At 44.1% G+C, this 68,608-nt stretch overlaps 4 protein-coding genes across 4 annotated transcripts; 1 reads left to right on the forward strand and 3 right to left on the reverse strand.

The window, feature by feature from the left end:
- Positions 1–14,144: 14,144 nt before the first annotated feature.
- LOC124653562 lies at positions 14,145–14,504 on the forward strand. The gene has a single exon (XM_047192621.1). It carries the CDS (start codon positions 14,145–14,147, stop codon positions 14,502–14,504), a length of 360 nt encoding a protein of 119 aa, XP_047048577.1.
- A 185-nt stretch (positions 14,505–14,689) lies between these two features.
- LOC124651163 (aspartyl protease family protein At5g10770-like) lies at positions 14,690–21,774 on the reverse strand. The gene is made up of 2 exons (XM_047190298.1): positions 21,527–21,774; positions 14,690–16,099 (listed from the first exon to the last, which is right to left on the reverse strand). Exons 1-2 carry the CDS (start codon positions 21,750–21,752, stop codon positions 14,838–14,840), a joined length of 1,488 nt encoding a protein of 495 aa, XP_047046254.1. The 5' UTR covers positions 21,753–21,774; the 3' UTR covers positions 14,690–14,837.
- A 20,722-nt stretch (positions 21,775–42,496) lies between these two features.
- LOC124653403 (heat shock protein 81-3) lies at positions 42,497–46,079 on the reverse strand. Its single transcript, XM_047192469.1, has 3 exons — positions 45,885–46,079; positions 45,272–45,694; positions 42,497–44,267 (listed from the first exon to the last, which is right to left on the reverse strand). The coding sequence occupies exons 1-3, from the start codon at positions 46,008–46,010 to the stop codon at positions 42,714–42,716; spliced, it is 2,103 nt and encodes a 700-aa protein (XP_047048425.1). The 5' UTR covers positions 46,011–46,079; the 3' UTR covers positions 42,497–42,713.
- Positions 46,080–47,971: 1,892 nt separating this feature from the next.
- On the reverse strand, positions 47,972–54,647 carry LOC124656199 (sodium/hydrogen exchanger 6-like). Its single transcript, XM_047194987.1, has 21 exons — positions 54,440–54,647; positions 52,322–52,373; positions 52,154–52,213; positions 52,052–52,076; positions 51,877–51,962; positions 51,686–51,797; positions 51,533–51,595; positions 51,422–51,441; positions 51,252–51,346; positions 51,059–51,087; positions 50,426–50,457; positions 50,300–50,347; positions 50,152–50,212; positions 49,893–49,990; positions 49,741–49,816; positions 49,628–49,647; positions 49,371–49,468; positions 49,162–49,271; positions 48,995–49,081; positions 48,414–48,502; positions 47,972–48,116 (listed from the first exon to the last, which is right to left on the reverse strand). The coding sequence occupies exons 1-21, from the start codon at positions 54,645–54,647 to the stop codon at positions 47,972–47,974; spliced, it is 1,614 nt and encodes a 537-aa protein (XP_047050943.1).
- Positions 54,648–68,608: the final 13,961 nt, after the last annotated feature.

Below are 68,608 nucleotides of genomic sequence, written 5' to 3' on the forward strand. Positions count from 1 at the left end.
TAGCTGGTGCATAATGAACACATGATTAGGTTGAGCTAGTACTTAATAATATGGATTGTTCACATATAACTCTCCTTATGGCTAGAGTTTAAAATAAATGGCAATGAGAATGGATTGGTTCATGATTTTATGTAAATAATTGTTTCCAAAGGTTTAAGAATATGGTTGGCTTCACTCTGTGTTAAATAATCTTGCTTAGCAATTCTGGCTTGGCTTATTACTTGTGATACATGATACACAAGTTAGGTAACAATATTTTATGTGGGTTGGATCCTATGGGAAATGGTTTAGGGTTTTGCATATGCTTCACTAGTTGAAGTATAAAATAGGCATGAGGTATGGCAGGGTTATAATTATAATCCAAAGTAATACTTGGATTGGTATTTAAATGTGGTCTAGGATTTTAGTAGTGATTACCAAGGTGATACACAACTAGGATTAGAATATAAGCATAAGCTAGGTTATGCTAAATTGGCTAGGGTTACTCCTCTACACAAGGTATGAGGATTGGTTTGGGATTAACTACTAGTGATATACTTATTATTTTATGTGATAGATGAGATCTATTAATAACATGGGTTTAACTGATCATCTATATCTACAAGGTATAGTCATGCATTAGACAATATCCACTTATTCCTCACTAATCACTCTTTATCATTCCTCTCATCACACTCACTTAGATTCTTAGGTTTCTAATTAGTACCAAATTGTGATGATTATGGAATTGGTTTACTAAGGTTCTACTCAAGAGATGATGATATGATCCTCTAAATATATGGTTTGCCTAGGGATTCTACCTTGCAATATTCTGTAGCTTGTTCTTCAGGAATTCTGATAAACCTTCTTCTTGTGGTATGCCTCCACCTCCTAGCTTCTTCATCTTGATCCTAGCTAATTCATATGGAGTGGCTCTATGTGTTTGTTCACATGTATCATGCTACAAGATGAGCAAAGGGATGAAGGGTGTGGCTCTATTTATAGGCTTGGGCAAGCTCTAATATCATGACACATATGTGGTGACTCTTGTTTTAGTGGGATGAGTAAGGTGCTTGGTTGTCATGCTCTCATCCATAGCAATCCTTTGAGCATGAGGTGGCAAAGCTTGGAAAGCAAGTCATGTAGATATTTTCATCCTATGTGGCATGATCATTATCCCCTCATATGATTTATTCTTGGATAGCCAAGTGGCATTTGCTACTAAATATCTTGTGGATGGTTTTATTATTTGTTGATGAGTCACTATATTATATTTGATTGAATTTATATTATAATATTGGTGAAAAGGTTAATGTTGAGGGTTATTTCTCAAGTTTGGATAGTTGGTGTTTGAATTCACCAAGGCATGACCATATGAGTTTCAAAATACTCATAGTTAGTTTTATTCAAATAGTTTGAACTATAATTCGTAATGTAAATGGATTTAGTTTTATGATATTCCATATACTTAATAAGTTATGATTTTAATAAGAATGTGTGGCTTTTATGCACTTTAGACCCTGTGGTTTACCTTATTTATAAGTGAATTAAATTACACACAAAGGTAGTTGCTAACTTTTAAGTGTTAATAAGTTAGGGCTTGATTCTTAAAGAATGTGTTGTTGCAAAGCTAATTCCATTTGATCTAATCCATAGATCAAATCATCTCTACCCAAAATAAGGTTTTAGCAAAGATCACAATGAAGTTTATAGCGCTTGACTCGATGATCTACTTCAGTTCCAGCAAGTCAAGTGAAACTTCAGTTACTGTGGTAAGTTTTATTTGAAAGCGCGAAAATTCCCCGGCTTTTCTATGCATGAATGCAATGCACACTTTGGTGTTCTCTCATTTTATTGCCTCTAAACCTGGGATATTACAGCCTCTCCCCCTTAAACTGAACTTCGTCCCGAAGTTCGAACGCTCTCACGTTTCGGAATGTGGAACCGACTTGAACAGATCACAATCCTTTCAAACTCCCTAGTGATCTCATTAGATATAATTGAATATATCCCTTGTCCAGATCCTTTATGAAGTCTTCTGATGTCTGGCACTGATACTTTCTTTAATTCTATGATTTCTTCCAACACTCTAAGCTTATAGGCTTATTCTCCAAAGATTCTTGGATTAGGACATCTTATTTTGTTAATGGTCTTTACTAATGGTTGTGGTGACATCTTCTTATTTGGGTACTCAAAGCTTGGTTCTACCAGCTGCGATAATCCAGCTGCGATGTAATATGGCACTATGATTACCAGCTACGATACTCAAACCTTAATTTAAAAGATTTATTTAAGGTAGGGTATTGTTTTCCCTTACTACCATAACGAAAGTAATGGTACTTGGTAAGGTATTTCGATAGGCATGGTCCTGGTGGTTTAGTCCTACGAATGGATTAGACTCATTTAGTCCATCCAATCATGGCTTCTAGTTTATGCTAGTTATCCTCCTTTTGGTTTCTTTAGGTTCCATGAAAGGAATCTTTCTAATAGGCTTATGTTTTGGTATGGTCAAACTCCTTCAATCTTTTGTCTTCTTAGGCTTTGATTATCCTCCGACATCTACTTCCTCCAACTTCATTATCTAATACTTACTTAAGTTCTCTTGGTTTCGAGTAATTACAATTAACCACTCAAGTTAAGGTCTAACCCTTACTTCTTCGAGATATGAACCTCGGCTTCTGGTCTGACAACCTCCTGAGAGTACTATTATATGGATACTTCCACCAATCTTATGAAAATAGGATCGGACTTCCTCTCAGTTCAGACCTTCTTCTTGGTCCGTCATACTCCAAATATTATATCTTAATACTTCTCATTCAGCCTTCCTCTCCCCCTTGGAGTTTACTAATGATCTTTCAACTTCCTTTCTTCTAATCATTAAACTCCAAGGTTAGGTAGTTGGTTTAAGTCCGGTTTATATTTTGTACCTATCTAAAGTCTCACGAGGAATTCTTTGCGGTGTATCCACACGGTTGTGGATATCCGATGTGAATCCTCCAACTAAATATTTACCAGCTATGGAATACCAGCTGTAAAATACTAGTCTGCGGAATCCCCCTTTCTTTTAGGGTAAAGAAATGTTCGAGTCGTGGGCTATCCGGTACCAAACTGCAGACTACCTAGTACCAGATGTGGCTTATTGGATACCAGCTGTAGCTATGCTATGGTTCTAGTCAACATCTACTTACCAGTTGTGGCTACTTACCTAGTTTTAGTTAAGATATACCTCACTTCACATACTTTCTCTTCATGATTATCCTATATCAGCTGCGGTCTTATTATACCAGCTGCGACTTCACTTGTCTATTTTCCTTCTTCCAGGGTTTGTTTTGCAAGAGAACCACTTGTTGACACTATGAAAATAGTATTTTAAGTGACTTCACTTGCATTCCCTTCTTCCATAAGGAATATGGCTCCGCTTCTACTGCTCCATATTCACTATTTTTCTCACTTCCATGATACTTCCATGTTGAAGTATTCCTTGTTTAAGGATAGAAGTGAGTTTTGATTGGTCCTTCCTTTAGAGTATTGTGGTTGCTTCCCACAATTTTACTTCCTTCTTTAAGTGAACCATCATCTTGACTTCAAAAATCTTCAGATTTCGTCACTCCCTCACACGAATACCTTTACCCTCTAGACCTATAACATCAAGTAAGAGCTTGATATTGCAACATGCATTTGCATATCAAAGTCAAACTTCATGTATGGATCTAGTCAATCAATGAAGGTTCAAGAAAATCCAAGAAAATCCAGCTTTGTGTTTATAATACACATCCTTATATGCCTGAATATAATAAGTTGGGTAAGACATCCCTAAACATCGGTGATCAGATGTGCAGTATATAACACCACATAAGATAGGCTTAGGTTGTGATACTTAGCACTTATACGTGAATTTCTACTATTTGTCTCAACATTTATCTTAATTGCACATTTGCAATGAGACAAACTTGAAACAAAATGGCTTGGGATAGTTGAAGTTAACCTAGTTTTCTTTGGAAGTACTAACAAAATAGTATACCCTATATGTGCTATTGAAGACTACCTCCTATAATACAATTAGTTCTAACATGTCTACTCTAAACACATGATTGTTTAGAATATACCACCTATAACTCTAGGATTTCTCTATGTGATATGCTCTAAATAAGCCTTCTTTAAATTAAGGACTATGGTTCTAACATACTTGATATAGTTATTAGGATTTTAAGGCCTAAGCTTTCGAACTATTCCTTAAATCCTACTCCTCATCATACTTCTATTAACTCACTTATGATGTTCTACTTCATCACATCATGATTCTCAAGTGAATCATATATGATTACCAACTCTACCATAAAAAGTAGACTTATATAACTCCTATCACTCTTCCTTACCTCCTATGATTGACTTATCATAGATCTAAACTACCTCTTATAACTTATCTCCTTTACTTAATATCAGTCACTTGGTATTCTAAATGACTTTTACTTAACCTTAACATGCGTTGGTATACTTCTTCCAATAGGATATTTTCCTTATGGTTGTATCCTCTCTTTGGACTACCATGTATTGTATACCAACTGTGGTCTACTATCACCAATTATCTTAAGCTCCAATGGTGTTCTAGTTATTTGGAATGAAGCAAGATAACTAACTAATTTTATTTAAGAAAGATAGATAAGAAAGATTGACTCAAGTGTGTCAGGATTATTCTCAAGTGAATACCCATCTCAAGTCATAAGAATAGTTGGTTTAGCATAGTTGGCTTAGCTAAAACACTTCCTATAGACACTACCAAACCTATAGGTCTCCTTTAAAGGGTTTTAATCCTAGGGTCAAAGCATTTGCTCTGATACCAGCTGTGATGACCCAGCGTACCACTGCATGGTGTAGTACACAAGTCGTTGACATAACACAAGTGAAACACCGTTCCACTCATATTACATCTCTCAGAGTGGTACAACAGAAACATATGCGAGTCCAAGGTATGTCTATAGAAGTACACACGAACTGTTTACATAAGATCCACACAGCCTCCTACTTTACAGTGAGGTAAAAATTCAAATAAAGCTCCAGAAGAACGACTCGTAGTCTATCTTATTGCTAACTCAAGTTTAAGAGCTACTTGGCTTGATATAGAATTCTAGCTACTTAGGTGCTAGGATTAGGGAAAGGTTCCCTTCTATTCCTAGTCTAGGTTTCCCTTATAGTTGGTGCGAAGTTAACTCCATTGACTTCTTTGATTGGATTCTTCATCTTGTTGCGGTTGACTCCTTTGTCTTCGAGTTCCACGGTAGTTTCTCCTTCGGTGCATTGCTCTAAGAAGGGGTTCAAACGAGATAGAATGAGTACGAGCGTACTCAGCAAGTTCATATTAGGAAATATGTGTATCATGCACTAGCTACAGCCATAGACCGGAAAGTCATAGGCCAATGCAAGTTTTCATAAACATTTCTTCAAAAGGTTTATTTTATTCTGAAAACTATGCCCGTCAGTCTTCACAGGTTGACTAGAACTTCGTGGAGTTCCTTTCCTGCCGCGTTCGCAGTTCCCTTCCCGGAACAGGGAGTGACAGCCACAATTCGATATCACTCTGCAGAGGTGCGTTACTTTTCCCATAAGAGATCTTATCCTTGTTGCCATCTGCCGAGACGCGCTTCCGTCCACACTTCCTTTGGTGTGAGGCCAGGTGTAAGATCCAAGCCCACACCGCCTTCTCCGCGACCGCAAACCCACCCTTTTGTCCGACCCTACACCTCCAGTAGACTTCCCCGATAATACGGCTTTACTCATGGTGTACTCCGGACAATCCTTCATAGATCGGAAGAGATTAACATCACCAATGGATGGGGATTTAAAAGGATTTCCCAACCTATTGCGGCAGTGCCTCCAGCACCCCACCGTCTCTCCGATCCGTTGGCGTGCAGAAGGGAAAAGATACGGCTGGCTTCTCCGGAGCCATTATAGATCTCATGGTCAACGCGGTTTGTACGGCGCTAGAATCACTCGGACGGCATTGGTAATTTAATCCTAGGGTGATATAACCCATTGCAATGGAACCTCCACCATATCAACACATACCATGGTTCCATTGCCAACCACATAGTCATATTCATAATTGTAAAATAATACTTTGCTTTTCAATGCATGAGTGATAAGTATAGTACTTTGCATATAGTTTGATAAAAATAATCAAATGACATGAGCAAGCGATGAACTTGCCTTTCTTGACTGCAAGGTTATGCGGGCAAAAGCTTCGATACGTGATAACTCCAAATTCTGAAATACCATCATCGTCCGGTAAGGACAATGTTTAAAGAACTCGGCAAAGATGCTATAATGCATAGTATGAGATGCAATCGTCCCGAGCGTAAGCTAACCTTGATGATTTAAGATATGTGAGTTGTAAAGATTTCTTTAGGGTTGGTTGCACTTTTAGAATGGTTCTCAAACAAGGTTCTTATTAGGGTTTGGTTATATTAGCATCATAATCAAGTGATATAAGACATCATAACAATCATACACATAAAGAATAGTAGTGGAATAATATGTGAAGAACAGTTGTCAATTTTAAGTTCTACAGGACATGGTTGATGATTACTTATACTATACTTCAAAAGAATAACTTTTGAAGAACATGTTAATTAAGAAATAATGAGTATTTCAAAGAAGGATTAGGGCTTCTAAGGTTTGATTGACATTTGTACTTCAAAAGAATAACTTTTGAAGAACAGGTTAAAATAAGAAGATGAACTAATAAGCATAGGAACTACGTTTAAATAGGAGCTTACTAGTGACTTCATTTAGGGTTTCACTAATAGGAACTGGTTGGGTGCTTAAATTGAAGTGATTCTACATGTAGACAAGTATTAGTAGGTTTATTACTATGGTTTCTCCTAAGCATATCATATCAAAGGATGGTTATCAAGGTGGTTGCTATGAGTTAGCTACTAGGTTTACTATGACTTCATATTTGCTTTACCAAATAATCTCTAATAGTTTCTAAGCTAAGTGGTTTATCATTTCCTAAGTAAGGTTTAGTTGAATAGGAATATGTGCTGTGATTTGCTACACAAAGTTGATATTAGGGTTTATCATTATGGTGCTACTAGGGTTTGATGATTGAGGTTGATCTTAATGGTATGGTATAGATGATAGTGGTCAATGGTTCTAATTCAATTAACAAGTTAGGGTTTATACCTAGGTGATACTAGTTAATCATATAGGTTTTAATTAAGAATAGGAACATGAAATGATAATCTCATGTGACTTGGTTTATGCTAATGGATCACAAGCATGCATTCATTGGTTTCTTACTAGGGTTCTATAGGTATAGATGAAGCTCACATGATCACATGTGATAAGCAACTAGGGCTTTAGAGTTACTACTAAAGTGTAAATGATCACATGGGTTAAATCCTTAGGGTTTTAGGTTTGCAACTACTATGGATGAACACATGAAATAATGAGATCAATGTCTTACTTAAATTAAACTTAGGGTTTCTAAATTATGGCACAACTCCTAAAATGATAATTTGTAATAGAGTTGTGGTTACTAATTACTTTGAATCAAAATTAGTAATGGTTTGACATTTTATTAATCTTCACAAGATTTGATAATTAGAGTATTCCTATTTTGGTTTAATTAAGAATCAGGGTTTAATAATTGTTATTAGGGTTTAAAATAATCAACTTGTTAACTAAAGATGTTTAAGTAAATAAGTTTTGATTTACCAAAATAATATTGGCTTATAATCTTTTCTTGAGGTTTTACTATTTAAAGAAAATAGTAAATGGTAATTTGTAAGTTAGGGTTTATGAATTACCAATAATAATTAAGTAAATGTAAATATGATAAATAAAATTGATCTTAATATTTTACTTAGTTACTGAATAGTTAAAATTTAATTTTGAGCTTCACTAATTATTGAATTCAAATTGTATTTTAAATAAGTGAAATGGCATAATTAATAAGATTAAAAATAAGTGAATTTTTATTTTGACACACATTTTTGTTTTATATTTTATTTGAATAGAGTTTATTTTTGTGAGCATTTTGATATATTATTTGCATTTTTCTGAGTTGAAATGAAATTTCTATGAATTTGCAAAGTTTCAGACATTTTCTGGAATTTGAAATAAATAGAAATACTAAACATACCGATTCAGTTTTAACTAATGTCACTGACCAGTGGGGCCATTGACTGGGTCGGTTGCCACGCGGGCAAAGACCGAGTCAACGACGCCGGGGAGACCCCACATGCCACGTTGGCATCATCGGCGGTTAAACGCCGGCGGCCGTAACGTGGTGGCGCGGCCGATTCAGGGCTCCCCTGGATGCGCGGTGAAGTGCATCTGAACGAGCACAACAAGGTGAAGCTACTGGTGGTGGTCGTTTCCGCGGGGAATCACCGGAGCGTCGCCGGCGATGGGTACCGCGGCGGTGATCTCCGGTGAGATGGCTAACTCGGGCTACCGCTAACCAAATGAGGCAAATAAGAGGTCAATCGATGCGTCTGCTCACCCTGGTGCTGATGGTGTGGTCGGCGGTGTCGATTGGCGAGGGAGACGAGCTCGATTTTGCCAATACCGGCAAGGTACTGAGAAAGGGAACGGCGAAATTGGATCGATCCCGAGCTCCCCTTGACGCGTCTTTCCTCTCAGATGATCTACGTGAAGAGGCGCTTCTCCTCGGCTATACCACTGAGCTTGGGGTGGCCTACATCTTGCTCTTCGTCCTCGACTCCGGCGGGGTACTCGCGGACGATTGTGGTCATCCGGGTAGGTTAGAGAGGGAATGGCGAGGCAGCGAGGCATTAGGGTTTCGGTGCGGAGCTCGGGCGTATTTATAGGCCATGACGAGGTCTAGTTCGTCACCTCGCCGGCGGCGGTGGCCGGGATGTCTCGATGACAACCGAGGTGGATTGGGCGTGAATCTTGGCGCCAAGAGATAGACTCGGACGTGAGATAGATTGGGCGAGGTTCGGAGTGACCGACAACGTCCGGGGTTGATCTTATCGTCGGCGAGGACGTGGCGAAGCTTCTCCGCGCGCTCGTCGCCACCGGAGAAGAAGACGACGCCCCTTTTCTTCTGTTCGATACCGTTTCGTGGTTTGGGCTGAGTTCGTTCGTGGGCTGGGCCGAGTCTGGGCTGCTGCTGGGCTACGGTGGTCCAGGTAAGCCAGGTGAGCTTTCCCTCCATTTCTTTTTCAAATTTCTGTTTTCTATTTTTTTATTTTCTATTTGATATTTCTATTTGAATTCAGATTTGATTTCTATTTTGTTTTGTAAGTTCAAAACTATTTTAATATCAATATCATTTCATGATAATACTTACTGCACAATTCTTTTGTTTTAAACAACTATAGAATTTTAATTAAAGTGACACTTAGTGAGGTTTAATTAACAAAGAAATAGGTTTAGCTTTTTATCTCACTTTCTTTTTAATTTAGGAACCAGATCTATTTAAATGGTTTGAAATTTATAGCTGGTGCATAATGAACACATGATTAGGTTGAGCTAGTACTTAATAATATGGATTGTTCACATATAACTCTCCTTATGGCTAGAGTTTAAAATAAATGGCAATGAGAATGGATTGGTTCATGATTTTATGTAAATAATTGTTTCCAAAGGTTTAAGAATATGGTTGGCTTCACTCTGTGTTAAATAATCTTGCTTAGCAATTCTGGCTTGGCTTATTACTTGTGATACATGATACACAAGTTAGGTAACAATATTTTATGTGGGTTGGATCCTATGGGAAATGGTTTAGGGTTTTGCATATGCTTCACTAGTTGAAGTATAAAATAGGCATGAGGTATGGCAGGGTTATAATTATAATCCAAAGTAATACTTGGATTGGTATTTAAATGTGGTCTAGGATTTTAGTAGTGATTACCAAGGTGATACACAACTAGGATTAGAATATAAGCATAAGCTAGGTTATGCTAAATTGGCTAGGGTTACTCCTCTACACAAGGTATGAGGATTGGTTTGGGATTAACTACTAGTGATATACTTATTATTTTATGTGATAGATGAGATCTATTAATAACATGGGTTTAACTGATCATCTATATCTACAAGGTATAGTCATGCATTAGACAATATCCACTTATTCCTCACTAATCACTCTTTATCATTCCTCTCATCACACTCACTTAGATTCTTAGGTTTCTAATTAGTACCAAATTGTGATGATTATGGAATTGGTTTACTAAGGTTCTACTCAAGAGATGATGATATGATCCTCTAAATATATGGTTTGCCTAGGGATTCTACCTTGCAATATTCTCGTAGCTTGTTCTTCAGGAATTTCGATAAACCTTCTTCTTGTGGTATGCCTCCACCTCCTAGCTTCTTCATCTTGATCCTAGCTAATTCATATGGAGTGGCTCTATGTGTTTGTTCACATGTATCATGCTACAAGATGAGCAAAGGGATGAAGGGTGTGGCTCTATTTATAGGCTTGGGCAAGCTCTAATATCATGACACATATGTGGTGACTCTTGTTTTAGTGGGATGAGTAAGGTGCTTGGTTGTCATGCTCTCATCCATAGCAATCCTTTGAGCATGAGGTGGCAAAGCTTGGAAAGCAAGTCATGTAGATATTTTCATCCTATGTGGCATGATCATTATCCCCTCATATGATTTATTCTTGGATAGCCAAGTGGCATTTGCTACTAAATATCTTGTGGATGGTTTTATTATTTGTTGATGAGTCACTATATTATATTTGATTGAATTTATATTATAATATTGGTGAAAAGGTTAATGTTGAGGGTTATTTCTCAAGTTTGGATAGTTGGTGTTTGAATTCACCAAGGCATGACCATATGAGTTTCAAAATACTCATAGTTAGTTTTATTCAAATAGTTTGAACTATAATTCGTAATGTAAATGGATTTAGTTTTATGATATTCCATATACTTAATAAGTTATGATTTTAATAAGAATGTGTGGCTTTTATGCACTTTAGACCCTGTGGTTTACCTTATTTATAAGTGAATTAAATTACACACAAAGGTAGTTGCTAACTTTTAAGTGTTAATAAGTTAGGGCTTGATTCTTAAAGAATGTGTTGTTGCAAAGCTAATTCCATTTGATCTAATCCATAGATCAAATCATCTCTACCCAAAATAAGGTTTTAGCAAAGATCACAATGAAGTTTATAGCGCTTGACTCGATGATCTACTTCAGTTCCAGCAAGTCAAGTGAAACTTCAGTTACTGTGGTAAGTTTTATTTGAAAGCGCGAAAATTCCCCGGCTTTTCTATGCATGAATGCAATGCACACTTTGGTGTTCTCTCATTTTATTGCCTCTAAACCTGGGATATTACAGGGCGCGTTGCTCATTCACGAGCATAATGTCGCGTAGATTCCCGTGTACCGTGGCTTGGTGAAGGGACGCTCGACGGCCTTGGGTCGCAAAATAGAACGTGGCCACGAGATGCTCTTCACCAACTACTTACACCACGACAAGGCTTTACTCACACCGCAAATGTTTCGCTGCCAGTTTCGAATGTCCAGACCGTTGTTCAACCAGATCATGGATGGAGTCAAGGTCTATGACGGCTACGTACTTCATCTGCAAATAGGATGCACTAGTTGAGGTGGGGCTGTCTTCTTACCAGAAATGGACGACAACAGTTAGAATGCTTGAATATGGTGTTGTCGGTGATTATATAGATGAGTATGTGCGGATAAGCGAGTCCAGCTGTATACGGAGAAGAATATCTAAGACAACCAAATGTAGCACAGCCCATCTGTTGTCAATCAATGATGTAAGGGGTTTCCTGGGATGCTAGGTAGCATCAATTGCATTCACTAGGAGTGGAAAAACCACCCACTCGTTTGGCAGGGGCATACAAGGGGTCATTCTGAGGGGTGTCGTTGCTTCACATGACACACGGATTTGGCACTCATTTTTTGGAATGGCTGGCTCACATATTGATATCAATGTGCTACAACTTTTTTCGGTGCTTGATATGATTGCACATGGTCAGTCCTCATGTAGAGTTTTAGGTCAATGGTCACCAGTACAACAAGGGGTACTACCTAGCTGATGGCATCTATCCACCTTGGGCTACGCTCGTGAAGATAATTCGGCGTCCGAACGGAGAGAAGGAGGCAAAGTTTGCTAAAGAGCAAGTAATGGCCAGGAAAAATGTTGAGCGGGCGTTTGGTATCATATAAGCTCGTTGGGCTATCATCAGTCACCCTGCTAGAACATGGAGTGTGTGAACCATGTGGGAAGTGATGACCGATTGTGTGATCATGCAGAATATGACTGTTGAGTTAGAGCAGGATGATTCACTGTTTGACAAGGATTGAGAAGGCTAGGGAGAGTTGGTTGGTCCTCCGGGTGGTCCGGCATTGTTTCAGGATAACCTTCATGTGTACCATGAAATCCGTGACATTGCACCGCTAGCTTCAGGCTGATTGAGTTGACATTTGTGGGTGCATGATGGCAACATTGTTGGGAACAACAATGAAGAATACCCTACCTAGGCCTCTTTGTATGATTGACCATTTTATTTGATTCATAGACTTTGTTGTTTAATTAGTGGACGATATGTCTGTAATAAATTTGAATATTTCACTTTACTTTATCTATTTTTTACTTGATTTATTTGACCATTTGGCTAAAATGGCCACATTGCCAACTTATTTGGCCGCGATCCAGATGTGGCCGTGTGGACACAGCGTGCGACCCAAAAGGCATGTCGAGCGCCATCCCTCATGTGCCCATCTGCGCGGTCACCCATCCGGTCAAAATAGGACACAAAATGTGTCCTATTTGGGTGGCCGCGTTGGAGATTCCCTAAGGCATCTCCCGACGCAAATGTACGCGCAGTTGATAAATGGGGTTGCATCCTAGCCTAGCGGCCCGACAAAAAATGTTCGGCTGATCCGCGGGGACGCAAATGCGGCCCAAATTTAGGGTCAAAATGTGTCGGCGCGATGACCGTCTGACCGCTCCTTCCTACCTCGGGTCCGCCTGGCAGGGACCGTCTGCTTCGTCCTTTCCACCGCTTCGTAGTACTAGCGGCCTCGGATCCACGTTGTGAACACCAAATTAATAGCACACAACACAACGATGCAGGTTCCCTAGGCCTAGCGATGGGTACCCAACTTAGTACGCGCCACCCGCCCCCTCGGCTGCCTCCGACGTATAAAATGGAATGTGAGACGAATCCATTCCCGCATACAACCTTAGCTGCTGGCCGTGAGGTCCTTTTCAACGGGAATAGATTTATGTACCTCGACTGGGGCTTTGACAAATTTGCCCGCAAGCACAACCTAGTGGTCGGCTGCACTTCTTCTACGAAGTTGACAGCGAGATGAGTGTCAAGGTGTTTGACGACTCATCCTACCGCAGGCACTACCACAACGATAACAACGGTAACCGTGACGACCGGCTGTAGGTTGTAGGGTGTTCTTTCTTTGAAGTGAATATGATAAGGATCAGTTGAAGCCACTAGTGATCCACTAGTGTAGGTTTCTGGATTTTTGTCCATCGAAGCTAGTGTAGCAAAGACGCACGGGTGTTCTTTATTCACAATGAAGAAGGCTAAGGGCCAGCAAAATTTATGTAACATGTCACAAAACATGTTACACCTCCATCAATGAAAAATTATTTAAAACTAGTGAAATGCGTTCTACCGCTGAACACCTTACACCTCCAACGCAAGCGGACAGCCATTGTCTGAGGCCTTTTTTGTATCCACAAGCCCACGCAAGTTTATTGACCGAAATGGGTCCGATTGTTTTTTTATGATGAAAGAGTCTCTGAACTCTGAACTCAGCTAGACAGTTGCGTTGCGTCGCCCTGGCGTCTTCTCCGTTTTGTCCGGCGCAGATTTTAGTCTTCCCGAAACGGAACACTGTAGCCGACCCAGTGGAAGTCGAGCTACGTGTCGTGTCGGCACCGCTGCACCGCCGCGCCTAGACGTGGGAGCACCCTCTGCTTGCCAGCGCGTGTCCTGGAATATGGCTAGGTGGCCTCGGGACCTGCACTCCAAGGTCCAAGCTCGATCGACTCCAAGTCCTGTATCCCTCTCTCGATCCCTATAAATCCCGGGACGATCTCGTCATGTTGGATAAGCACAAGCAGCCGCTGTAGATCAAACATCTGATCCAACCACTCACTAGCAGATCGAGCAGAGAATCGGTGAGCAATGGAGGCGACCAAGGAGAGGCGGGAGCAGCAGCAGCGGAAGGCCGCCGGCGCCGGCGAGGACGGCGACTCGGTGCAGCTGCCGACGGAGACGAGCCCGTACGTGCAGTACAACAAGGACGACGGCCTGGAGGACTACAAGATGCGCGCCTACGGTGCCAAAGGCCACCTCCCCGTCTCCGACCTCCCCCACGGCGGCACCGGCACCGACGCGCCCACCATCCCCGGCACCGCCCTCCCCACTCAGCAACTCAACCTGCACGGGCGCCAGCAGCCGCAGCGTGGGCAGGGTGGGGACGCTGGCGCTGGCCGCGCCGACGAGGCGGCCACCGACACCATCAACCGCCACGGCGTGCCGTAGTTCGATCGTACAGTAGCTGGCTAGCTTGATCCTCAAGCAGTGTTCAGTGTGCCACATGGAAAAACAATAAAGTTTGCTTTGAGCTCCTACTTGTTGTTGCTCGAAAAATAAGAATCTCATTGCTGGTTTGTCGCTGATGATGGATCAGCCTGCCTAACCCCTATTTGCAATGGAAAATTGGCCTGCGAATATTATTTTGCTCTGCTTCATCAAATGCTTTTCGATGTCCAAACTCACATTTGGCGCATCTGGCGCTTCAAAATCACCATCATACTCTCGGGCACTAGGCCGAACCCAATTAAGCCCGATCGAGCAAGCAGCAGAAGCTAGCCATCAGCTGCAGCCGTTCGCGCCGAACCCAATCTTCTGGTTGGCCACGTCGTACACCACCGCGAGCGTCTTCTGCTGCGTGTTCCCGAGGATGCCGACGTCCGTGCCGTCGCCGTTGGGCGCGAACGCTAGGCACGCCTGCGACGCCTTCGCCACGTACAACACCCCGCTGAAGTCGAGCTCCACGGTGGTGCCGCCGGCGAACACCAGTGCCAAAGACGGTATCTGCACCGTCGTGTGCCCCGTGAAGTCGTAGCATGTGTCCAGGATGGACAGCGCCGGCGCCTTCTTGTACCTGTACCTGCCCATGGAGCGCGCGAACGCCGTACGGAGCGCGGCGTAGGCGCGCGGCGGCAGCCGGGTGATCACGGTGCCGGAGTCGATCACCGTGCCAGCGGACGCAAACACCACCGGAGAGATCCTGACCGCCCGCCCGCCGACCTTGACGGCGACGAGATTGACGTAGTAGAACGACGGCGTGTCGCGGCGGGTCGCCATCGCCGTGAACCGCGCGTTCCCGGGTGCCGACCTGCCGAGTGTCAGGTACCCCACCCCGCTCGGCGACGACGGGAGACAGTAGGAAAAACCCGCGCCGAACTTGGCCGCCGCTTGGGACGACAGCGACACCTTCTCGCGGCCGAGGCCGACGAGCCCGTCAGTCTTGCCGAACAGCCCGGTGTCCTTGTCGCCACAACCGAAGACGAAGCCCGGGAGCGTGTCCGATGGCGTCCCCAGCGTCAGCGTGTCGCGCGCCAGGTCGCCGTCGGTCTGCGACTGGTCGCCGTACACGACCTCGTACCGGCATTTCTTGTCCCGCGAGCAGCTATGCGAGTCGAGCCCCTGGCACTCCGGCGCAACACAGGTCACAACGGAGTATGTCTTCGATCGAGCCGGGTCGAAGAGCGGGTCCTTCTGCTCATAGCAGTCCGAACACGGCGTGCACTGCACCCACGAAAGGTCGCTGCCGGTGTCGAAAATCACCGTCATGTCCCTGGCCGGCGTCCCGAGGCCAACAGACACGACGTAGTTGCCGGTGCCGAGGGAGATGCCACGCTGCGCTGGCAGGGACACGCCCTTCACGGCACGTTCGGTTTGGTCGAGCACCGTCGACACGGCACGGATCTTGCGGTGTATGGAGTCTACTCTGGCCTGATCATGGTACAACAACTCGATGTGGGGTGGCGCGCCGCCGCGCGAGCGCGACTGCAGTGGCGAACACGGACCGTGCCGGTGGACGACGTTGAGGACCGTCGAGTTTGATCCTGCTGCAAGACAGCCCAAACAAAAATTAGCTACTCCCTCAGATCCGAAACAAATACATCGGAGTTTGAATTTAAATTTAATGGTTTTGCTTAGCTCTCAGCTAAGTTCATGTTCTATAAATTTTTACACTATTTAATTGTATCGTGATTTGTGCATATGAGTTGTAAGTTGAGTTGCAACTAAGGTTTCAGTTTTAAGTAGAATTGTAATTTAATATTTTTTAGTTATAAGTGGGAATGCAACTAAGAAAAATGCTCGTGTTTCATGCTAAGTTATAAGTGGTTGGAACTGAGATTTAATAACATCTTTTGATTGAGAAAATCTAACTGGTCTACTGAGAACTAGTCGCATCCTAAAGTAAACTAAAATCACAACAAATATTATGGATTTGCGGCAGGAGTAATTACTATTTTGGATATTTTATTTGTCCTTAAATCAGCTATAAGATAAGACTGTGATATAACTCCTCGTAGTTATACAACTCGAAGCAAAACAAGCACGGGGACTATGTTTTGATTTTGAATGATGTTTGCAGTCATCGCGACGGCGAAGCTCTTTGTGTGATCTGATAAAGTATAACAAGAAAAACGTTTGTATGTTTATATTGTTGATCATGACGTGATCACATTAAATAAAATCGGTCTGTTAAGCTACTTAAGATAATTAGATCAGAGCTTTGTAGGAAGCAACTCAGACAGGCGCATTTTTTTTGAGGTAATTCAGACATGCGCACTTGTTCATAAACAAAGTGGCTATTCCATTCACAAGGGACCAAAGCGACTTAGTTAACGACCTTTGAGGCTTTGACTTGTTGAGGCTTTGACTGATAATTGCCTCCCAGGTGGTACCTCGGTGCAAAGACAGGGTGCCGATCCTGTTCTCCTATGTCTGAGACTCGAAAATTTCGATGGCAGCAGCCCTCTCCAACAGGAGATGGACCCGAGATATATCAGGAGGCCTTCCTGCCCAAGCTCTCGCTAGTAAGCTTTGGGACATAGTCACCAACACCACACTAGTAGCAGGCAGGCCAGATAAAGCCATCTGGAGGTGCACAAGGGATGGAGAGTTCTCGGTCACCTCAGCATACAAACTGTTCTTCATCGCCAATACTCCATTCGCGTGTGCCAAGCCCATCTGAAGATCTAAAGCACCCATGAAATGCAGATTCTTTATGTGGTTGGTAGTGCACAAGCGCTGCCTCACCGCTGATAATCTGGAACGGCATGGGTGGCCAAACAACGGCACCTGCCCTCTCTGCCATGTATCAGCTGAGGATTGTACACATTGTTTACCCATTGCCGCTTCACGCAACAAGTGTAGCACCAGTTCCAATCATGGACAAAAGAGGACTTCTCCACTTCGAGTGATATTTTCAGAGAAACTGAAGATTGGTGGCTGATAGCGAGGGAAAGAGCCCCCAAAACTCTGCGCCGATACTTCGACACCGTGACCATCCTGGTTCATTGGAGGATATGGAAAGAGAGAAACGCCAGAATTTTTCACCAAAAGTGTAATACGGTGGAGCAGGTCTTCGAGTTGATCGTTGAGGAGCTCCATGCATGGAGGGCAGCTGGCTGTATTATCTCTCACTAATAGAGCCTCGTTGAGAAGGCTATATTATGGATCACTATTTAAGCCCCTAGTTATGTCTGTGTTAGAGCATCTTCAATCGCGTCCCCAAACCGTTCCCCAAAGCGATTTGGGGCGCGCCGGATAAAAAAACGTTCCCAGCCGCGTCTCCTAAAGCCGATTTTTGTTCGGCGCGCCCCGATACGGTGTCCGGTACCCCGAGCCCGTCCCCGCCCCACAGGGGACGCACCGGGGACGCCAGGCGCACCGAAAAGTGAGGCGGGGAGTGGCGGGGCCGACTCGTCAGCGGCACATTGAATTTTAACCTAACCGTCGCCTACCTCGCGACGAAAGTTATTGGCGCGCAGCGACGGTGCAGTTCCTGCAGAGGCGCATCGAAGCGTTTCGTCGCGCCTAGCTCTGCGTGCCGGCGTTAATAAGCGCCAACGCTGCCCCGCCTCCCTTCAGCCTATAAAAAGGGCCTCCTCTCATCGTCCCTCTCACACACAAACCCCAGCGCCCTCTCCCCAACCCTAGCCGCCACCATCTCAAGAGTCGACGCCATGGCTGGTAGAGGCGGAGGCCGAGCTCGCGGTCGTGGTCGTGGTCATGGCTGCAGCCGCGGCAGAGCTGCACGCTCGTCGTCGCCTGCGACGCCGTCGTCGTCCTCATCGTCAGACATGCAGGACGAGGAGGGGCCCGTGCTGTTCGAGTTCATCGTTGTCCTTGAGGGCGACCCACACGGCATCCAGAGGCTGCTGGACACCTTCACCGACTTCTTCGCCGATGATGAGCGCCCGGGCTCGCTGCATCTGCGGAAGGATGGCTGCCGCTGCTGTCGGTGGATCGTCGACGTGATCTACGACGCGCGCAGCAAGATGTACCTCCACATCGGCTGGGAGAAGTTCGCGCGCTACCACCGCCTCGAAGCTGGCTTCGTGCTCGTGTTCTCTACTTTGGCGACAGGAACATGAGCGTCAAGGTGTTCGACGAGACGCGTTGCCGCCGGAACTACCACGGCGACAACGCCGAGAAGGACGATGATTGAAGAGTGTTGTTTCTTCGCAGCGAATATATGCACGAAGGTTTCTGGATGTTCTTCCTCGGAAGAACCAACAGGGGCACCCTCACCAGCTAGATTATCCGGTTTGGGTGACTGGGTGTACCCTCGAGTGTTCTTTCTTGGCAGCGAACACACGAAACTTTCAATGTCCGGTCTAGTTAGGTTTAGTTTTTTTTGCAATGTTTTATATTTGTGTCAACTATGGTTCAAACTATGTATTAGTTTGTGGAAAACCATGTTCTAAACTATATCTTCATGTAAACCACGTTCCAAATTATGTATTAGTTTGTGGAATATTTCTTCTCTTTATTGAAATAAAAATGCAAAAGAAAAAAAAAGTATTTTAATATTTGGGGGCGGTGTTTGGGGGACGCGGCTGGGAAACGACGTCCCCAAACGCGACACGAATGAAACACGTCCCCCAAATGCTCAATCCGGCGCCGTTTGGGGGACGGTTTGAGGGACGCGATTGGAGATGCTCTTAGGTTCGGCGTGGAGTGATGCATTGCATAGAGGGCAGCAGGCTGTATTATCTCTCACTAATTGAGCCCTCTTTGAGAAGGCTGTATTATGCCTGTCTTAGGTTCACGTGGAGTGTTTTCTCTAGCTGCTTGTAGCCAGCAACCTGCGGGCTAATCTCAAGCCCATGTAGATACTTGTATTTCGACTTCTTCTTTCTTCTTAATAAAATTCGCCCTATGGCCCTTCGAGACTAGTTGAGAGACTTGCTGGCATTTTCTTTTCTTCACCAGTATGGCCTGTGTCAGCGCTTTGCGGTAACCCCATACAATAATCGTTGGCGCTTTCACTTGTGCATTTGGCTACCAAATGAAACGTGTAAGAATTATAGGCAATCTAAAAAAATCATGATATAAACATAACAGTGTGTTGCATGCGAAAGAATTTCATATCCAAATTCAACCCCCAATATGAAATCAAAAACCAAAAAATGCAAAACAAGTTGTGAATAGTAAAGCCACCATAGATTGAGTAGCTAATGGTTTTTTTTTTTTGACAAACCTGGCCCTTTGGCAAAACAAACACCTCATCTAACCTTCAGCGAAACTACTTCAAAATCAAAATTGTGCAGGTCGGTGCCACAGATTTCCATTGGCAGAGCAGGTCTGGGCAATAGCGTGTGGCGGCGAGCCTAGGTCAATGTCAATGCCATTGGTCCCGAACACATGTAGTCATTCTCTGCCAAAATACTTGGCACCGACCTGCATAGCTTCGCTCTATCCTTGTTGGTGCCGAACCCAGGGATCAGATTCTGAAATAGTTTCGCCCAGGGTTGCATGAGAGCCCAGCGTTGCATGAGGCATTAGTTTTGATCAGGGGCCAGATTTGTCAAAAATATATACTAGTGGGTGATTTGTATTATCCACATGCTAAGGATTAAAGGCTCATATCTGAATTGTAAAAAAGACCGATAAAACGCAACATCTGTCAATCCAATGTCTCTTGCGAGCCTGGAATACGTTTTCAGCAAGGCATGATAATTGGCGGTAGCTTGTTGTCATGGTGTTTTTTTTCAATCGTTAATCTTCAAGACTCCAATCTTCTGTAGGCACGGTGTGAGTGTTGTGTCTGTTATTTTTCTAGTTTTAGGTTGAGCCAAAATTAATTTAGAGTTGGCTTGACTCCGGAATTTTAGGTTTTGCGTCGTGATCCCTACATCTTAGAGTTGCATATGGGGTTGCAATCGCAATCAATTGCCAATTGCACATGAAAAAACTCTATGATGCCATCTGATCAAGAATTGACATAATTCTAAGTTGACCAGGAATTAGTCAAGTCCATTTGTATGTGTCTATTTTTTTCATTAGTATTTCTGAAAATTAAAATGATTGGTGCCATGATTGTCCAATGTACAAATGAACATTCCATTATTGTTTCTTGAGTTGTCGATTTAATTAGGACTTAAACTTATGACATGATATATTCGTGTTCTCGAAGGAACATTTATTAATTAATCATTAGTACAATGTTCTGGTAGTCCTTTAAGTTAGAACGCACAAAATTCTAGAGCCCCATTGAAACAGAAAATTTAGGAGAAAAATCGGAACCGCAATCCTTATTGAAATTTCCTACTGCTACAATTGGATTATAGTATTTTATGAAAAATCTGATAGTATAGAATTCTCCTAAATTTAATTTGGCTCCCGGATACATATGCTTGCACCAATCAAAAAAACATGTGTTTAAGTGTTCGTACAATTTCAAGAAAAGCCAATATTTTTTTTGTAGATGTGAAAAAGACAAAACATGTTTCACAGGCGAACCATTGCCGTCTCATTGCACTTGTACTTCCTTTGTCTTATAAAAATTATCTTAGATTTTCTAATTATAGATGTATCTATATACTATTTAGTGTTTAGATACATTTAAATTTTGATAAACCTAAAATAATTTTCATGGGGTGGTGGGAGTATGTTCCTTTTGATTCATGTGCTCTCTGTATCTGCATATGTGTTGTTTCCTCCGTTTTAATATATATCCTATATTACTTCTGTTTTGAAATAAGTGTTATAACTTTGTCTAAATATGGATGTATTTAGATTTCAGACGTATTTTAATGTATAAATACATTTATATCTTGAAAATGTGTTGCTTTCTTCACCGGCATAGCCCGTGTCACTGCAGTACATTTTTTATGTGGACTATGTACGAAATAAAATGAGTGCACAAACGTACACAAATATGTATACAAACACCTTAGGATTCGGAACGACTGATACTAGCGGAGCGGATCAACAAGCGAAATGATCGATCGAACAATATACGAAGCTAGCAGTACCTGTGGACGGCGTGCAGACGGCGGCCGGCAGAAGGGAGGCGACGCTGACGACGACGTGCCAGTTCGGGTCCGGGCTGCTCGTCCTCATCTCCGCACCAGCAGCCGTCACGCCGAGCCGGCGAGGCGAAGCTACCAGAGCCACGGCGATAAGCAGCATCCGCGAGACCGCGCCGGAGAACACTGAGGACGTAGCGCCTCGACGCAGCACGGCGGAAGCCATGATCATCGAGCAGGAGCACAGCCCAATAACAGCTCCGTGTGTGTGATCTGTGCACTTGATAGCACACGCACTGCTTATATAGCGTTGGTGGCTAGCTAGCCGCGCGCACACTAGCACCAGACGAAAGTCCCGACGGTGTCAAAGTCAGCAATCACCACGAAACGTACGTGGAAAAATTAGGTGGCGTGCCACCGCCGGTGACTGCGCCGGCGCGGAGCGCTCTCCAGCTCGATGGGTGACCAGACCACGACGAGATGAGGTGAGCGTGTCACCTCGGACGCGATCGCGCGCACTGATAAGCACAACAAAAGGCGAGGCCAGCCCTGTCGTCAAGATCTGGCCGCGCCTTTTCGCCCCGATTTGGGCGAGTCGTCTGATCCTCCGTTGATCATTTCGCCCTGATTTGGGTTGCTCTTTGGTGGTGGTGACTGGTGAGTGCATATGCACGCTCTCCTCTGGTCAGCCTGCGGTGATGGACGTTGCTTTCGATCGTCCACTGCGCCTGCGAGCAAGAGAGCCGACAGCCTGAAGTGGCGATCATGCGCTGACACGAGGAAGTGCATGTGTAATCATGCGTTAGATTGGAGTACTAGTTACCAATTTCCGGTATACGCTGGTAATTAGAGGAGTTCGGCCTCAGCTAGCCAGTTGTCAAACTAGATATGTAGAAGTAGAACAATGGGGTGGCCTCTCTATCGAGTTTTGGTGGTGAAATATAACGAGTGTCCACATGCCTAACCGCAAAGCTGTTGTTTCGCTCACCCTCCTTGTTACTTGGAACGAGCGTAATGCAAGGATCTTCAAAACCAAACATATGCCGCATCTAGTTCTTCTAAAAAAAAAAGGAAGTCCGCTTGTGGGTTGTGGGAGCGGACCGTTTGGGTCAAATCATGCCGGGATAGTAATCCCACTTTGTATTCTATTAGGTCTGAACCATCTTATCAAAATACTTCTTAATTAATAGATTGAGGCTCCTGTTTAAAAAAATAGATATGTAGAACATATATTGATGTGTTACATTGATGAAATGGGCAAATAATTTTCTTTGTTTAGGGAAGAGGAACCCAAGTACCCAACAGAGCTCCCAGTTTCATTGCTGAAACCAGGAATGGGCAGATAACCAGGCACGTCATGAGTACACAAAAGCTAGAGTTGATCATTTGCAGCTATCAAAAGGGGAATTTTCTCTTTTAATTGGTGCATGTCTATGCGCTGCAATTAGCGCAAATGCCATTAACTGATGCATGCACTGCAAAGACCGAGAGGGATGCAACAAATCTAGCACTTGCCGTATGATCTGGTCAGACAAGCTTGGCCAGCCCCCCTTATGGAAAAATTACCTTCACCCGCCCCTTCAAATGTTTATCCTCCTCCTCCGATACATACAGGGCCCTGGTCTGTATTGGAATCACTGTTGAACGCAGTGATTTTACAGGCGCCGGTACATACCAGCTAGTCACATAGTCTGCTTTGTGATTGGTGAGGTTTTTGATATTTTGTCTAATATAAAACTAGTAACTGAAACATAAGCGAAACTTTTGTGAAACTAAACTGTCATGGATAACATTGTGAAATATTTTGGTAAAAAGTGAAACTACTAACCTGCTGAAGTCACTACCGTATGTTTCACAAAATAATCATATTTCAATTATATTTCTGTTTTATTTAGTAATTTTGTGAGAGAATTGAGTCAACACATAGCTGATGTTACTGGCAACTGTAAAAGAAGGTTTTCGAATCACTGTTGTGTTGTCCTTATAGCAACACACCGGTTTTAGGCCAGCTGATCAGCGCCGAAACGTTCACAGTCACTAGCTGACTAGCTGGTACTTGTGGTGGGAGAAGAAAATTATGGGACATTTTCCACGGGTTGATTACCATGGACCAAGTAGCCCACTGTGTCGACTGACACGGCTACCGATAGATTACCGCACCCCTCCTCCCAGCCCTAGCTCTAGCCCCCACCGCACCCCTCCTTCCGCCGCCGCCGCCGGTGGCGCCGCCGGGCAAAGCCCCGGTGGCGTGGCGGCGGCGGGGGGTCTTCCTCTGCTGCGCCGGGAAGCGCCCGGCCTAGTCTTCGCATGGTGTTCTGGGACGGCGTCGAAATGGTGGAGGCGACGTCGCGTCGGAATAAGGATGCTGGAGCTCGATCCCCATCTCGGCAAGGCCACTTGTGGCGGCGTCGGCGAGCTGCTGGCCTGGTTTCCTCTCAGATCTGCGGATCGGGGAAGGGTGGATTCCCCGGGCACGGTCGAATTTTGATCCTGCCGTGGAGTTTGCGGAGTCTGTTCTGGAGTCGGAGGAGTGCTGATGCTGTTGCCTTCTCCTCGGCCGGCCGTGGTGGCGAGGGAGAGGAAGGAGATGTGAAAGAACATCTCTTGCATTATGTTTTGTGTGTTTGATGTCAATATATGTGATACACTAATGTTTGATTAAGTGGTACAGGGTTTACATAGTTTCATATTTGCGTGTGTTGGATTTGGTCGGTCTATCAAAAGTTAACAGGAAAAGTATGGCCAGGCCGGATAATCCGGGCCGGATATTCTTGAAATATCCGGCCCCCTGATTTTGGCTAAGTCTTCGAGGGAATGCAGCGCAGTAGGGGGGCCGGACATTTGCCCGGATAATGTCCCGGTATTGTACCAGGGCCGGATTATCCGGGCCGGATATTTTGGAAATATCCGGCCCCCTCGATTTTGGCTAAGGACTGGAAGAAATGTGAATCAGTACATGGGCCGGATAATTGGCCGGACAATGTCACGCTTTTGTTCTGAAGGCCGGATTATCCGGGGGGGGCGGATTATCCGGCCCCTACTTAGACCGGATTATCCGGCCCCCCGGAAGCAGCAACGGCTCAATTTCGAGAGGGGGTATAAATACCCCCCTTCTTCTACCTTGGTTGCTTGCTCAATCATTACACAAGAAATCTGCCAAGCCACCTCCATTAGAGCAACCTCAAGAAAGTCAAGATTTGCAAGATCTCCTTCCTCCCCCAACCAAAGCTCTTGATCTTTGGGGATTCGAAGGAGAAGACACCGATCTACATCCTCACCGAAGCGTTCTTCATTTCCCCCTCTCTTGTTTGAGGGATCTCATGCTAGTGTTCCTATTCGGTTCCCTAGTTGATTTGTTGTTGATGTGTTGTTGTTGATTGTTGTATTGTTACATATTTGGGAGCCTCCAATTTGGTTGTGGATGTGTGCCCCAAGAACTTTGTAAAGGCCCGGTTTCCGCCTCGAGGAAATCCCTTAGTGGAAGTGGGCTAGGCCTTCGTGGCGTTGCTCACGGGAGATCCGAGTGAAGCCTTCGTGGCTGTTGGTTTGGCTTGCGTAGCAACCACACTCCTCCAAACGTAGACGTACCTTCTTGCAAAGGAAGGGAACTACGGGAATCATCTCCGTGTCATCGCGTGCTCCACTCTCGGTTACCTCTATCCCACTCTATCTACTATTGCGTAGCTATACCTTGCTTAGTTGATATCCTTGTCATATAGGTAAATTCACTTAGTTGCATATCTAGAGAATTTACCTTTTTGTGTCAAGCCTAAATTGAAAAAGAACTAAAAATTGGTTAGCACCTATTCACCCCCCCTCTAGGTGCGGCATACGATCCTTTCAATTGGTATCGAGCCTCGGCTCTTATTTCGGGCTTAACCGCCTAAGAGTATGCCGGACGAGGTGCCCTCGGTAGGGGCCGCCCAGACGGTCTCCGTGGAAGACTTCAATTCATTGAAGTCCTCCATGGAAGCCCAAATGGAAAGCATGAAAAAGATGATTGCCGAGCTTTTGGCTCCGGCCCCTCCCAAGGCTCCTAGTGTAGAGGTAAAAGACACGGGTGCGTTATATGATGGAGAGGCTTCGGACTTACCCTCATCTACCAAACCCGTGGATGGTGATAACTTAAACACTATCAAATCTACAAGTGCATCTCCTAGGGGAACTAGTGGAGGTGAAAGCTACAATCGAGTAGCTCCACCTTTCCTATCTCCCGATATACCGGTTCCCCTTCCACATTTAAACATTCGGGGTGACCCACCTAAGTTTTCCGTTGATAATTTCGATACTTGGCAATTTGAGTTCCGCTCTCATGTTTGTAGTGCCTCCAATGAACTATGGAGAATCATCTTGGAGGGCTTCAAGCCATACAACCCCAACAAGTTGACTAGAAGAGAAGCAATTGATAGTCAACTCAACAACACCGCCCTTCACATGATTCAAACTAGTGTGGGGACTCCAGAATTGCATCGTGTCCGGAACTACACCACCGCCAAGGAAGCTTGGGACGGCTTGGCCGCTAGTTGCATTGGAAGTGAGAGCACAAGGAGGAACAAGTATAATGCTCTTAAGAATAAAGCCGAAGGATTCTTGAGGCTACCGGATGAAGATCATGAACTCATGTATGGAAGACTTGTCACGGTTGCCGATGCCTTCGGCTTATTGGTGCCACCCACATCAATGACTCTTGGATCAAGGAGAAGTACATTGAATGCATGATGCCATTTGCTCCCATTGATGTCAAGACTCTTGTGGGAAGGGAATGCTATTCCTCTCTCACCTCTCAACAAGTCGTGCACGAGATGCAAGCTCTCAAGGTGCTTGAAGAAACCTCTCATGATTCTCGCAATCGTGCTCTTGGAATGGCAAAAGGTTCCAATCTTGCCTTGATGGTCAACTCCGGTGAAGAAGTGATTCCTCAAGAATCTTATAGGGCATCTTGGAGTATGTCCTATCCGGAAGATTTGCAATGCCACTACCATGATCACATGGCCTTCCATGCAAAATCCTTTTGGGTTGATCCCTCCAAGGCCAAGGAAGACAACATCAAGAGGAACAACAAAAGTGGTTTCACTAGCTTTGGCCCAAAGACAAGATCTTGCTACAATTGTGATGACAAGCGCCACTTCATTGCCGAATGCCCCTATGAAAATAGAGAGCTTCATAATGGAAGGCTCATTCCCAAGGACAAGAGCAAGGACACCAAGGGCAAGTATTCAAAAGCCCCCAACAAGAAGTTCTACAACAACAAGACCAAGAAGGGCAAGAGGCCCTCAAGAGTTGTGCTAGTAACAAGGGAAGAATATTCAACCGATGAAGTTGAAAGTTCTAGTGGTGATGAAGATGAAGAAAGCTCAAAGGAATTGGCCGCCATCGTCACCACCAACATACCCTCTTCATCTCTTTGAATCTCCCAATGAGAACCCTCCTATCAAGAATGCACATTGCTTCATGGCAAGGTCCTCCTTGGACACATCTATCGTGCTATCAACTCAAGAAGAGTATACCTCCGGAGATGATGATGTTGATGATGAAGAAGATGCATCCTCCAATGGATTGATTGCTCTTGCCTCCCTCTCCACTAACTCTTCATCACCAAGTGAATCCCCCAATGAGGTCATCCTTGTGGAGGAAGAAAGTTGCCTCATGGCTAAATCCTCCGAGGTATCATCTCCTAACCCCTCTATTCCTAACATATCTAGTGAACTAGGGGTTGATGATGCTAGTCTAAAAGTGAAACAAGAAATGCTAGATTTTGATGATTTCATTCTCAACCTACAAGGTAACACTAAAAAGCATGTTTCAAACCTCATGATTCGTTTAGCTCAACAAAGTGTTATGCTTGAGAAAAAGGGTCAAATAGAGAGAGAAGACTCTCTCGAAATCCATGCTCTTAAAAATGCTCTTGAGGAATGTCAAGAAACCATAGCTTCTCTTGAAGAGAGGTTAGAAAATATTGAAGAGCCTCAAGATAAAATTAACAAGCTCACTAAAGCTAGAGATCTTGCTAGGGCTAAGAATAGGTGTTTACAAAGGAAAAGGCCCAATTTGGGGTTGATCATGAGAAACTTGTGAAGGATCTAGATGAACTAGACAAAGCTCACAAAGCTTTGAAGAGTGAATACACTCTCCTATCCAAGTCGTTTGAGCAACTTCAAATTAGGCTTGCTTCATATGATGTGCCTAGTTCCTCTACTCCTCTATGTGATCATGCAAACATTGTTGAGGAAAATGCTAGGTTGAAGGATGAACTTGCTAAGGCCTCCTCTCCCCAAAGTAAACTTTCTTTGGATGATCTTTTGAGTAAGCAAAGATCAAACAATGGGAAGGAGGGCCTTGGTTTTAATGCCAAGGCAAAGAAGGCAAACAAGCAAAAGGCCAAGCCCGCACAAGAAAAGAAGAAAGTCGTCACTAATGGTGAAGCCTCCAAGGGCAAAACCATGAATGATGATGATGCGGGAATTGCTAACCCTCACTATGTTTTATTTAAAGATTATTATGGTGATGTTTATGCTAAATATGTTGGCCCATATGATGGTTATGTTGCTTGGTCTATTTGGGTCCCAAAGACCCTTGTTGCTAACAAAAGAGGACCCATTGCAAAATGGGTACCTAAATCCAAGAATTGATCTCATGTAGGACTATGCCGCCGGAGGTTCAAAATGGGTACTTGATAGTGGATGTACAAGTCATATGACCGGCGGCAAGAACCTCGTCAAGGAGTTGAGGCCTAACATTAATGATATCACCGTCTCCTTTGGCGATAATTCTACATCCGAGGTATTGGGTTTTGGCAAGGTTGTGGTTGCACACAACATTACTCTTGTGGATGTCATGCTTGTCAAAACCCTTGGTTACAATTTGCTTTCCGTTTCCGCCCTTGGCAAGATGGGTTTCGCCGTCTTTATTGATAATGATATTGTGGTCCTCTTGTGGAGCAAGACTCTAAAAGTCGCATTCGTTGGGTATCGCGAACACAACTTGTATGTGGTGGACTTTTCGGGGACCACCACGTCAAGTGCGATGTGCCTATTCGGAAAGGCGGACGTGGGTTGGTTGTGGCATCGCCGCCTAGCCCATGTCAACATGAGAACTTTGCAAAGTCTTCACAAGGGGAACCATATTGTGGGACTAATGGAAAATGTGTCTTTTGCCAAAGATCGTGTTTGTAGGGCTTGTGTTGAAGGCAAAATGCATGACTCTCCGCATCCAAGCAAGACCATTATCTCTTCCAAGAGGATCTTGGAGCTCCTTCATGTGGATCTCTTTGGTCCCGTTACTCATGCAAGTCTTGGTGCGAAGAAACATTGCTTGGTGATTGTCGATGACTACTCAAGATACACTTGGGTCTACTTTCTCAAGACGAAAGATGAGACTCAACAAATATTCATTGACTTTGCTACCGAGGTGCAACGCCAACACAACCTCCTCATTATGGCAATAAGAAGTGACAACGGCTCCGAGTTCAAGAACTACACACTCAATGATTTTCTTAGTGATGAGGGGATTCGTCATCAATATTCCGCTGCTTACACCCCTCAACAAAATGGTGTTGCGGAGAGGAAGAACCGGACTCTTATGGATATGGCAAGGTCTATGATGGCGGAGTATAAATCCCGCTATAACTTTTGGGCCGAAGCCATCTCCACCGCTTGTCACTCCTCCAACCGGCTCTATCTCCGCAAGGGCTTGAACAAGACTCCATATGAAATACTCACCGGGAACAAGCCTAATATCTCATACTTCAAGGTGTTCGGGTGTAAGTGTTTCTACAAAATCAAAGGAGTTCGTTTATCTAAATTCGCTCCTAAAGCTTTGGAGGGTATATTTGTTGGTTACGGTGCCGAATCTCACACTTATAGAATCTTTGATGTATCCTCCGGGATTATCATTGAATCTTGTAGTGTGAAGTTCGAAGAAAATGATGGCTCCCAAGTGGGGCAAGTTGATGTTTGTGCAGGTGATGAAATACCTCAAGATGCCATAGTAAGAATGGGTGTGGGATTTTTCCGCCCCATTGAGGGACACGGTGTGGCGTCTCGGGAAGAACTATGCTCTACCACGGTGGAGCCCTCATCTTCTCAACATCAACAAACCCCATCAAGTGAAGCAAATGATGCACCAACCCAAGAACAAGAACAAAACCCTCCCTCTAGTGTGCAAGATCAAGGACAAGATCAAGGTCAAGATCAACCAAGAATTCATGATGGTTCCGACGAGTATCCATTTGATATTTGCTCCGCACCAAATGATGTCCAAGATCAAGCACATGATGTTGAGCAACCCCAAGTAATTGAGGAAGCTCAAGTTGAAGGTCAAGACGGGGACCCAAATGATCAAGTTGATCAAGTGACACCTCCAAGGCCAAGAAGAACCAAGGAGGAGATCGAGACCCGTCGACTAGCAAGAAGAGAAAGGCAACTTGAGCGTCTTGGACACACAAATGACAAGGTTCTTGGTGATGTAAGGGCAAAGGTTTCCACAAGAAGGCAATTGGCGAACTTTAGCCATCATCATGCTTATATCTCCTTAGTGGAACCCAAGAAAGTATTTGAAGCCCTTGAAGACTCGGATTGGTTAGATGCTATGCATGAAGAACTCAACAACTTCAAACGCAACAAAGTGTGGACTTTAGTAAAGAAGCCTAAGGAGTGCCGCAATGTTATAGGCACTAAATGGATTTTCAAGAACAAGCAAGATGAGTTTGGAAATGTTGTGAGGAACAAGGCAAGATTGGTGGCTCAAGGGTTCTCTCAAGTTGAGGGTATTGACTTTGGAGAAACCTATGCTCCCATGGCTCGCCTTGAGTCCATCTCGTATCCTTCTTGCTTATGCTTCGCATCATAACTTTAAGTTACAACAAATGGATGTGAAAAGTGCTTTTCTTAATGGTCCTTTGCATGAAGAGGTTTATGTTAAGCAACCCACGGGGTTCGAGGATCTCAACTTTCCTAACCATGTCTACAAGCTTGATAAAGCACTTTATGGTCTCAAACAAGCTCCTAGAGCTTGGTATGAGCACCTTAAGGAATTGTTGGTAGACCGTGGGTTTGATGTTGGGCTAATCGACCCCACTCTTTTTACTAAGAGGGTCAATGGGGAGCTTTTCGTTTGCCAATTATATGTTGATGATATTATATTTGGATCTACTAACAAAGCTTTCAATGATGAATTCTCAAAGCTTATGACCGATAGGTTTGAGATGTCTATGATGGGAGAGATGAAGTTCTTCCTTGGGTTTGAGATCAAGCAATTGAGGGAAGGAACCTTCATCAACCAAGCAAAATATCTCCAAGACATGCTCAAGAGGTTCAAGATGACCGAGATGAAGGGTGTGGCCACTCCTATGGTTACCAAATGTCATCTTGCACTAGATCCCAATGGTAAAGAGGTGGATCAAAAGGTATATCGCTCCATGATTGGATCCTTGCTTTACCTTTGTGCATCTAGACCGGACATAGTGTTGAGTGTTGGTGTGTGTGCGAGGTATCAAGCTTCTCCTAAAGAGAGCCACATGATGGCTCTCAAAAGAATCTTTCGATATTTGGTTGATACCCTAAGATATGGTATTTGGTACCCCAAAGGCTCAAGTTTTATTCTCAATGGTTATACCGATGCGGATTGGGCGGGTGACAAGGATGATAGGAAATCAACTTCCGGGGCTTGCCAATTCCTTGGTAGGTCCTTGGTGTGTTGGTCTTCTAAGAAGCAAAATTGTATATCTCTCTCCACCGCCGAAGCCGAATATGTTGCCGCCGCAAGTGGATGCACTCAATTGTTATGGATGAGGCAAACTTTAAAGGAATACGGTGTCATTTGTGACAAAGTGCCTCTATTATGTGACAATGAAAGTGCCATCAAGATTGCCTATAATCCGGTGCAACATTCAAGAACGAAGCATATTGAGATCCGGAATCATTTCATTAGGGATCATGTTGGCCGGGGTGATATTGAGCTTATCTATGTTCCTACCAAAGATCAACTTGCCGATATATTCACGAAGCCTCTTGATGAAGCAAGGTTCTCTTATTTGAGGAATGAGCTAAATATCATTGATTCAAGGAGTATAGCTTGACCATCTTGCAAACACACTTTCGTCTCAAAACTTTATTTGGTTTAGATGTGGGCATGGAAATAGGGGAGTGCGGTTTAAATTATTGAGCTATCCCTCCCCCATAATGCCAACATTAAGAAATCATTCTCTTTATATCATATGTTGATATGTGAGCTTCAATGATGAGTAGTGGCTTGGACCCAAGATATATCTTCGCGGTGCCATGCCACAACACTCATATATGGTGGCCTAGGCCACCACACTCTTCTTTGTGAAGAGTTGGAGTTATTTGGATCTTATTGCCTCTTATTTGACAACTCCATGTTCTTATGGGAAATCACTCAAGTTTGGCCTTATTTGCTCATATCTTGCAAACTTGAGTGATCATGTACCATTAACGGTTTGAACCCTCTAAACCTAAGCCTACTCTCTCCAATAAGCCACTTCCATCTTGCTCATTTGTCATGTTTGGTAAAAACTTGGAGTTTGAGGTTTCTCGGTCGGATGATCCAGGTTGCCCCATCTTATTGGTAAATATGCATCTCATATGTGACGTGATAGTTCATTACATCACATATGGTTTCGCAAATATCCAACTAAAGATAGGCTGGATTTACGGTATTCTGGAATCTTCCAGAACACCGGATAATCCGCCCCCCTGGCACCCCGGAATATCCGGCCGGGCCGGATTATCCGCCCTCACTTTGGGCCGGATTATCCGGCCTGGGCGTTTTGTGGGAAGACTAAGGGAGGCCGCGGGGTGAACGGTTGGCACACCAATCAGTTCCCCCACGCGCCCCCCTTCTTCCTCCTCAAGCCGCCGGAGTTCCTCCTCCTCGCCGGAGTCGCTCCGTCCGCCCCCTCTCGGAGTTCTTGGGTGGATCGGGTGGATCTCCTCCCTAGCTACCTTCTCCTCCAAGCGGTTTCCACAATGGATGTGGGTATGATTCACAATCTCTATCCCTAGATGTTGTGTTTTATATGTGCTATTTTCTTGGTGGAATTGGTGTCTAGTTGTTCCAAATCATGTGTAGTGTACTCCTCTTGCATGCTATGAGGCCGATCTAGTCTTAGACAAGTTTTTGATTGGAAAACTGCACATCTCGCAGGGCCGGATTATCCGCCCCCCGAGCCGGCCGGATTATCCGGCCGGGCCGGATTATCCGCCCCCAGGGGACCCCGGATTATCCGGCCTGGAGCTTGATACGTCTCCAACGTATCGATAATTTCTTGTGTTCCATGCCACATTATTGATGTTATCTACATGTTATATGCACACTTTATGTCATATTCGTGCATTTTCTGGAACTAACCTATTAACAAGATGCCGAAGTGCCGGTTCTCGTTTTCTGCTGTTTTTGGTTTCGAAATCCTAGTAACGAAATATTCTCGGAATCGGACGAAATCAACGCCCAGGTTCCTATTTTACCCGGAAGCATCCAGAACACACGAGAACCGCCAGAGAAGAGGCACAGGGCCACCAAACCCTAGCCCGGCGCGGCCAAGGGGGGGGGCGCCCCCCTAGGGTGTGGACCCCCCTGTCAGCCTTCATGCGCCGCCTCTTCGCCTATATAAAGCCCCTGGATCAGAAAACCCGATACCAATTGACGAAACCCACGAAGACCTGCCGAGCCGCCGCCATCGCGAAGCCAAGATCCGGGGGACAGGATCTCTGTTCCGGCACCCTGCCGGAGCGGGGAAGTGCCCCGGAAGGCTTCTCCATCGACACCGCTGCCATCTCCACCGCCATCTTCATCACCGCTGCTGCTCCCATGAGGAGGGAGTAGTTCTCCATCGAGGCTCGGGGCTGTACCGGTAGCTATGTGGTTCATCTCTCTCCTATGTGTGTCAATACAATAATCTCATGAGCTGCCTTACATGATTGAGATTCATATGATGATGCTTGTAATCTAGATGTCATTATGCTAGTCAAGTGGGTTTTACTTATGTGATCTCCGGAGACTCCTCGTCCCACGTGTGTAAAGGTGACGAGTGTGTGCACCGTGTGGGTCTCTTAGGCTAGATTTCACGAGAATACTTACTCATTGAATGGCATAGTGAGGTGCTTATTTATATCTCTTTAAGATTGCGGCATGTTGTATCACAATTTATCCATGTGCTACTCTAGTGATTTGTTATTAAAGTAGTTTATTCCTCCCGCATGTGTGCAAAGGTGACGAGTGCGTGCACCGTGTTAGTACTTGGTTTATGCTATGATCATGATCTCTTGTAGATTATGGAGTTAACTATTGCTATGATAATATTGATGTGATCTATTCCTCCTACATATGCATGAAGGTGACGAGTGTGCATGCTATGCTAGTACTTGGTTTAGTAGCGTTGATCTATCTTACACTAAAGGTTACTTAAACATGAGCATTATTGTGGAGCTTGTTAACTCCGGCATTGAGGGTTCGTGTAATCCTACGCAATGTGTTCATCATCCAACAAAAGTGTAGAGTATGCATTTATCCGTTCCGTTATGTGATCAATGTTGAGAGTGTCCACTAGTGAAAGTGTAATCCCTAGGCCTTGTTCCTAAATACTGGCTGAGTTACTACTTGCTTGTTTACTACTGCCGTGTTACTACTGCTACATTACTACTTGCTTGTTTATTGTTTTACTGCGTTACTATCTGCTGCAATACCACCACCATCAACTACACGCCAAGCACTTTTCCGGCACCGTTGCTACTGCTCATACTTATTTATACCACCTGTATTTCACTATCTCTTCGCCGAACTAGTGCACCTATTTGGTGTGTTGGGGACACAAGAGACTTCTTGCTTTGTGGTTGCAGGGTTGCATGAGAGGGATATCTTTGACCTCTTCCTCCCTGAGTTCGATAAACCTTGGGTATCCACTTAAGGGAAACTTGTTGCTGTTCTACAAACCTCTGCTCTTGGAGGCCCAACACTGTCTACAAGAATAGAAGCTCCCGTAGACATCAGAGCTTCATCGCCGCTGCAGTTTGCTTCAATCTATCATGTCTAGATTTGTACCGACTTATTTGCATGCTTCTCGAGTATATTACTATATCTTACATGAATTATGAGCATTACCTTTCCTTTGCTACCCGCCCTTGCTTCTCACAGGTAGTGCTTCTCGGGGTGGTCGGAGACGCTCAAGGCATGATCGTTCTAGTGACGAGTTTGCAACCAATGCACCTCGCAAGTCCGTCACCGCAAGGCGGAAGAACAAGGAAGTGAGGGAGAACTACAAGACCATGGACCCAGTCTCCTATTCCGCTATTCGCATGAACAACTGGTATGAAGATGTCCCAAGGGATGAAGAGATTGAGGGCAGGAGATACTGGTGCATTGAGCAGGAATTCATCTACAAGGACATATATGAGCCCATGAAGAAGCTGAGACCCATGCAAGCTATTGATGTGGACATTCTGCTGAAAACAATCACTTTGAAGATGCCATCTGGGTAGCTGGAAGGTTGGGTTTGCATGATATCATGAAGATTAAATGTGATTACAGCCCAGATTTGGTGAAGCAATTCTTTGCCACTTTGGCGATCAAGAAAGATGAGGAACACACTATGGAATGGATGACTGGCTCCTCCCACTGCAGTGCCACTCTACGCCAATTTGCTGGTTTTCTTGGAATTCCTGTTGAGGGGGGTCGTCGTCTTCATGGACCACAACCGATAGATAAGAATGCTCTTGCGCAGCTCTATACCTCAGCTGGGAAAATTGGTTATACTAAGGGGCTGCTTCCCATATACAATCAGCTGCTTCGCTTCTTTCGGGCAACCATTTGCCCAAGTGGTGGTAACAATGATGCTATCCGAGGAGTCCTTGTGAACCTTATGCACCTCAGCTATAAGTGTGCTCGTGATGGAAATGAGGAACGGAACTTCACTCTTGATATCATGGATTTTATCTTCCATGAGATCCATGATGCCATGGTCTCCCGGACCTCCATACCCTATGCTCCCTACATCCAGCTTCTCATCAACAACTCTGTGGCTGTGGTTGGTGAAGATTTGAGTGGGTACCCGTTGGTGACGCACCATGTCAAGAAGGCCTACAAGGTTAAGCCAGTCTCTTCACTGTTCCTGCTCCCGACTCCTTCATGGGTGATGCTCGTTCTAGTGGTTTTGCTCCCGCTCGTCATCATGATGTCCCGGCTATGAGGAAGCAAGTGACCCGGCTTAGTTGGTTCCAGCGCCATATCCTTTGCATGAACATTGAGATCCATAAGGAGAACTATGCAGCTAGCCGAGAGCGCTCTGAGATTAAGCATACTCAGGCGGTTATTCTTCACAAGCTTAGTGGTGATCAAGGACCCCCGCCTCGGCCTCCGGCTCACCGGGGTTACGGTGGTTGGCACTCAGCCACGAGTTCCATGGAGTGATCTTGATGATTGCCTTCAAAGGTCCAACACCTCTCGCCGCTCTCCGGATGCACCTGACACTGATGAGGAAGAAGAAGAAGAGGAAGTGCCATACGAGTCCGATGATGATGATGCCTCCGAGTGATTCTCTTGGGACGTGTAGCATCGCGCTTGTCCCCTTTTTGGCATCTCGATGCCAAAGGGGGAGAAGTGTTCTATTAGGATTCTCGGGGATTTGCATGGTTTGGGCACAAGCATATGCGTTTATCATTCTTATATTGCTTGTGTTTCCCTTTTAGTTGAACTATTTGGTTTGTTTGTGTGCCGTTCCAAACTATGTGCTATGTGGTGTGAGACATTGTTATGGTTTTCGGATTTCTATTTGTTGAGATCAAGGATATTACATTGTGTGTGATGCTATATCTCCGCATTATATACCTACACATGGGTATGATTTCTTGCTTCCTATCTCAACTTCATATGTATCAATGTCTTTTGTTAGAGCTCATGTTGGATATCTCTTGTGTTGAGGCACCATACTCCTATGTGTTGTGTATTTGTATTCAAATGCAAATTACTTATATGCACACATGTAGGGGGAGTGCCTCTATGTCTCGCCATCATGCTTGTCTCTATTGTGATTCCTTGGCAAATCCGTATATTGTCATCAAACACCAAAAAGGGGAGATTGAAAGAACATCTCTTGCATTATGTTTTGTGTGTTTGATGTCAATATATGTGATACACTAATGTTTGATTAAGTGGTACAGGGTTTACATAGTTTCATATTTGCGTGTGTTGGATTTGGTCGGTCTGTCAAAAGTTAACAGGAAAAGTATGGCCAGGCCGGATAATCCGGGCCGGATATTCTTGAAATATCCGGCCCCAGATTTTGGCTAAGTCTTCGAGGGAATGCAGCGCGATAGGGGGCCGGACATTTGCCCGGATAATGTCCCGGTATTGTACCAGGGCCGGATTATCCGGGCCGGATATTTTGGAAATATCCGGCCCCCTCGATTTTGGCTAAGGATCTGGAAGAAATGTGAATCGGTACATGGGCCGGATAATTGGCCGGACAATGTCACGCTTTTGTTCCGAAGGCCGGATTATCCGGGGGCGGATTATCCGGCCCCTACTTAGACCGGATTATCCGCCCCCGGAAGCAACAACGGCTCAATTTCGAGAGGGGTATAAATACCCCCTTCTTCTACCTTGGTTGCTTGCTCAATCATTACACAAGAAATCTGCCAAGCCACCTCCATTAGAGCCACCTCAAGAAAGTCAAGATTTGCAAGATCTCCTTCCTCCCCCAACCAAAGCTCTTGACCTTTGGGGATTCGAAGCAGAAGACACCGATCTACATCCTCACCGAAGCGTTCTTCATTTCCCCCTCTCTTGTTTGAGGGATCTCATGCTAGTGTTCCTATTCGGTTCCCTAGTTGATTTGTTGTTGATGTGTTGTTGTTGATTGTTGTATTGTTACAGATTTGGGAGCCTCCAATTTGGTTGTGGATGTGTGCCCCAAGAACTTTGTAAAGGCCCGGTTTCCGCCTCGAGGAAATCCCTTAGTGGAAGTGGGCTAGGCCTTCGTGGCGTTGCTCACAGGAGATCTGAGTGAAGCCTTCGTGGCTGTTGGTTTGGCTTGCGTAGCAACCACACTCCTCCAAACGTAGACGTACCTTCTTGCAAAGGAAGGGAATTACGGGAATCATCTCCGTGTCATCGCGTGCTCCACTCTCGGTTACCTCTATCCCACTCTATCTACTATTGCGTAGCTATACCTTGCTTAGTTGATATCCTTGTCATATAGGTAAATTCACTTAGTTGCATATCTAGAGAATTTACCTTTTTGTGTCAAGCCTAAATTGAAAAAGAACTAAAAATTGGTTAGCACCTATTCACCCCCCCCTCTAGGTGCGGCATACGATCCTTTCAAGATGGCGCCACTGCCTTCCTTTTTAGGGTTTGTGTTCTTCTAGTGGCTTGCGGCTTTCACGTTTTGCAGCTTCTTCCGGCCGGCCTTGGTGGCGAGGGGAGGAGGCGGTTCGACGTGGCGACGCCAAAATCGGCCAGATGGTCGGGAGAAAGACCCTTCTTCCTCCTTGTCGGTATGATTTGCTCCTCGCTGTTCTTCTTCTTCCTCGGCACCGATGCTCGGAGGGAGTTCCTGGTTTGCCCGGGCGGATGGCCCGGCCGCGGTCGCTGGACCGGTCGGTTGACTCGAGTTCCCTTCCTTCCGGAAGGGACACTTTTCGCGGTACTCAAAGCCAAAGATGGCGACGGCTGCTGCAGGCGTATTGGATTGGTGTCCATGCCTTCTCGGCGCTAGTGTCAAGGAAGGAGGAAGCAGCGTGGTGGCAATTACACCGTGGTTGAAGATGATGACCTGCTTGCGCTTGGTTGTAGTTCTTTCTGCTGCAGGGGTCTTCTCTCAAGTTTATGGGATGATGACAACAGGGCTCCGGAGATCTTCATGGGTTATGGTGATCTTAGGGTGTTCTAGGTGTTCTTGGTCCTTTGTGTTTGTGTTTCTCCGTTCTTGTAAGGATCAACAAATTTGTATCTTTCCGTGATATGAATGCAGAGAAATTCTCAAAAAAAAAAATTACCATGGACCGACTCCGACAAATGACGCGTGGCCCTAGTTATACGTGTATGTCTCTCGGCCAGCGTCTTGACAGTGTACGTCTACATACATCGCCTCACATCGTCCTCGGCAGTTTCTCGATTACCTAATTTCCGACGACACGGCGGCGCGATCGTCTAATCTCCAGCGGTGCAGCGCCTCGTCCCACGCACAGCAGCTGCTGCCCTATCAGGCCGCCGAGCAGGTGCTGCAAATTTGTTCTCATTTCTCAACCCTGAGTCCTCGAACCGATACGATGCAAGGATTTATGATGCCCTCAGATCACCCCAGCTCCTGGTTTACATGCAGTGCGTACCTGTACAGAATACGTCTGAGGTTCTCTTCTCAAGCCTCCAAGCTTCGAAGTTCGAGTTTGCTTCTCAAACTTTTCGAAGAAGAAGTAATCTGAGATTTGTACACAACACAACATTGGAGATGGAAAAAGGTATCTGTGAGAATCAATCCCCTAAGATAGAAAAAAATCGGGAAAAACTTGGCTTGTGCTTAGGTTCTGTCGGGTTTGTTTCGGGTGGGTTATTTTCGGCCCGTTATCTGTTTTGGGCCGTGGTCGTTGCTGGTCTGTGTTTGGTTGTCTCTTATTCTTGTCTGAAGCTTCGCTGGACGGCGTCGAGTTCGGCGACAGCTGCAGTGCTTCGGCGATGGCAGGAGTTCATTGGCGACGGCGGAAGGGCGTCTGCGACTGGGCGAGGTCATCGGCGACTGCGGGATTTGCTCGAGTACTACTAGAGGTCGTCGGCTATTGCGGGAGGTCGTTGGCTTCAGCGGGACTACGTCGTCGACTGGGGAAGTTGTTGGCGACAGCAGGATTGCATCGACTGCCGGAGGTTGTCAGCTACTGCGGGAGGCATGAGGATATGGTGTGGTATATGCCCCATCTTTTCCAGCATTCTTCATGTTACTTCCGGTCAGATCTCTGCGTAGAATGGGATTTGTCCTCTGTTAGATCTTTCCATGGATTTGGATTTTGTTGTGAGATATATGTTGTTCTTGTTGGGAATTCCCTTCATGTGATGCTAGAGCTGAACGGTTTCTTGATGCATAGGGTGCAAAAGTTGTTGCTATACGTTGTTTTTTTTCCATCTTGTTTTAGTAGCAAGGAGTTGTTGCTATACAGTTGGAGATTTAGAGGCTTTGTTGATGCTTGTAAGGATTTATTGTGAGATCTGTATTTATAGTAGATGGTTGTCCTTAATTTCCATGGCAAGGATTTTTGTCGTACCTCCTGGTGGTGATGTAAGGATTTATGGCAAGGATTCCCATAGGTAGCATGTTTATAACCCTTCTTTTACCAGTTGTCAATTGTGATACATTTCATAGTATGAGACCTAGTGTACTAAGCTGAAGATGCAGTCACACATGTAATTGGGCTGTCAACCAAGTTGAAGTGTTTGGTGACTTTAGTGAGTAGTATGATGATTCTCATATGTTTGTATCATGCAATAGGATCATTCAGTTGTAAATATGAATCGTTCTACTTTTGGAGGAATAGGTTTTTTAAGAAGCTTGACATGTGGCAATATGATTTTTTGTACACCATACTCCTAGTTAGGAGAGCAATTGAATTTTAAAGGAGTGGTAAAAGATGCACTACCAGTACAACCGCTGATATGATTTTATTGTTTGTAGGCACTTTTTAGGAGTGTCTCATATGTATTGTGTTGTTCTTCGCTGTGCTTCAAATGATTTTTTTATGTTGTGCTCCGGTGTGCTTCATAAAGTTTTGTAGATGATGATACTCTCTGATATGTGTATAGAGTTTTTATGTTGATTTTCACGTGATGTATCATTATTATTTCAGTTGTATTATGGCGGGCAAGAACATATCTGGTGCTAGCAGTAGCTCTAAAATCCTCATACCTCATGATTGTGATCCTGTATATGCTACTACCTCCGTTTCAAGGAATAAGGCACAGGCGTATTCCAAGACGAACTTTGACCATAAAAATTGAGCAACAAAATCTTAATTATATTATATGTATATAGTATCGCTGGATTCATATTGAAAAATACTTTTTAATACTAATTTCATACAAACAATCTTTATCTTTTTGAAGTAATTCTTGGTCAAACAAAAAGCTCGTAAAACGAGGGCGCCTTATTCCTTGAAACGGATGTAGTATGAACTTAGTTGAAATGGACACGATTGAAACTAGAGGTTTTGTTCTACCTTTTTTACTTCTTTTTTTGGTTTATGTCAATTATATTTTTATAAAAAACATTTTGTTGGAATGACTACATTTTTTTGTTTTCCTATAGGTCCTCGTTCCATGGCTTTGAATTGTGTGACAGTGCATGTGTTTTTGCAAACTTGATGAAGTTGAACTTCGAGCATACTACCTTTCTTGTGCATCAAACGAATTTGCTCTCCATCCCTGTCATGGACTCATCAGTTTTTTCTTTTTGAACAAGGAAAGGGCCTAGAAGGCCCCAGAGAGATCATTTCATTACACGTGGTGGGTACAAAATTACAAAAAGGACCTCTGGCATCTCTTGCACCGATAAACCAGTATTTGAGGAAAGGTCCTCCAAATTTGCAAAAAGAACCCCGAGACAAAAAAATAAGAAAGCAATCGGGTCCCTGAGCTCCTCCACCACCAACCGTCGCGACCTCGAGACGTTGCCGTCGAGATACGATGCCGATGCGCTCGATAGCATACTTCCGGCGATGCTGCTGATCCGCCGGCCGCTTCTCCTCCACCGGGGACGAACCACTTGGCAGCGGAGAGACGACGAGCTCCGACGAACAGAGCGAAGAAGAGCCTCCGTCTTGGAGGTTGCAGATGGGCCGCCTTGCCGGCCAAAGATCGTGTCGCCGACGAGGAGCGACGCGTGTTCCGCACAGACGAACTTCGGAGATGAAACTCCATAGCACCCAGCAGGCAGGCGCTGATGAGTAGGGTCCCAGCTCGTCGAACCACCACCTCTCCTCTCGTGAGCCAGAGAAGAAGGGAGCGACGGGTTGGAGCAGGTACTACACCAACAAAGAGAGCAGGAACCCTCCACCAGAGACAAAACCAGGCAGCCTCTCTCCAGCTCCTCCTCGCCACCATGGCCGGCCAGGAGAGAAGAAAAAGCAAACCAAACAGCACCCGGGAGCCTCTCCTCCTCGCCACCATGGCCGGCCAGGAAGGCTTTACCTGCGCTGAGATCCAGGGGGAAGAAGCACTCTTGACCACCAGATTATTGGGGAAGACGTTGCTGCTCTTCATCTCTCCTCCCTCCAGCCATCGGAGCAGAGGAAGAAGGGGAAGCAGCCCTAGCTTGGCCCAGATCCGGCGGCGGAGATCTCAGCCATCGTCTTCTCTACGGAGAGAGCCCCCAAACGGCGGCATACAGCCACAAAACCACCAGAAAACAACCTAAACTACTCCGGCGCACCACCTCCACCGTCTCCGGCCGGCTATTCCGGCGGAGAGGCTTCGGATCGGCCCGGCCGAGGAAGAGAGGCTAGCAGTTACTGTGGAGCGGTGAGAGCTGGTGTGGGGGGAAATGAGAGACGTCATGGACTCATCAGTTGTTGGGAAGTTCGAAATGAAACGCAATGGCAGGCATTCATAAACAGAGTATTCGATGTTATAATATCGTACTTCATTTTTCTTATACTAATAAAAAATATTTCGTTAAAAAAATCGGTAACACCACATCGAGCACCACAGTTGTACACGATTCTTTAATCATCTCCCACTGCTGTATCATCAATCAACTTAGTAATCGCCCCAAAGGTTAAACAATTCAGCCAAAAATCTCCAAAAACTGAGTTTGTTTTGTCATAGTACAGCTATCCAGAAGGGATACAATTCTGAACAGAAAAAAAATCGTACGGAAACAAGCATAATGAGCGTGTACTGAAGCAGCTGCAAAGTAAAAGCAACATACAAAAGCAGAAGTTGAACAATAGAGTAAAAATGAACTAAATAGCAGAACAGAGATTGCAGATAATAATATAGAAATAGCTAAACATAGAGGGTAACAATAACGACGAACTGTTCCAGAAAGTAGCACAATATAGCTAACCGCGCGCTTACTGTTTGGTTAGCCAAAAGACAAAACCGATACAACTAACGTGCCAAAACCATCCAACAGCAGTCAAGAAGACACTAAATGTAAACTAGGCGGTGCTGCAGGTGCAGAAGACTGCCGTGGAGCTTAGTCGACCTCCTCCATCTTGCTCTCACCAGCATCGTCCTCCAGGGGAGGCATGTCGGTGTCGTTCTCAGTGGCCTCCTCGTCCTCGTCAATGCTCAGACCAAGCTTGAGCATGCGGTGGATCCTGGTGCCGAAGGTGTTGGGGTCTTCCAGGCTGAAGCCGGAGGTGAGCAGGGAGGTCTCGAAGAGAAGCATCACCAGGTCCTTGACAGACTTGTCATTCTTGTCAGCATCGGCGCGCTTGCGGAGCTCGTCCATGATGGCGTTCTCAGGGTTAATCTCCATGGTCTTCTTGCTGGACATGTAGCCAGCCATGCTCGAGTCCCTCAGGGCCTGGGCCTTCATGATCCTCTCCATGTTGGCGGTCCAACCATACTCACCTGTCACAAGGCAGCAAGGCGAGTCCACAACACGGTCAGAGACGATAACCTTCTCAACCTTGTCACCGAGCACCTCCTTGATGACCTTGCAGAGCCCCTCAAACTTCTCCTTGAGCTCCTCCTGCTTCTTCTTCTCATCCTCGCTCTCATCAAGCTTGAGGCCCTCCTTGGTGGCAGAAACAAGCTTCTTGCCCTCAAACTCCTTCAGCTGACCAATGGCATACTCATCAATGGCGTCAACCATGTAGATGACCTCATAGCCCTTCTTCCTAAGCTTCTCAAGGAAGGGAGAGTTCTCAACTGCCTTCTTGCTCTCACCAGTGATGTAGTAGATCTCGCTCTGACCCTCCTTCATCCTGGTGACGTAGTCCTTGAGGCTGGTGAGCTCATCACCGCTCTTGGTAGAGTGGTACCTCAGAAGCTCAGCAATCTTGGTCCTGTTCTGGGAGTCCTCATGGATTCCGAGCTTGAGGTTCTTGGAGAAGGCCTCGTAGAACTTGTTGTAGTCCTCCTTGTTCTCAGCAATCTCAAAGAAGAGCTCAATGCACTTCTTGACAAGGTTCTTCCTGATCACCTTGAGGATCTTGTTCTGCTGGAGAGTCTCACGGGAGATGTTGAGGGGAAGGTCCTCAGAGTCAACAATACCCTTGACAAAGCTCAGGTACTCAGGGATCAGCTCTTCACAGTTGTCCATGATGAAGACACGGCGCACGTACAGCTTGATGTTGTTGGCCTTCTTCTTGTTGTCGAAGAGGTCGAAGGGGGCCCTCTTGGGCACAAACAGGACAGCCTTGAACTCGAGCTGACCCTCCACAGAGAAGTGCTTGACAGCCAAATGCTCCTCCCAGTCATTGGTCAAGCTCTTGTAGAAAGCAGCATACTCTTCCTTGTTGATCTCCTCTGGCTTCCTCATCCAGATAGGCTTCTGCTTGTTGACCAAGGACCACTCATGTGAGACTTCCTTGATCTTCTTCTTCTTCTTTTCCTTTTCCTCCTTCTCCTCATCAACATCCTCAACCTTGCCCTCCTCAGTATCCTTCTTTTCCTCCTCATCCTCATCATCAGAAATTTCCTTCTCAGTGGTCTTCTCAGTCCACAGGGAGATTGGGTAGCTGATAAACTCGGAATGCTTCTTGATCAGATCCTTGATACGGCGCTCCTCAAGGTACTCCATCTGAAAGTATATGTTGCTATATCAGAACAAGAACAGAACAAAAAATAGATACCCAAGCCAGTACAGCACTCATCATGAGAACAGGAAGAAATCAAATGAATTTATGAAGCAGAAATCGTTGAGACATGCAGAAACAAAATTTTGAAAACTGACAAAATGAAGAATGTTCCATCTAGTTATGTAGACTACAACAACCCATGATTTTAAGCAATTGGTAAATGTGCACAGCAATTATAGGTCAACTAGAAATTCGATAGCAAGAATAACTGATTGCTACAGAAGTTACAAAAACAGAATTAGCTGTTGATGAATTATGCTAAAAAGTAACAGTATACCAGAGCATATAACCAACTCAATAAAATATGTAATAAATACAACGTAATATGGGGGTTCTACTACAAGTTGAAAACCAGTTATGACAAACTACATTACTTTTGCCAAGTCAAGTTGGATGTGTCTTTAATTCAAACACAGATCCAAACAGCATTGGCATTTCTTAGCCTGGCAGAGCTCAGACTGTGGTTAAGGGATGTCAAAATCCTAAAATAAGTAATAGATTAGTCTAGTAAGGTAAAAATCTACTACTAATAGGGTCAAAAGTTGTGTATGCATTGTTGCTAAACAAATTTTGTGATGTCACCACTATCTTAGGTACTACTATTCCACAACTGAAAGAGACTATTCCACAAATAAGTTACTTATTGAACAAGTGCTACATTCAGAATACCATTGCAGTCAGCTCAGATTACACGAAGCTAAACACCTTTAATTTGGGACGATTATATCCTTGGATGCAGTGACAACAAGCATTCTCTAACATAATGAAAAAACAGGGATATATACACCCAGCTAGAATCTACCAGCACAAATGCATACTGATCAGATCAAGCATAATCAAATCTAAAGCTGTTTAATGTAGCAGTTAAACTACGCATAAACATCACATCAAAGGATGGATAGTACACGTCAATCAGAATATGGAAGCAGGCATTGAGACTTGATACCTGGTCGTCCTTGAGGTAGAGGACCATCTTGGTACCCCTGCCGAGCTGCTCCCCAGTGGTATCCCGGGCAACGGTGAAGGACCCACCAGCCTGCGACTCCCAGATGTACTGCTCGTCGTCGTTGTGCTTGGTGGTGACGACGACCCTCTCGGCCACGAGGTAGGCGGAGTAGAAGCCCACGCCGAACTGGCCAATCATGGACACGTCGGCGCCGGCGGCGAGCGCCTCCATGAACTCCTTGGTGCCGGACCTGGCGATGGTGCCGAGGTTGTTGACGAGGTCCGACTTGGTCATGCCGATGCCGCTGTCGATGATGGTGAGCGTGCTGCTGGCCTTGTCGGGCACGATGTGGATGAAGAGCTCCGGCTGCGCGTCCAGCTTGCTCTTGTCCGTGAGGCTCTCGAACCTGATCTTGTCCAGCGCCTGCGGAAATCACACGGGTAGAGTCAGCCCAGGAACGCAGATCTGCCGAGGCCGCGGGTCAACGGATCTAGCTCGGTAGATGCGAAAATCTAGTGTAGATAGAAGTAGGAAGCCTAGGGCGGGATCAGATGGCATCGAGCTCGCGGATCACGGGTAGAGAGAGGGGAGGGGGGATTTGAGGGGCGCTTACATCGGATGAGTTGGAGATGAGCTCGCGGAGGAAGATCTCCTTGTTGGAGTAGAAGGTGTTGATGATGAGGGAGAGGAGCTGGTTGATCTCGGCCTGGAAGGCGAAGGTCTCGGTCTCGGACGCCATGGCTGCGGTCCTGAGCTGCTCGGCTCGAGGGGGAGGAGAAGCGTGCAGGAGGCGGCTAGGGTTAGGGAGGGGTTTTGAGAGGACGAGCGATTGTGCGGGGTGGGAGCCTATTTATGTGGGTCGAGCGACTGGTTCTCGAAGGTTCTACATGGGCCGCGAAGCCGGCGAGGCCGGCGCGGGCACGTTGACGAGTCGGTGCGGGCAGTTGCTGGTGGGCTTCGCGGTGAGTTTTGGGATGGTGATCGGCCTTTGGGTCGTTCGTGGCCCACCGGGACTGGGCGTTTCCATTGCGGTGTGGATGAAAGAGACCCGTTTGGTATCTTTGAATTTGGAATGCAATGCAAGAAAGACAAAGGAGTCTACTAGGTAGTTTCCAAACCAATATGTGATGTGTTCCTGCCAAATACAACCCTACGTGGTGGAGGTGGCATGTTTGGTTCATGCCCTGTTTAACCCCACCAAATGTTGTCAAGATTTGCCTTGTTAATTTTTGGATAACAGATCCTGCGTCCACACTTAGATCAACTATTGGGTAGTTCAGTATACTTTTGCCCTATGTTTGGTTCAAGCTACCTTTTTTTTTTTTGGCAAGGCTAGCTTGGGCAATGAACGAAAACTACTCAGGATTCCTTAGCCAAAAAATTGGCAACATTTTTGCCAACATCTAGTATGGCTAAAGAGGACATTAACCAAACATGTCTTATGGTTCTCGAAACAGTCTTTCGTCCTGCTTAAACATGCCCCATTGTAGCAACGAAAAAAAAAATACAGAGTATCAAGTTTTTGGCACCTTGTTTATTCCTACCCTACCTGGCCCTCCATGCAAAAGCAAAATCTGCAACACGTGAGCCGTCTTTTTTTCTCCAACTCCCTTGCTTGTGAACGAAGCATCACAACGATCCCATGCTACCTACCCCCACAAGACCATGTTTCAGCCGTAATATCACGATCGAACAGTTTACTGCTGGGACGGTGTAAAGCCGAACAGATTGACAGCACTTTATCTACTACAGTACGAATAAAACATCAAAAGTACTGCCGATTGGCTGAAAGACGCTAAAATTCGTACCGCTCCATCGTACCGCAGAGAAGTAGTGGGCAATGCCTCAAACCACCAACACAGTCAACTCAGATGAACCCGTGCAATTACATAAGACGGCAAAATGGAAGAACAAAATTTCACGCCAACTCTATACTTACAAAGGAAGCAAAATACCTAGTAGTAAATTCAGCGTATGATACTCTTTACTAACACATGCATGCTGAACTATCCTAATGTCTCCATACACTACTCTGCTATGCCTCTTGGTCTAATATGTGGCAGTCTCACCAACTCTGAGAGCTTCTTTCTGCAAATCCATCGAAAACTGGTCACCTTGTGCTTGCAGTCATTAGCTATAGTTCTCCACTCGCAGGTATCCCTAACGCTTCACCTGTTTTTTACCCAGAACAATAGTCACTCCGCAAGGAATACTCAAGCTTATAAAAAGGGCAATCTAAATGTGCAGAGAAGCCGAGCACGGAAAGAATCGAGATAAAGTGAGCCAGTTGTCATGTTTTTGCCTCTTCATGAGGGAAAGCATCTTGTTGTCACCTGAGTACAACTGGTTTCAGGCAAATATTACATGTGGGTATTAAAATTATATGGTGAAAACGGATTTCAGAAATCACGTGAAAATCGTGTGTAAAACTTCCAAAGAAAACCTCAAATAATGTGAGTTTCAGGGAGGCGCATGCATGTTCTATGCCGACGCAAGGATCAAATTCAGTATCATTTCCAACATACCACTGAGCATTTAATTTCTGTACCTCGCAAATGAGATTGAATTTGATCCTTAAATATTGCATGGACATAAAACATACTCTTCCGCATTATAAAAATTATATGGAGATTTATTTTAAAATTTCACGGACCAATTTTACAGGTTGCGAATTTAGGCACATTTTCACTTGACATTTCTTTACGAAAAGGAATGAAAACCAAGGACATGTCTCTTACCAGAATCATCATCAACATCGTCGTCGTCGTCATCATCATCATCCTCATGTTGAGAGGTAAAAATGGGAGTGAGATAGTTCCTGTCCAATAAAGCAAAAGAGGAAGTGCTGCAGGACAAAAGGAAAAGTTGATTAGAAAAGTTCCTGCTTTATTGCAACAGACAAAAATATTAGAGAAGGTTATCAACACAAAAACACCACGAATAATGCATATCAGCAACTTCTGATGATTCTGTAAGAAAGAACTCATGTGACGTTATATTGGATAGCCAAATTATTTCAAACCACTTCAGCCAAGAAGTAATGACGGATTGCCAGTTGGCAAAACTTTCTACCCAACTCCCTGAAGAAGAAAGCAAGTTCAACAGATAGCACAGTTTCAAGATCAGGTGTTAATTAGTGCACCTTCTCCGAAGTTCTCTGAGTTTCAGTTGAAATTTGCTCGGAGTAGATGTTCCTTCCTCATAACCAGCATTGCTCCCATCGAAGTTCTCCTGCATTTAGCAAGTAAGCTATCCATAAACATAAACCACCAGTACTTTCTTATGAAACAATAATCATCAACCGCTAGTAATACTCAGGATTTGAGATAATAGCAGTGAAATATACAAGGATAAGTACAAGTGAACAGTGGAAGTGCATCTCACATTCGATGATCCAGCTACAACTGCCAAAATGGACTCAGCTGCACTTTAGAGACCACCATTTTTGTGGGAACAAATAGCAGGCTATGAACTGATCTGATAGGGAGTACAAATTGTTTCTTTATTTTTAGTACCATTTGACTCTAAGGATGTGAACTTACGATATCACAGCAAAAAGAACAAAAATATTCTTGTAGGAACTAAATGGCCATATACAGAGAAACGTGATATTTGATTTTTTAAAAGGAACATTAACCCCGGCGCAATTTGAACGATATATATAGGCACTCAGCAGTCAGCACCCAACTATCTGTTGCTGTTGAACACTACAAACGCACTTGCCTCATACGGATGTCGATAACGGTTACTGTCCCCAACTACTTGTAGGGATTCAAGCATTGTTCCAGTTGAGCCTCCAATCAAAAGTACCTGAGATGTGAGATGTTGCAGAGAGAAAGTCATTTCGGAAGCTTTAGGGAAATCCTAAAGAACTACATGCAACAACTTACAGTGAGAACGACAATAGATGTGGTAGCGGTGAAAATTGTCTCGCCGTGTCCTTCAGGAAGATCATGAACTGACTGAAGAGCAAGGGCAAACGCCATAGCTCCTCTGAGTCCTGAGAAGGAAGGATCAATATCTAGTACCTCAAACATGAAGTTATTTATTTGATGAGCATTATTATTTATCTAATGAGCATGTTTAGCGGTATACATACCACTATACCAGAGGGCCACCTGATATTGCCTAGGTATTTGGGAATGAGGTGGTCGTGCCAAATTTAATATGTATGCACAAGAGAAGACATTTGCAGCCCTTCAAACACAGGAGAGAAAACTAGTTAGGTGTCAAACAATCTGAATGTGTTCAATAATGGAATACATTCTAATCTCAAAACATTCAGCAACCAAGTTTGACACGTCACACACCCACCAAACAAGGAAATAATATATAGATCAGTTCATTAGATTATACCTTGCAACTAATATGAATACCTGCATTAGTTGACAAAAGAGAAAAAAAGAAGTTAAGGAAACAATAATAATAAAGGGATTTTAACATATTGGTGCAGAACAAAAGAAGGATACAATTGAGAAAAATATGAATCCAATATGAGACCAGCTTTGACGTTCCATTGCAATATCGAACCCCATGTATATGAATCTGTTTAGAAGAATAATCACCAGCTTATTAACTAAATTAGTTAAGTTAAACATGTCACAATTAGAATCTGACTTACATGAATGCTTCTGCTAGTGATGAAAGCAAATGGAAAAAACGAGCGGTAAAACGCTGAGAATCTTCTGATAAGTTATAGAATGTATATCTCTTCATTACCTGAAATAAAACTTTAATTTCATGTTACAATGTATCTTCTTTGTTCAAGGATTTATGATTTATGATTTTGCGTGTCGCAGTCGCTGTAGAAATTCTGTAACTAAGTTTAACTCCACGTTACAAAAGAAATACAAGGCAGCGTTCTCAAAACTAAAACTTACAATCCCGGTAAAGAGAATAGAAACAATGCCAGACAAGCCAAGGCCTTCAGCTAACATGTACCTAACACAAACGGCAGTTACTAATAGTAATGTGTGAATGAAACGAAACATTGAAACATAGTTCTAATTAGATAGGCTTAAGACTTACGAGAAGTAAGGGAAAAGCACAAACAAGCAACTCTCCAGATTATGAAGGCTGCAAATGAAAATTAAGAAATTTAGTTGCTTTTACGCTAAATCTAGTTTTGGAAAAATTAGATGTGTTAGATCTTACTTCTCGACACCAAGTTCTGCGTACTTGAAGAGGTTTGATAGAATTAAGGAGTTCATGCATGCATGGCTAGACAACACGATACAAATGAGAACAAGAAATATCTACCAATGTTCAGATCTATAATGTTATGTATGGAACAACAGATTTTATACTCTCTACTGGTTGATAATTTACAGAATATATGAGCTTTTACTTTTCCTTCTAGACCCAGAAAGATTATTATCGTAGCACATGTTGATACAAAGTGTTCTAACTGATGGTCCTACAGAAATATCTCTATTTTGGATATTTAAGGAAGTCCTACACTTCAACTTGGTCGATGTAATCCAGGTTATGGCCTTTTGTATTTTCCAACAACTTGCGCATTTTTGTTCATTATAGGTGTAACATTTCAAGGTAATCTTAGGAGAAAAAAATGCTGATCATTCTGAGTTACACTCAGAAACAAGAGAAAACAGTCCAGATGCCTGCAGACTCATATGCCATATTGCTGTATTTACAATGTTACTTAACTTTCCAGATGGGTTACTAATTTGAATCACATTACTTTCATGAATCACATTAACGAAGCAATGACAACGTTCTTAAAAGTTAGATTCCTGCTAACTGAACAAAAGGCAATGTAGAGGATATGAGAGCAGAGATAAGCCCAACTCCGATTCCTGCATAAAAAAGTGAGTCGAAATATGAAATGTAGAATAACAGATTAAAGTTTGCATAGTCATAAGGAAAAGCAAGAGAGTAATCTGATTGACGAAGAAAATACTAAAGTCTACTGGAATCTGTTCCACGCATGAGTAGATTTGACGAACTAGAATTGCATTACCTGATGACATTGAACCAACAAAGTTCTCAAGAAACCTCAAGATGACTACGACAAAATTCTGATCGGGAGAATTCGTCCTCATAGATGCCATGGTCCTGAATCAATAAGGTACTTAGAGCAGGATTATGAAAGGAAGCACATAACTGAAATCTTAGTAATAACATCCTCACCTGTACAAGGATATAGCCACCTTAATTGTCACACCATAGGTACATACCAAGCAATAAGTGATCATCACTAGAAAACATTTAAAAATATGTAAGTAGAAAAATTATACATACAGCATCATTTAGAACAGATTCTCCAAAAACAAGAGCATAGAGGTTCACATCGGTGCCGAGTTCCTGTAATTCCATGAATAATATGTAAATCATTTCTTTTGAGAAACAGTAACTAAACTTGCACATGTTAGTATAAGAAGAGATGGCATAAACCTGAAATATAGACAGCACAGTTACAGGATCTGTTGCTGACACAAGAGCACCAAACATCATACATTCAACCAGAGGCAACCTATAGATGATATATAGTAACCCAGCAAGATAGCTGCAACAAAGGTAAACCACGTTAGATGCTTATTAACAAAGGGAAATATGCAAAGAGGCAATAGAAAATGGTTTCTTACACGAGAAGCCCCGTAACTATGGAAGCAATGAAGGTTCCCAGGATTGCGAAAGTTATGATAGCACCAAAGTTTGAAAAAAATGGTTTCTGCCAGAAACAAATTTTGACATGATTAGGTGTGAGCCTGCACTGATGGAACATTAAGGAACTACGGGCCTTAATAATTCAGCACTTACTGGTGCTAAGTTAAATCCCGACTGAGTAAGGTGCAGTCAAGTAAAACATGTCAAACTTCCCAAAAAATAATTTAGAAACAAAATTGACATAGTAAAGGATATAATATAATTGGAGGAAGTAAAAAGAGAAGGAAGAAGTCCTCCCGAAAATTGAACCATCTCCTGAATTAACATAGGAAGTAGACAAACATCAAAGATTGAACAGAATAATGATAATTTACAGGATAATTTTCTCAATCGGGACAAAGCATAAAGAGAGTGAGAACATACCTAGTACTTTTCTGCGTGTTTGATATGTTAGCAAATCCTCCAACAATCATCCCTGATAAAAAATATTAAACAATTACAGAACAATGGTATAATTATATAATATTCAATGTACCTCTGAAAACTAGTATGACAAATCACCACTTTGGTTCTAGATACTCTAGTACACTAGTAATATGTGTGATTTGTATGTGTCGGTATTATAACTTCAAATATAGTTTACTCTCTACAGAAAGCCATTCATAGGTTTACTACATAAATACTTTTTGCCGGAGTACTTTTATACAAGTTCCACGTAGTTTCATATACAGCCAACAGACCTTGTTTCAGCAATTAAACTAAAATCGTGGAAGAGAGGTTTTAGTTCTTTCTTTTAGGTACTTGTTTCAGCAAAATTACAAAAAGAAGATTCTTGGACCAGGGCCTCTTGCCGGCGGGAGGTTTTCGTTATTTCTTATAGGTATTTGCAGTGTCTTCTTCAAGATGGTGAGGCGGCGGTTACATTAATAAGGTCCTCCGCGCTCTATCCCCGTTTTGGCGGTGTGCGTAGCGCCAGCGGAGGTTGTGTGGAGTTGTCTTCGGATCCGGTCATTTTTCGTGTTAGTTGGTGTTGTTGCAAGTCGACTCTTCCGATCTATGGTTCTCATCTTTGGCGATTGTTGCTGCTATGGTGTGCTAATCCTTTGGGGTCTTAGCACGACGACTTCCCGTCTGTCTACTACAACAAGCTCTACTACGTCCTTGGCTGCTCCACTGAGGGAGGGGTGAAGACAGCGGCGTGCCTTTGGCTCGCTCTAGTGCATGTAGTCTTTGCTAGGTGGTTCAAGAATCTTTTTGTAATTTGTTTTACTTTTAAAGCTCTTTTGTACTATTGTTGATGATTATCAATAGATCGGTGGATTTTTGGCAAAAAAAAAAGGGTAGGGCAACTCAAAGAGAGAGCAAGGTAAAGAAGATCTAATATCAACTACTAGAATGCATCTGTGTTACCAGAAACTGTAATACGCCCTCTGATCCACATTGTAATTCCACTTAGAATTTTTAACTACAACCAAAGTCCTTGTAGACACCAAATGAACTGTTGCGCATGTCATTCTCGAAAAAAAAAGTGTTGCTCATGTTGTTCCTATTTGGCCCCTCATTAATTTCATCAAGAATTGAGCCTATGACTAGTATTTATTGTACTTGGGAGGAAAATGAAGAGGTTGCAGAAATAACTTAAGGGTAGCATTAATACTTAGTTCAGAAGGGCCTAGAAATTGTAGGGAGTACATACACATTCTAACAAAAGATGAAATCACATTACACTTATACCCAGCAAGGCTGTAAACCGAGCTGGACTGCCACAGTTCTCAAACATTATCAGATAGAAAACCATTGTACACATTTTCTACGCACAAGTTATGCATTTACAAACTACTAGTCTACTACCTCTGTACCGGATTATAATATCAGCAGTGAAGGCCATTCCAGCAGGCCAGAACGTCTTGTAATTCGGTACAGAGGGAGTAAAGGCTTGAAATTAATGTGAATCATGTTGAATGTAGAATGAAGACATTATGTAACATTTGCAGTGATCTAGTTTCTAAGGTAAGTGGAAATTATCAACAGTGAGTGGTAACCCAACGAGTGACCCAAATAATGGATAGCTAACATAACCCAAATGGGACATCACTCGTCGTATATCTGAATAAATCAGGAGGGACACCAATTACAACCAACTGAACCACACACTCACACACACTCACTGACAGCACTGAAAATGAACACTGTTAGAAGTACGACAGTAGCGCGTGCAGAATGCATATTTTAATTTGATCATCCGGTTCACGCACTCGAAGGTGCAAACAAAACGCGCGCACGCAGTTGTTCCTCGCAAAGTCGCAACCATATACCATCACCGCCCGCCACTGAACACTTGAGCGATTCATATCGCGTCAGTAAACAACCCCAATTCCTGAACCAATCAGCTACCGCTCACCAACCAAATAAATGGCACGGGACCAGAACAGCAATTGTATCCACAACGATCTCGAAGACACCTAAAGCCGGCATTTCGAACTAGGAACCTCCGAGGATCGAGGGCGGAATGGATGGGTTGTCAGGGTATAGGGCACGTACCGATGAGGAGGGACGCGCTGGCCTCGGGCAGGTAGTAGAACTTGCGGCGGCGGAGAAGGTGGCCGAGCACGAAGGAGAGCACGAGCATGGATATCTGCAGCAGGATCCCGACCCCCGCCGCCTGCTGCTCGTCCACCGCCCCGCCGCCGCCCAGGCCCAGCCCCGCGCCCGGATGCGGCGCCGCCGCGGAGAACGCCGCCGTCTCCATTCGCTCCGATCGCGGCGCAAGCTCTCTCCCCGTCGTCTCCGACGCCTCGTTCGATTCGTTCTCCCGTGCGCGTTATGCGGGCGAGTGGCGTGGCGACGCCTCTCCTCCCGTTGCGGACTCGAGACAGAGTGCTCTGCTGGTTGCCGCGGTGTTGCGGAAATGGACGGCTCCGGATGCGTTCGCCCGTTGATCGGACGGGTAGGAAAGGCCGCACGGTCTGGAGTGTGAGGACCCACGAGGCATTGGGTGTGGGCCCTACAGTGCAGATTAGATAGACCTGGGAAAAAACGAGCCGTTGATCGAACTTTCACTCGACCTAGGCACTTGGGCTGAACTAGCACGATCATCACTGTTGGGCATTGGGTATTTGGGTATGGTCTGCTCGTCGTAAGGCAATTCATGAGGAAGTATTTCAGAGCCCGTTTTCCACTCACTTATTTGTGGAATCCTTTCTACGTGATCTTGAATGTGCTTCGGCGAGCAAGGTTAAAGCTCAACCTGCAACTCAGCGCATGCAGGTGAGGAGGTGGATTGCTTCTCCCCCCGGCGTCGCCAAAATCAATGTGGACGCAGCGGTGAAGAAGTCGGAAAAGGCTGGTGCAATTGCAACGGTTTGTCGATCGTCGGAAGGAGTCTACCTGGGTGCATCGGCGGTCCAGGTTCCATGCATGGATGACCCAGCGATTTTGGAGGCACTCGCTTGCCGAGAGGCTTTGGCTCTTGCAGCTGATCTCCATCTTTCACGAGTTAAAGTGGCTTCAGACTGTTTAGAGGTGATTAACAGTCTTGATGGAAATTACCTGGGAAAATTCAGCAGTGTACTTTGCGAGATTCGATCAAGATCAAGGGACTTCGGGGATGTGACGTTTGTGCATGAGCGAAGAACTGCTAATATGGAGGCTCACAGCTTAGCTCGGTCCTCTGTATCTCTTTCTACCGGTCGCCACATCTGGCTAATTAAACCGCCGAATGAGTTTTGCATACCTATGAACATTACTGATAAATAAAGTGGCGACTTATCCTCAAAAAAATATGAATTTATAGAAGAATTAGAGTGTTTTACAAGAAATTTTGGGATGTGGTTGATGGACGAGGTTAACCTCACAGGTACTGTAAGCACTAAATACCTGTGTGATACCTAAGGATTGGAACGAAATTGCTATAGTTTTAATCCCTAAGGTGAAAAGTCCGAAACTAGTTACACAGTTTCGGCCTATTAGCCTTTGTAATGTTATTTACAAGGTGATTTCAAAAGTGATGTCGAGAAGATTGAAAGCTCTATTACCTGATATCATCTCGAAGACACAGAGTGTCTTTGTCCCAGGGAGATTAATTACATATAATGTGTTGGTTGCCTATGAAAGTTTTCATGCAATCAAAACGAAGAGACAAGGGAATAGAGGTATTTGTGTGGTTAAATTGGACATGCACAAAGGGTATGATCGCGTGGAATGGAATTTTCTTCGGGATATGATGATGCGACTAGGTTTTGACCAAGGCTTGGTTAACCTTATCATGGCATGTGTCTCTTCGGTAAACTATAGGGTTTGGTTCAATTCAGAAGAAACTGAGACCTTTACTCCTACAAGGGGTATTAGACCGGGTGATCCTTTGTCACCATATTTATTCTTGATTTGTGTTGAGGGCTTGTCCAGCCTTCTAGCGTATGAGGAGATGACTGGTGGTATTCAAGGGGTCAGAGTGTGCAGGAATGCACCGTCAGTGTCACACCTTATTTTTGTTGATGATTCTCTGATCTTGATGTCGGCTGATTTGTCCAACGCCACGGCTCTCCGAAATGCACTAGAGATGTATTGCGCAAGCTCAGGCCAACTTGTAAGTGAAGCAAAGTCTAGCGTTTTTTTTCAGCCCAAATACGAATGTTCTTATCTCAGGGAAGAGATTTCTGTACACCTCAACATTCTCGTGGAATCTTTGTTAGACAAATATCTTGGGCTGCTAAGTATTGTTGGCATCGATCGAAGTGATTGCTTTCAACACGTGATTGAAATAATTTGTCAGTGGATTAATGGTTGGAATGAGAAGCTTCTGTATATGGGAGTTAAGGAAATACTTCTGAAGGCAATAGCTCAGACTATACCGGCATATGCTATGTCAGTTTTTTACATACCTAAGTAAGTTTGCAAGGAGATCTATAATGCAATTGCAAGGTTCTAGTGCGGTGGTACAAGTACTCAACGCAAAATTCACTGGATGGTGTGGTGGAAGATGAGTATTCCTAAAAATGAAGGGGGAATGGGTTTTCGTGATTTACACTGTTTTAACCAGGCAATGTTGGCTAAGCAGTTATTAAGTGATCCTGATTCCTTATGTGCTCAGGTTCTGCGTGCAAAATACTACCCAAATGGTGATCTTATTGATGCCAAGCTGAAGAAGGGGTCATCGTTTATCTGGTAGAGTATTATGGCAGGGTTGAAAACCTTTAAAAGAGGTTGCATTTGGAGACCTGGAAATGGTAGTACTATAAATATATGGTCGGATCATTGGGTGCCAGATAGTCTGACACGGATGGTGACTATTCCGAGAGGTCGTTGTCTATTGACAAGAGTAGATGAGTTAATTAACCCAACAACAGGGGGATGGGATGAGGATTTTCTCTGGGAGAATTTCTGGCCCGTGGATGTGTACAGTAATAAAGTTGCCTAAATTTCAAAAAAAGCACTATCATCACCGTTTCTCTATTTTCCCATTTTTTATATTTAAAACATATTTATATTTGAAAAATATTCAAATTCAAAAATGTTTAAACTTAAGAAATGCTCAGATCAAAAAAAAATTAAAAATATTGTTAAAAATTGAAATTTTGAAATCTGTTGAAGTTGAAACTTGAACAAATCTTGCCTCCACTGACCAGCGAATAGGGATTGGCGATTATATATGTCACGATCACCGTTGAAGGATGGAGCAAAAGTAATTTTGAACATGCCCATAAGTACTTTGAGTTGAACTGGTCATCTGGACAATTTCCATAGGTGACAGGCTATCGTTGCAGCGACCCCTCCTGCCATCTCTTCCTTGCCAGGCGACTTCATTCATCATGTTGCCTCTTATTGCCGCTTCGATACCAGGCACCAGCAAAATCAGTTTCTCGTGTGGTGTGTTGTTTCCTCTCGTGCTTCTAAGACTTTGGAGTTTACATCATCTTCTTTGACATATCACCTATGACCATATTGGGCCTTGGCCCACCCTTCCTACCAGCTTCCCTTAGGATTTGGTATAAGTGTGGCTCATTAGCAACAAATATCCTATTTACAGTCTGTCCTACTGGTCCATTCTTTATTTGGGCCATGCTCCATTGTATGAAATAGTCTCTTCAGTTGTGTCGTGTCACACATTGTCTTGTTTGACGTGAGTATGGAGCTAGAAAGACTGGTGGTGGATGGATCGATCTTTTGAACTAGGGTGTTTCAGCTTTGTCCTCTTCATGGTCATTACTAGCCCACCTTCCTCACATGTTGTTACTATCATGTTTTTCATTTTTCTATTCCGTGTCGCATTTTCTCTTATACGGTTATACCCATGTGTTTATTTCCACCTACCATATGATGTGGTCGTTCATGTAAACATCATTCACAACCCATATCTTACAGGCTAACAAGATCCACACTCAGTTTAATTTCTTCAGAGAAACTTTGTCTACAATTATTCGCTCCCCACAAGGAAGGCTAGTTGTCTAGCCACGTTCTTCAATTATTTGAGAATTCCAAAACCTCTAACCAAGATCTCACTAAGTGTTTCAAACAATCCAGATATCATTACAAAACCTACCAAAATAGCTCTAATATATTTTGTTACAAAGTAGAAACATTTTCTTAAACCTCCTAATCACTATATGATTTGTCGTGTTGGGGAACACAATAAGGAAGGTATTGGCATCAACCTTCTTCATTGTCCAACTCTAGATGTATTCAACAAAAATTACAAAACTATGTTACCATCTTGTACTCATTGGATGAACCCACCATGATTGTCATGATCCTAGAGACTTTGGCAAGCGCCACTTCTTCCTCTTCAACCTCCATGTGAATATCGGCATACATTCGCCTCTATCCCATGAAACATTGATTTTGATAACCCACAAGTGTAGTAGATCAATTATAGTACCTTTTTATAAGTAAGAGTGTCAAACCCACAAGAAGCTCACGAAATGACTCTCTAATTTAACATTAGTAAACAACAAAAGATGCAAGGCTTTGTGTATTTTGTTTCCTTAAAAGTAAACACAAAAAGGTAAATGAAAGCAATGAAGTAACGGATAATAAGTTCTTTTCGTAGGGTTCCCAGTCCTCTATACACCAAGGGGACAAGCTTGGTGTGCACTTATGTGAGTTAGACGTTCCCGAGGGTGTGATACGTCTCCGACGTATCGATAATTTCTTATGTTCCATGCCACATTATTGATGATATCTACATGTTTTATGCATACTTTATATCATATTTATGCATTTTCCGGCACTAACCTATTAACGAGATGCCGAAGAGCCGATTCTTGTTTTCTGCTGTTTTTGGTTTCGGAAATCCTAGTAAGGAAATATTCTCGGAATTGGACGAAATCAACGCCCAGGGGCCTATTTTTCCACGAAGCTTCCAGAAGACCGGAGGACTTACGAAGTGGGGCCACGAGGTGGCGCCACACTAGGGCGGCGTGATACGTCTCCGACGTATCGATAATTTCTTATGTTCTATGCCATATTATTGATGATACCTACATGTTTTATGCACACTTTATGTCATATTCGTGCATTTTCTGGAACTAACCTATTAACAAGATGCCGAAGTGCCGGTTCCTGTTTTACGCTGTTTTTGGTTTCAGAAATCCTAGTAACGAAATATTCTCGGAATTGGACGAAACGAAGACCCGGGTTCCTATTTTCACCGGAAGCATCCAGAACACCGGGAAGGACCGAGAGGGGGGGGCATCGGGCCCCCGGACCATAGGCCGGCGCGGCCCGGGCCCCGGCCGCGCCGCCATATGGTGTGGCCACCCCTTCGACCCTCCCGCACCGCCTCTTCGCCTATTTAAAGCCTCCGTCGAGAAAACCACGAGGCGAAGAACCACGATACGGAAAACCTTCCGGAGCCGCCGCCATCGCGAAGCCAAGATCCGGGGGACGGAGTCTCTGTTCCGGCACCCTGCCGGAGCGGGGAAGTGCCCCGGAAGGCTTCTCCATCGACACCGCTGCCATCTCCACCGCCATCTTCATCACCGCTGCTGCTCCCATGAGGAGGGAGTAGTTCTCCATCGAGGCTCGGGGTGCATGCCGGTAGCTATGTGGTTAATCTCTCTCCTATGTGCTTCAATACAATAATCTCATGAGCTGCCTTACATGATTGAGATTCATATGATGATGCTTGTAATCTAGATGTCATCATGCTAGTCAAGTGAGTCTTACTTATGTGATCTCCTGGAGACTCCTTGTCCCACGTGTGTAAAGGTGACGAGTGTGTGCACCGTGTGGGTCTCTTAGGCTATATTTCACGGAATACTTATTCACTCGTTGAATGGCATAGTGAGGTGCTTATTTATATTTCTTTATGATTGCAATGTGTTTGTATCACAATTTATCTATGTGCTACTCTAGCAATGTTATTAAAGTAGTTTTATTCCTCCTGCACGTGTGCAAAGGTGACAAGTGTGTGCACCGTGTTAGTACTTGGTTTATGCTATGATCATGATCTCTTGTAGATTGCGAAGTTAACTATTGCTATGATAATATTGATGTGATCTATTCCTCCTACATATGCATGAAGGTGACGAGTGTGCATGCTATGCTAGTACTTGGTTTAGTCTTTTGATCTATCTTACACTAAAGGTTACTAAAATATGAGCATTATTGTGGAGCTTGTTAACTCCGGCATTGAGGGTTCGTGTAATCCTACGCAATGTGTTCATCATCCAACAAGAGTGTAGAGTATGCATTTATCTATTCTGTTATGTGATCAATGTTGAGAGTGTCCACTAGTGAAAGTCTAATCCCTAGGCCTTGTTCCTAAATATCGCTATCGCTGTTTGTTTACTTGTTTCTATTGCGTTACTACTGCTGCATTACTACTCGCTTGTTTATCGTCCCGGGCAAAGCACTTTTCCGGTGCCGTTGCTACTTGCTTATTCATACCACCTGTATTTCACTATCTCTTCGCCGAACTAGTGCACCTATTAGGTGTGTTGGGGACACAAGAGACTTCTTGCTTTGTGGTTGCGGGGTTGCATGAGAGGGATATCTTTGACCTCTTCCTCCCCGAGTTCGATAAACCTTGGGTAATCCACTTAAGGGAAACTTGCTGCTCGTTCTACAAACCTCTGCTCTTGGAGGTCCAACACTGTCTACAAGAATAGAAGCTCCCGTAGACATCAAGCACTTTTCTGGCGCCGTTGCCGGGGAGGAAAGGTAAAAAGGCACTCATACTCCGGTCTCAGGTAAAGTACTTTTCTATTACTGTTGTGCGTGTGCTCGAAGCTATTTCCTTTAGATCCTGCAATTGCATCTTTTTGTTTCTTGTTTACACTAGTTTGGCATAATGGACAACAATGAGCTTCTTATTCTATTTCCTGATTTAAAACATGGATTGTTTGATGCGAAAATTAAAAAACCTATGAAATCTTATTTGCATGCTGGTAGTAATATTAGTATGAACGCTTTGAACACCATGGTTGATAATGATATAGAAAGTTCTAAGCTTGGGGAAGCTGGTTTTGATGAGCATGATCTTTTTAGTCCCCCAAGCATTGAGGAGAAAATTTTATTTGATGATACTTTGCCTCTTATTTATGATGATTATAATAGTGGTCTTTTGGTACAACCTACTATGGAAAGTAAATTTTGTTGTTATTATACTATGCCTCCTACACTTGATGAGAATAATAATGATAGCTACTTTGTTGAATTTGCTCCCACTACAACTAATAAAATTGATTATGCCTATGTGGAGAGTAATAATTTTATGCATGAGACTCATGATAAGAATGCTTTATGTGATAGTTATATTGTTGAGTTTGCTCATGATGCTACTGAAAGTTATTATGAGAGAGGAAAATATGGTTGTAGAAATTTTCATGTTACTAAAACACCTCTCTATGTGCTTGAAATTTTTGAAGCTATACTTGTTTTATCTTCCTATGCTTGTTACTTTGCTCTTCATGAACTTGTTTATTTACAAGATTCCCATGCATAGGAAGCATGTTAGACTTAAATGTGTTTTGAATTTGCCTCTTGATGCTCTCTTTTGCTTCAAATACTATTTCTTGCGAGTGCATCATTAAAGCTGCTGAGCCCATCTTAATGGCTATAAAGAAAAGAACTTCTTGAGAGATAACCCATGTGTTATTTTGCTACAGTACTTTGTTTTATATTTGTGTCTTGGAAGTTGTTTACTACTGTAGCAACCTCTCCTTATCTTAGTTTTATGTTTTGTTGTGCCAAGTAAAGTCTTTGATAGTAAAGTAAGTACTAGATTTGGATTATCTGCGCAGTTCCAGATTTCTTTGCTGTCACGAATCTGGGTCTAATTCTCTGTAGGTAACTCAGAAAATTAAGCCAATTTACGTGAGTGATCCTCAGATATGTACGCAACTTTCATTCAATTTGGGCATTTTCGTTTGAGCAAGTCTGGTGGCCTAATAAAATCCATCTTTACGGATCTGTTCTGTTTTGACAGATTCTGCCTTTTATTTCGCATTGCCTCTTTTGCTATGTTGGATGAATTTCTTTGATCCATTAATGTCCAGTAGCTTTATGCAATGTCCGAAGTGTTAAGAATGATTGTGTCACCTCTGAACATGTTAATTTTTATTGTCCACTAACCCTCTAATGAGTTGTTTCGAGTTTGGTGTGGAGGAAGTTTTCAAGGGTCAAGAGAGGAGGATGATATACTATGATCAAGGAGAGTGAAAGCTCTAAGCTTGGGGATGCCCCGGTGGTTCACCCTCGCATATTCTAAGAAGACTCAAGCGTCTAAGCTTGGGGATGCCCAAGGCATCCCCTTCTTCATCGACAACATTATCGAGTTCCTCCCCGAAACTATATTTTTATTCCGTCACATCTTATGTACTTTACTTGGAGCGTCTGTTTGTTTTTGTTTATGTTTGAATAAGTTCATCATGCTTGTGTGGGAGAGAGACACGCTCCGCTGGTTCGTATGAACACATGTGTTCTTAGCTCATAGTATTCATGGCAAAGTTTCTTCTTCGTTAATTTGTTATATGGTTGGAATTGGAAAATGATACATGTAGTAAATTGCTATAATGTCTTGGATAATGTGATACTTGGCAATTGTTGTACTCATGTTTAAGCTCTTGCATCATATGCTTTGCACCTATTAATGAAGAAATACATAGAGCTTGCTAAAATTTGGTTTGCATAATTGGTCTCTCTAAAGTCTAGATAATTTCTAGTATTGAGTTTTGAACAACAAGGAAGACGGTGTAGAGTCTTATAATGTTTACAATATGTCTTTTATGTAAGTTTTGCTGCACCGGTTCATCCTTGTGTTTGTTTCAAATAACCTTGCTAGCCTAAGCCTTGTATCAAGAGGGAATACTTCTCATGCATCCAAAATCCTTGAGCCAACTACTATGCCATTTGTGTCCACCATACCTACCTACTACATGGTATTTCTCCGCCATTCCAAAGTAAATTGCTTGAGTGCTACCTTTAAATAATTCAAAATTTATCACCTCTGATTTGTGTCAATGTTTTATAGCTCATGAGGAAGTATGTGGTGTTTTATCTTTCGATCTTGTCATTTACTTCGACGAGACTTTCACAATGGACTAGTGGCACATCCGCTTATCCAATAATTTTGCAAGAAGAGCTGGCAATGGGGTTCCCGACCCGATTAATTAACTTGCATTAATAATTCTCTTCACATGTTTTGCTCGATTCATCAGGTAAGCAACTTAATTTTGCAAATAGACACTCCTTCATGGTATGTGATTGTTGGAAGGCACCCGAGTATTCGGTTAGCCATGGCTTGTGTAAGCAAAAGGTTGGGAGGAGTGTCATCCATAAATAAAGAAAAACTAAACTAAAGTACATGTGTAAACAAAAGAGAAGAGGGATGATCTACCTTGTTGGTAGAGATAACGTCCTTCATGGGAGCCGCTCTTGAAAGTCTGGTTGATGAGGTAGTTAGAGTGCCCACTACCATTCGTTGACAACAACAAACACCTCTCAAAACTTTACTTTTATGCTCTCTTTATGTTTTCAAAAACCAAAGCTCTAGCACAAATATAGCAATCGATGCTTTTCCTCTTTGAAGGACCTTTCTTTTACTTTTTATGTTGAGTCAGTTCACCTATCTCTCTCCACCTCAAGAAGCAAACACTTGTGTGAACTGTGCATTGATTCCTACATACTTGCATATTGCACTAGTTATATTACTCTATGTTGACAAACTATCATTGAGATATACATGTTACAAGTTGAAAGCAATTGCTGAAACTTTATCTTCCATTGTGTTGCTTCAATATCTTTACTATAAATTATTGCTTTATGAGTTAACTCTTATGCAAGACTTATTGATGCCTGTCTTGAAAGTGCTATTCATGAAAAGTCATTGCTTTATGATTCAGTTGTTTACTCATGTCATTACCATTGTTTTGATCGCTGCATTCATTACATATGTTTACAATATGATCAAGTTTATGATGGCATGTCACTTCGAAATTATCTTTGTTATCGTTTTACCTGCTTCGGGACGAGCGAGAACTAAGCTTAGGGATGCTTGATACGTCTCCGACGTATCGATAATTTCTTATGTTCTATGCCATATTATTGATGATACCTACATGTTTTATGCACACTTTATGTCATATTCGTGCATTTTCCGGAACTAACCTATTAACAAGATGCCGAAGTGCCGGTTCTGTTTTCTACTGTTTTTGGTTTCGTAAATCCTAGTAACGAAATATTCTCGGAATTGGACGAAACGAAGACCCGGGTTCCTATTTTCACCGGAAGCATCCAGAACACCGGGAAGGACCAGAGGGGGGCACTGGGCCCCCAGACCATAGGCCGGCGCGGCCCAGGCCCTGGCCGCGCCGCCATATGGTGTGGCCACCCCTTCGACCCTCCTGCACCGCCTCTTCGCCTATTTAAAGCCTCCGTCGAGAAAACCCTGAGGCGAAGAACCACGATACGGAAAACCTTCCAGAGCCGCCGCCATCGCGAAGCCAAGATCTGGGGGACAGGAGTCTCTGTTCCGGCACCCTGCCGGAGCGGGGAAGTGCCCCCGGAAGGCTTCTCCATCGACACCGCTGCCATCTCCACCGCCATCTTCATCACCGCTTGTTGTGGGTATACTTCATAGGTGTACCATCGACAGTGCCTAGATCCGGCAAGCCCGGGTGGCCCACAGACGGTGATGAGGCATGTGGCCCATCGGGCGGCCCGAGCTTGCTCGTTGATCATGAAGGAAGAAGCTTCGTGTCATGTCCTAAATCGTGTTCCAACCAAGAATAAAGAGATTACCCCTTATGAGGAATGGGAAAAGAAAAGACCAACACTCCTCCTACCTACGAACTTGGGGTTGTTTGGCTAAAGTGGTCGCAATCACCAAAAAGCGAAAGCTTGGACCAAAAGCAAAATTAGTTGTGTCTTTCTTGGCTATGCGCACTTAGCATTGCTTATAGATTTCTTGTGGTGAAATGCAGGTGGACGACATGAATGTTGGCACCATCTTTGAATCAAGAGATGCCACCATTCTCCGGGGACATATTTCCTATGATAAAGAGATAAGCATGGCATGTCTAGTTGGGGAATACTGATCCAATGCACGCAGGCTCCTGTGGAGTCGATTGACGAATCCCCGATTGATGAGAGTTCAGATTACTGATGAAGATGACAATGAAGCTCCCACAAGGAGTAAGAGACAAAGGACTGCAAAGTCTTTTGGTAATGATTTCATTGTGTATCTTGTGGATGATACTCCCGCTACCATTTAGAAGCTCTCGCATCTCCTGGTGCGGATCTGCGGGAAGGAAGCGGTTCAAAGCGAGATGGATTCCATCTTAGCTTCCTTTAATGGAACGTGGGAGTTATCGGAGCGTCCCCTGTACGGGTGCAAACTTTGTCAGGATGTAAATGGGTATTTAAGAGGAAGCTTCGACTGATGGTACTATTGAGAAGTATAGCTCGGCTTGTGGCCGAGCTATACCCAAAAGGAAGGCGAAGATTTCTTCGATACTTATACTGTGGTGAAGTTGACCACAATTCGTGTACTCTTGTCATTGGCTGCCTCACGGTCTTCTCGTTCATCAAATGGACGTTTAAGGCCGGCTTTCTAAATGGAGAGTTGGACGAAATTTACATCGGAACGACTCGATGGTTTCGATACTTGCCAAGGTCAAGAAAGAAAGGTGTGTAAATTAAAGAAATCTTTGTATGATATAATGAATCTCCAAACAAGCACCCATAACAATGGCATGTGGGAAGTTCCCGGGAAAGAGCTTTTGACATATGTGGGCTTTGTTGTCAATGCCCAGAGCGGAAACCAAGTGTGTGTACTACACAGCCCTTGGTGGGGGTGAGGGAGTTGTCCTATGCTTGTATGTGGATGACATACTAATTTTGGGTTGGCGAGTCTCAAAGTGATTGAGGAGGTAAAAACCTTCTTATCTCGGTGTTTCCCGAGGATGAAAGGTCTTGGAGAAGAAATCTGATGTTATATTGAACATCAAGTTATTGAGAGATGGGAATAATGGGATTACTCTGTGTCGCAGTCTCATTATGTTGAGAAGGTGTTGAGCGGAGATTTGGCTATCTTGTTGCAAATCTACCGTCTCACACCTTATGATCTAGTGTCTTGCTTGAGAGAATGAGAAAGGCAACTAAGGATCAATTGAGATACTCTCAAATCATTGGTTCACTCATGTATTTAGCTTGCGCTACGAGGCACGATATCTCGTTTCTTTGTATGCAAACTTGGCCGGTTTATGTGGCCAACCGGGAGATGATCATTGGCATGCTCTTGAGAGAGTGATGCGCTACCTAAAGGGAACCATGAGTTATGGAATTCATTATCTGAGATGTCGAAAGGACTTGAAGGGGTATAGTGATTCCAATTAGTTCCCCGATGCTAAAATGAAAGCCACAAGTGGATATGTTTTCACTCTTGGTGGTGGCGCTGTTTCTGGAAGTCTTGCAAGCGAGACCATCTTAACGAGGTCAACTATGGAAGCGAACTCACGGCATTAGATACGGCTACGCCAGAGCGGAATGAGCCGAGAGCTCTTGATGGACTTGCCTATGGTTGAAAAACCGATACCGGCCATCCTCATGAAGCTGTGATGATAAACTGTGATTATCAAAGTGAAAAATTCTAAAGATAAAAGTTCCAAGCACTGTCAAGAGGAGATTGAAGTACGCAGAAGCGAAGAACTCGGAGTGATAGCATTTGGATTGTGTCCCAGAATGCTAAAATGGCGAGATCCTTTCACAAGGACTATCAAGAAATATGATAGACCTAGCATCGAGGGAGATGGGTTTGAGACCCTTGGAGTTGCCAGGGGTAACCCAACCTATGTGATCGGAAATTCAGAAGTGAACTAGGACCTAAGGAAAACAAACGAACAGCGAGTTGAGAGAAAATTCACTCACTCCCACTCCACATTGTAAGTTACAATTCTCTCATAGCTACGCCAAGAGCGAGGTTGACAATGTCTTAATGTGTTACGAAAGCTGAAGCTCTTGATGAGCGAAGACGCTGTCCTACGAGCGATCTTTTGAAGAACACACCTATACGAGCGACACTGCGGTACATGGTGTGGAGATTTGGGTCGGAAATCTCTAGTAAGCTCATGAAGGGCCGAGGTATGACTTATAGAAGGCTCCACCGAGGCTAAGGTAGCCTAGTACGGTGCCGGCATTGAGCAAAACTATGCACAAAGGCCGACAATTCAAGGCATAGTCCATTGTTCGAGTTGTAGTCAAGCGTAGCACCTTGCCTAGGTGGAAGTTCAACTTAACGATCTCCAGCGAGTACGGTATATTAAACGGTGAATGAAACTGTGTCATCGATGCATATGAGATGCGGTGGGGGATTGTTGAATGTAGATGAGCTGCAGCCAGGTAGGCATCCCCGCTTTCCTGGTCTACAATTCACAAATCTCAAGGCCCATCACGTTGACGGCTTGGGACGACCTTGGGGACAAAGTTTAGTCCCACATTGCTAGTTAGGAGTGAGTTGGAGTGGTATATAGAGGCTGATGTTCAAGTGTTCAAGTGAGTGAGAATAGAAGGAGCCTCGCGCCTCCTCTCCCTCACTTGCGCCCGCCTCGCCTCGTCACGCACGCACGTCGGCGTTTCGTGACTCGAGTTTCGGTTGAGACACACTCAAGGAAGCCTAAATTTTTTTGCTTGTTTTCAAGCGCTGTTGGGTACGTGTCGACTTGCATGTGCACGCTCGCCGCGTGTCCACGGCTTCCTACGCGTGTCAACGCGATCGGGCGGCTCTCCCCTCCCGGTATACAAGGGAGAGCGATCAGATGCGGAAACGGTGCTCTTAGATCTCTCTCTCTCGCGAAAAGTTCCTTTTCAGCTGTGCTACTCTCTAGTCTTCCCCATCCGCTTGTTGTGTGCACGAGCGGGCGGGAGAGCGAGGCCTCGAAACCCGTCGGGTGAGATCACGGGAGACGGGCGATAAGGTTTTTGGGGGAGCGTCTCGCCGCGGCTTGCTCGGCTGGCATTCGTCTTCTTCATCGACGGATTTCGGCCACCGCTGCCCGACAGATCCAACTACACCATAGGCGACATCAGCAACTCCCATGGTGGTGAGGTAGTCTTCTTCTTCAGTGCGACCTGGGCGGTCGCGATGTACGTCTTTTACTCTCAGGCCTTGCCTTGCTACTTGTTCCATGTTCGGATGCGATGCATGTGCTTAGTCGATAATGTGGTTAAAGAAAATGTGCTTGGCGCTTGTAATCTTGCTTTCGGTAATTAAAC

The sequence above is a fragment of the Lolium rigidum genome, chromosome 5 (assembly GCF_022539505.1).
Source record: "Lolium rigidum isolate FL_2022 chromosome 5, APGP_CSIRO_Lrig_0.1, whole genome shotgun sequence".
Classification (NCBI taxonomy): domain Eukaryota; kingdom Viridiplantae; phylum Streptophyta; class Magnoliopsida; order Poales; family Poaceae; genus Lolium; species Lolium rigidum.

What these genes read in the sequence shown, in the direction of transcription:
- LOC124653562 (XM_047192621.1), top strand. Translation starts at nt 14,145, where the DNA reads ATGGAGGCGACCAAGGAGAGGCGGGAGCAGCAGCAGCGGAAGGCCGCC.
- LOC124651163 (XM_047190298.1), bottom strand. Translation starts at nt 21,752, where the DNA reads ATGATCATGGCTTCCGCCGTGCTGCGTCGAGGCGCTACGTCCTCAGTG. An exon ending in CGTCTGCACGCCGTCCACAG is followed by an intron (nt 16,100 to 21,526) that starts GTACTGCTAGCT and finishes GCTGTCTTGCAG; the next exon opens with CAGGATCAAACTCGACGGTC.
- LOC124653403 (XM_047192469.1), bottom strand. Translation starts at nt 46,010, where the DNA reads ATGGCGTCCGAGACCGAGACCTTCGCCTTCCAGGCCGAGATCAACCAG. An exon ending in TCATCTCCAACTCATCCGAT is followed by an intron (nt 45,695 to 45,884) that starts GTAAGCGCCCCT and finishes TGATTTCCGCAG; the next exon opens with GCGCTGGACAAGATCAGGTT. An exon ending in TCTACCTCAAGGACGACCAG is followed by an intron (nt 44,268 to 45,271) that starts GTATCAAGTCTC and finishes ATATACTTTCAG; the next exon opens with ATGGAGTACCTTGAGGAGCG.
- LOC124656199 (XM_047194987.1), bottom strand. Translation starts at nt 54,647, where the DNA reads ATGGAGACGGCGGCGTTCTCCGCGGCGGCGCCGCATCCGGGCGCGGGG. An exon ending in TTACTTCCTCCAATTATATT is followed by an intron (nt 52,077 to 52,153) that starts ATATCCTTTACT and finishes ACTGCACCTTAC; the next exon opens with TCAGTCGGGATTTAACTTAG. An exon ending in CTCAGAGAACTTCGGAGAAG is followed by an intron (nt 48,117 to 48,413) that starts GTGCACTAATTA and finishes TTTGTCCTGCAG; the next exon opens with CACTTCCTCTTTTGCTTTAT.